We start from the raw sequence: 72,089 nt of genomic DNA on the forward strand, positions 1-72,089 counted from the left end.
TAGTAGTACTGACCAAGGGACCACTTCTAAAGCAAAATCCTGAATCGAGGATGCTTTTTGTAGAAAGGGGTACAAAATAGAGGTCAACGGCCCCTCATAATAGTACTTATCGCTTGTAAAGTAGAACAATGGTATTTGTCATGTTGGGGTACCGTACTAATCAAAATAGCGTAGTCTCACGGTGTTCCACATATGATGGTAGGCCTACTACTCACAAGTATTGGACGTCGTACAGGTAACGCAGACCTATGGTGTTTCTCACATAATGGTGCCACACATGGGCAATGCAAACCGATGGTGTTCCTCACCTAGGTGTACTAAACACGGGCGAGGGTAATCCCGTGGTGTTCCTCACATAGTGGGTACTAAGCGCAGGCAACGCAGACCCACGGTGCCACTCATATAGTGGTACTAATCACAGGCAACGCCCAGACCCGTGGTGTTGCTCACAAGGGTACGACTCACGGGTACTGGAAACCCACAGTAACACACTCTCTGCTGCTACTAATCACAAACCTATTTCGTACCTAATATAGTGGTACTACTCGCAAGTACAGGCAACCCATGTTGTTCCCCGTGTGATGGTACTAATCAAAAGTAGTTTCATGGTTCTAATTCAATCATTCCTTGGTCGCCCCTTACGACAGACAGGAGATACTGTGGTTGTATTCTTCGTATGCGTCCCCATCCCACAAGGGGTAGACAAAGAGAAAAAAGAAGGGATCCGTCACTTCGAAAAATGAAGTAACGGACAAAGAAAGACAAGGGCCACAAAGGCCGTGAAAATTAAAGACTCCCTAGGCCTCGAATGCTCTAATACTGTCGGGGTCGGAAAAGAACAAGAGTTGACCAAGGGAGGTCGGACAGGATAGATGAAAGTGAGGAGTCTGGCACAAGTAAGTGGAAGCAATGCCAGGACTAAGCTAAGGGCCCCGTGGTCTCCAACCCATGCTTCAAAGCTGAGAGCCCCTTGGGCTCCTTTTAGTCGCCTCTTACTGCGGGTGTATTCTACATGTGCATCCCCCACCTGCAGGGGGTAATGTGTTTGGTCCGCGAGAGGTATTTTATTTCCCTCAAGTCCGCCGGCAAGCCGGTTAGGACCCTCCTATCCACCACCTGGGACGCGCCACGTGGGAGTATCACCTCTTCTCCTGCTACGCCAGCCTAGTAGGTTCGTGGGACGAGCAAATGAACTGGCTTCCGTTTGAACTGACAACACGAGTTTGAAGCTAAGCATTACATATTTGTCAGCAATTCCCAAATAAGTAACCAACAAAAATCAACATTTGATGTTATAGTCGATACATTTCTCTAAAAATATGATAAAAGTAAGTTGGTTTTATATGATATGTCATAATAAGCAATGTCACACTAGGCAATTTTTTAAATACGGTGTTTATATAGAATTTAGACGGGACCATTAAGATTTTGCCATTAAATCCAATACGTCGATAAAAGTGATGTCACAGTGATGCATGTCCTAGCCAAGAAATTCTGAGTATCATGTTCATTTTGGAGGAATAGGTGGATAAAAAGGGTTTAGAAGGCCAATGACCTAGATGTTAGGCCCCTTTAAACAGCATATTGTGAAAGGGAAGTTTTTTATATTAAAGGAAAGATTATCTGAACTATATCAAAAGAATCTTTATTAATCTACAAATCTTACACTAAACATTAATACCAATATGTTTTAGCAGGAGTTCTTTCCTCTTTAATTCCCATATGTTCCATTATGTCCATCTCAAATGTCTTCAGTTTGGGCTCAAATGTGATTTTAGAAAGGTCATCTTCAACAGTGTCCTTTTCAGCAGCTGAAAAGTGCAATTGTTAGTACTAGTCATATTTCTTTATCATTTATACAGGCATTACACAAGTGATATTCACAGTTCCATTATATTTTCATAAAATGCATTGCTAAAAATAAAATCTTTTATAACAAATTACATTATAGTAAAATCTTGGTATCTGTCACCCTATAAACCATCAGTTTCTGTTAACAGTCACAGTGTTAAAATCATGTCATTCCTTTCACTCACTCAGCTATGTAGCAGCTGCAGCACAGTCTGAGACTAGCGCTGTGAGTGTGACTGTTTGTAGTATAGCCTGTGTTTTTTTGCATCATGTTGCTGCTCAAATTGTACTGGTATTCTTTGCAATATGCTATCACCAGTTTGACTTGAACTGCTAAAACAGCTGAGAAATGTGACAGCCAATAATGTCACAAGTAATGCAAATGTAACTGAAAGCTACTGTATGTTTCCAAAAAGCAAACCATTGTTGGTAAAGTGAAAGCTCACAGAATGATGAAACTGGTGAGAAATGATCAGTTAGACACTACTGTATTATTATTATTTATTGTCTTGTTTTATATGGCGGGACTCTGGCTATGAAGCCTGCTAAACTGTCCGACCATACATACACCTACATGAAAGTTATTTACAATTTAATATCTTAAGGTATCACTGAAATGTTTTAATTAACCTAATAACTTGGCTATGATCTAATTCTATGTATGTTATGTATAATATTATTTATTAACCAGGTTTGACAGAGTTTCTTAAAGTGGAGGTGGTTTGACACGCTCCTAATTTCAGCAGGTAGGGAAATCCAAATTCGACTGGCGGCGACTACAAATGATCTACTGTAACCAGCTGAGCGGTGAATGTGAATGCTTAGTACTGAGGTGGATCTGGTAGGAATACTAGAAGGTGATGCTAAGTAATGGAATTGTGCGGCAAGGTATTCAGGAGTGTTGAGGTTCCGTACACGATGTAACAGAGAAACGGTGTGTAAATTTCGTCGCTCTCCTAAGCAAAGTCATGAAAGTCTATCAAATGCGGGAGAAATACGGTTAAACCTTGGTATATCTGAAATAAATCAAACACATGTGTTATGTACCTTTTGGAGCTTGATGGAAAGTGAAACGTTCAGGTTACTGTATATTACGTCACAGTAGTCGAATATTGGCATTACCATACTTTGGATAAGCAATTTTCTTACATTTTGGGGGAGTAAATCTCTGAGTTTCTTAAGGGAATGTAAGGAATAAAACACTCACCGACATATACCTATTACATGATCGTTCCAACTAAGGTTTTTGTCCATTATCATCCCTAAGTTTTTAACTGTGTCTTTGAATTGTAGCTGAGTGCCTCTTAATGTTACTGGGTGAATATGAACATCTGTGAGGCGTGCGTGAGTTTTTTGCGTAGCTAAAAGAATACACTGCAATTTTTGGGCATTGATTTTTAGTGCATGTTCATTGGTCCACTTACATATTCTTTCTAGGTCGTCATTCATATTCGGTAAGTCACAAGGGTGTGCATGTGTGTATATTTGTACGTCATCTGTATGCACTTGATACCGACAATGTTTAATTACTTGCGTTAGTCCTGAAATGAAGATCGAGAACAAGAGTGGTGCTAGCACTGACCCCTGTTGTATTCCAGTCTCTATAGATTGCCATGAAGAGAAATTTTCACCTGCTGATACACACCGCCAGCGATCAGAGAGATAGGAATACATCCAGGATAGTGTGCTTTGTGAGAAGTTAAGAGCATGTAATTTCGCCATCAGTAAGTCTGTGTCAACGCTGTAGTGATTGTAAAATATTTATCTGACCTTGGAAAATTTGACTGTGGGAAAAGAAGAATAATCGTTTGTTATATCTGTATGTTCATATGTTTATTTGTTGGACTGTGTGTGTAAAATGGTTAAATTGGCTTTTACTCTTTAGATTGAAAGACTGACTTGTGTAATATTGAACTTGGTTGTTTTTCTATGTTTTCTGTATGTAAAAATATCTAGAGTTATTGAAATACTCTGATACTCCTTTAAATTTATTTGGTTATTGTAAAAAAAATTTATTAGTTCTTACGAGCATCCAAAGGTAAGATAGAAACGTTTGGGACACGGTGTTGCTTGCTTGCTTGTTTGCTTGCTTGCTTGCGAGCTTGTACTCTTACTTTTCAATGCACTTAGGTTGTTAAATTTACTAACTAATTCTGTATGTTATTTTAAAATTAGCACCGTGAAGTTTGTAGTTCAGTGTGATGTTTCTTCTTAAATCTATGTTAACATTAACTTGCATCATTGATGGCTTCAATTGTAATTTCCTTTTATTATTATTATTTTTGGAAGTTCCGATTGTAATGTTATTTTTATTAGTATTATTATTTCAGTGAATTCTATTCAAATTGAATCACTGCTAATTTCGTTTCACCAGCAGTGCCAATACCTTCGCACCGCCTGGGTATTGTCCCAACCACTTCCCATCTCCGTCCCTTAGTCGTCATGTTACCCAACCTGATAGTTACTTTCCGTTGTTTTCATGTGTTAATCATGTGTATGCTTTCAATATTATTTGATCGCGTCTGAAAACTGTCTACCTCATTACTTTAATTATTATTATCATGTTTTAATTTTGTGTTTGTGTACACCGGAAAGGTTACAAATGTAGTCGAAGGCCTTACTAAGTTCTAGAAAAGTTGGAACAGTAACTTCTCCCTTATCCATAACTACTCGTATGTCATTTGTAACTTTAAGTAGTGCAGTAATTGTGCTATGATTGCTTCTAAAACCAGACTGATATTTGTCAAGAAGTAAATTGTTATTTAAATATGAGGTTAGCATAATTAGCATAATTGTTCGGTTCTTCAGTCTGCCAAAACTAATTTTGAGTAGTAAATTTATAAACTATCTGCAAAAGAAAGCATATGGTATCTGAAAAAGAAACAAATTATTTGGTTAACTGATTAAATTCACTGAAATGAGAACTTCAGAGAATATATTTGTCATTAAAATAATGGATAATGACACTGAAAATCCAAAGCCTGTTTCCAGTAATTTTAAGGACACCTTCTCTCAAAGCACTGATATCTTGTCAATATATGAATTTTTCATCTTAACCATGTTATGTGGCTGAAAATGTTAATAATATACGAAACATGTACCACTTTTAACCAATAAGTTTCCTTAAGCAACTAATGTATCGACAAGGTGGAAAATAAAAAATACTTAGTTGTTAATCTGTTAAAGTGTGATACGGACCATGAAGCTGATTTTATGTAATCTGCTTTGTCCAGCACAAATCTCACATGGAGTGACTGGGATTTGAATCATGCAACCCAGCGGTGAGAGGCCGGTGCGCTGCCGCCTGAGCCTCGGAGGCTCACCAATAGTGGATAAATAAAGAGATATGGTGGTATGTTATATATATTACTACAGCAGATCTACAGAAAGCCTGTGATTCAGTCAGCAGATGGATGGTCAATGCAAAACTGGGCAGAATAGGAGTGTCAAACAAAATGATTAATGCTACTGTATTATTAAAATGTATTATTAAAGTAAAGGAAGACTTAGTGGTAGGAGAAATGTATTCAAATATTGGACTTCAGCATGGGTGCAATCTATCACCTATACTGTTTATTAAAGATATACTGAAAAATGAAGGCAAGGGGAATATTGCAAGGCCATGTCTTTAAAATCAAGAAATTCCTGGCCTGTTTTTTTCAGACATCCTTCTGATCTCTTTAACATCAGTTGGAATGCAAAGCAGCTTTTTATTAATTTGTATCTTATGTTTGACAGATTGGAAAACTTAAAAGGTTATTTTTCTCAAAATCCCTTATACACTGGCTGGAATTTCACTGTAATATGGAATAAAACATAGAACAATGTCTGTTTATTAAATAGCCTTCAAAGTCAAATCCAACTGCTTCAGTGTACAACCTCCTAGTTTCTCCTCTGATGTTTCCCATTCTTTATACACATCATCTTGTCCTTGTACTCTTCCCAGATATTGCAACATATACAGTACAGTGTGTGCTACCTTGTACTTCCATATTTTACTCTATCATAGGCTAAGTCATGTCGCTGCAGCCATAGATGTCCATCTCGAGCCAGTCTTTTGAACTTGGTACAAGTCTTTCAGTTCAACTGAGTACAGTTCAGTTGTCATATTGGTGTGTGGCATGTGAGCACAACAAAGCTAGTTTAATATCAATACCGCCTAACAAATCAATTGTTAATAATTGGAGACTCCAATGCAAAATGTTGTTAAGTACATTTTTTGGAAAAAATGAGTTTTTGCATCTCTGCAGAGGGCGACTGTCAGCAACTGCTGGTTTACAAATTTCAAACATTAAAATCCTATGAGCCTGTATTTGAGCCATTGACGTATAGTGACATTTGACTATTTTCAATACAAGAAGTAAATAAATCATATTACCAATCAAAAATGCAGTTAAGTCTAGTAAATTCAATAATAAAGTTGATAAGTCCAAATAATGAAGTCGCTCAGCCTAATATTTAAAAAGGTGCGTTAGAATGCTTGAATCTGCACGTCGGCTATCTTTCAAAGATTAACTTACTTAACATTTATTATTCATGCTGTCTGTCATTAGCATTACTGTCCTAGATAATTACAAAGAACTGTACACTTCAATGTTGAAATCATCTGTACCACGCATCTCTACCTGTCACCAAGCATTGTTTCGACACTGGTTGATATGTGGGACCTGAAAAAAATATCTAGTTTTATACTGGAAGAGTAAGCAAAAATTGCATCAAATTACAGAAATACGATGGACTTATCCCGATTAAAGACGCAAAACTTAAGGACATCGAATATCTGCTACATTTGGCTCCACAGGAGCACTTCAGGCTTTAGAGAACAATTCCTCCTGCAACATTAAACTCTGACGAGGATAATGATGAATACGAGTGAATAAAGACTTCAGAAGCATACCTTATTTAAATGGAGCACTACTGCTTGATTGAACTTTTTAAAAAAAATTATTAAAGTTAATAAATATCCTAATCCAAAGTAAAAAGTAAATCAATCAAAATTCCTATTTTTTTAATAAACCTTGCAATACAAATTATAAGTTCATGTTTATTGTGTTATCTACCTTCTGTCTGCCTTGTCGCTTTGTTAATGTAACATTATGATAATTTTATTGTAAAAATGTAAACTTGTTTCTTTATCTCCTGAAAAATGAAGGAAATAGACTTATTCTCATCTTGCACTGGAGCCTCCAATTAACCATTAATATACAGTACAATTATTGTACTGTGTATTTTGTAAATGGGTGTTTTAGTGAATATATATACATATACACAAGTAGGCATTGATAATAGCAATATTTTATAACTACATTATTACATCTATATTAACTTACACATAACTCGGGCCTCAGATCAAATCTGTAGACTGTTCACTTCAATGGACATGACCCTGTTACCATTAGAAGCAATTAAATAATGTACACACATATAACAATTCAATACTCACACTAAATGACTACTGGCTGATGAATAATCCCCAGAAAGCTGTCAAGCATGGACAAATTTCTGTTCCTGGTATTTCCACACACAATCTCATTTATCTGTGGTACTCACTGCAGATGCCAAAGAATACGGCCAAGTATATAAGCTACAGAGACATTAAAGTTTAAACTTATGTGAACTACAGTACGACACATAGTTTACCTTGGGACAACATACGACAACTGAACAATGTGGACTGAAAAGTATTTCAATTTAATTCCTTATTAATAGAACTCTATGATAAGCACGCTTCTGTTCAACAGGCAAGGGTTATGTTTTTTTTCATTAACTGTAAGTGTAATTAATTACCATGATACACTGACTGACAGAGCAAATGCAACACCAAGAAGGAGTGGTCAGAACTTTATGCCAATTGCAGGGTAGACTGACGTCACTGAGGTATGCTCATGATGTGAAATGCGCCGCTGTGCTGCACACGTAGCGAACGATAAATGGGACACGGCGTTGGCGAATGGCCCACTTCGTACCGTGATTTCTCAGCCGACAGTCATTGTAGGACGTGTTGTCGTGTACCACAGGACACGTGTATAGCTACGAATGCCAGGCCGCCGTCAACGGAGGCATTTCCAGCAGACAGACGACTTTACGAGGGGTATGGTGATCGGGCTCAGAAGGGCAGGTTGGTCGCTTCGTCAAATCGCAGCCGATACCCATAGGGATGTGTCCACGGTGCAGCGCCTGTGGCGAAGATGGTTGGCGCAGGGACATGTGGCACGTGCGAGGGGTCCAGGCGCAGCCCGAGTGACGTCAGCACGCGAGGATCGGCGCATCCGCCGCCAAGCGGTGCCAGCCCCGCACGCCGCACGCCACGTCAACCGCCATTCTTCAGCATGTGCAAGACACCCTGGCTGTTCCAATATCGACCAGAACAATTTCCCGTCGATTGGTTGAAGGAGGCCTGCACTCCTGGCGTCCGCTCAGAAGACTACCATTGACTCCACAGCATAGACGTGCACGCCTGGCATGGTGCCGGGCTAGAGCGACTTGGATGAGGGAATGGCGGAACGTCGTGTTCTCCGATGAGTCACGCTTCTGTTCTGTCAGTGATAGTCACTGCAGACGAGTGTGGCGTCGGCATGGAGAAAGGCCAAATCCGGCAGTAACTGTGGAGCGCCCTACCGCTAGACAACGCGGCATCATGGTTTGGGGCGCTATTGCGTATGATTCCACGTCACCTCTAGTGCGTATTCAAGGCATGTTAAATGCCCACCGCTACGTGCAGCATGTGCTGCGGCCGGTGGCACTCCCGTACCTTCAGTGGCTGCCCAATGCTCTGTTTCAGCAGGATAATGCCCGCCCACACACTGCTCGCATCTCCCAACAGGCTCTACGAGGTGTACAGATGCTTCCGTGGCCAGCGTACTCTCCGGATCTCTCACCAATCGAACACGTGTGGGATCTCATTGGACGCCGTTTGCAAACTCTGCCCCAGCCTCGTACGGACGACCAACTGTGGCAAATGGTTGACAGAGAATGGAGAACCATCCCTCAGGACACCATCCGCACTCTTATTGACTCTGTACCTCGATGTGTTTCTGCGTGCATCGCCGCTCGCGGTGGTCCTACATCCTACTGAGTCGATGCCGTGCGCATTGTGTAACCTGCTTATCGGTTTGAAATAAACATCAATTATTCTTCCGTGCCGACTCTGTTTTTTCCCCAACTTTCATCCCTTTCGAACCACTCCTCCTTGGTGTTGCATTTGCTCTGTCAGTCAGTGTATTTAAAATAATCCAGTAAAAATCTCAAAAACTGTATGTGGTTACGAGTAAGAGAAGGCCAAGAGTGCTAACTTATCCTCTATCTCAAATTACCTGGGAGATAAGAATAACAAGTCCAGGCACTTGCATGTTGCAGTTCTGGTCACATAAAAACATCAGTCAAGAAACCGTGAGATCGATAACTAGTTCAAATAATCTGTAACTAACATGTTATAAGAAGAATACAACATTTATACAATCACTAGAATGAATCAAGATGATATTCAATACAATTTTGAAGGTTAATGTATATACTGTATAACAAATAAAGTCTAATTGATTGAGTGACTCCACCTTTACAATACAATACTGTACAATCTTTTTTTATTTTATTTTAAGAAAAGGGACATGTTTCGTCTCTTCTATTGTGAGACATCTTCAGCCTAAGCTATTATGGTAAAAACACATGATAATCTTAATGCTAAGAACAATGACATATTGTCACATTTAAACACAGATTTAAAAAAAAACACAGTTTGTGTAAGTCTTAAAACCAATTATTTGGATAGTAAAAGTCCCATTCAGCTTATAATATAGAAAATGAATTGAAAAGATGGTCATAGTGTGATCGAAATATTGAAATAAACAATATCACAAAATCAATATCAGATCTAAATTATCTAATTCAGGAGTCTATAAACTGAATTGTACCCACTGTTCCGCCAGTTATATAGAGCAAACAGGACACAGCTTATCTATTCATTATTCAGAACACGTTAATGCCATAAAGTATGGTAAATTTGTCATATCCTAGGGACTAACAGGCTGGGGACTGGATTGGGTTCTAATGCACTAGTGGCTCTACAATAATAACACCAAATAAGGTGGCTTAATGCCAAACCATCTATATTGAAAGATTACTGAAGTTCACTGTACACAATAATACAAAATACACAAATATATACAAGTGGTAAAGATTCTTTTTGCTGCTAGGGAACTTCCTACTCTACATACATTTAAGCTAATTAGGTAGTCTTTGGCTCCCTATCTTCACTTCAATTATTACTTGTGAACACTTATCTTCCGATATGAAAGATGGCTTCCACAATGTCTTCTTTCTTCGCTTTACGTGGTTACTAACACTTTTTAACGCTCACTAACTTCACTCGCTTCACACACCTCAACCCAAGAGAATGCAGCCTTGTTGCCCTATAAGCGTTAATGTCTGTATGGGTTGCTGGGTGTGGGCTCTGTTGCTGTACTGGATCTACTCCTTCCGTAGTTACCTCTTCCCAACCGTCTGTTTTGCCGTCGGTAAAGTTCTTTATCCCCGCTGGAGTCTATGACCTGAATGCTCCACATCTCTTACATGAATTTTCCCTTATATGGCTTCTGTAAACATTAGTGAACTAATACCAATATAAATGGTCCGCTATTGGACATTATAAATTTTCCAGCTAACTCATTCCTGGTTGCCAGCGTTTCGCCCTCGTGTGCTAGGCTGGGCTCATCAGTTGGTACCTAGCACACCTACCAAGACGCTGGCTAGTGCATACCGTGGAGGCCACTGCGTAGGCTAATTGTAGCCACCGGCAGTGCCAATGCACTATGAGACACTTTGTCCCATTATCAAAAATTGATGCCTGCCTGGCCATCAGATCATTAGTGAACTACCCGATGGGCTCCTCCGGAGACCTCCAACTCGTCCTTAATAAGAACAACCAATGTTCCTTTAAAGTCACTTCCTCTAAATAAGTGTCTTTATAATGCAGCTATACGAATCTGAGGATCGGATCCTTGCCCATATACTTATGCTGTTCCCTGGTTGCCTATTGTTCCCTGAAAGGCTTTCGTACTTGCGGTTTTGACCCTTCTGCTTAAGTGTCGTTCCAATCCTCTACTCTATCATCCAAGCTTAGATGATTTCCCGGCAACCGCCTTAATAATACTTTTCAACAGTGAGTTAGTGATCACCGATGCCCTGACTGTTGGGTTCTGGCTCCGAGCTCTAACTTGATTACCGTCTCACGGCCTGACCGGCTTATTGCTCTAGCTCTGTTCCCCACTGGCTTTCTGCTCCCAACTCATCTCCTAATCTTTTGTTACCTCCTTAAGTCACCTTTGGTGTTCTCGAAACTACCACACAATGTCGACTTCGACCTCCTCGTGATTCTGATTTGTCGTTTTCCTATTGGTCAGTAACATCCCTTTCCTAATAAGGTTATAATCTTTAAATTGTTCCGAAAGCTTGAAACATCTGAAACTTTCCGTCTACGTGTGTCCTCTAAGCTTCGTTCTGCTGTCCTTTGATCATGTACACACTGTGATAAGGGAGTTACAAACATCCTGTTGTGTACCCTAATGTTTCACCATGCCTAGCTGGCTTCAACTTTTCAAAGCTGCATTGTCTTGAGATTTCCAATATATGTCTTAAAATTATTTCCCTATATAATTATATTATTCTGACACCTTCAATCCTTGGACCTGGCATTTTCACTACTGAATTGTGAGATACACTTGGATTGAGTCTCCTCTTTCTGTTTAAGTTTTTGACTCTTATTTTACATTACTCTTTGTACTAGGAGGTTGCGGTTCGACTCTAGGTCGGATCGTTTGCTCAATTGTGTACAGAATGCGGGCGGCGGCGTCTCAGCCATGAGTAGTCACACGTCTGACTACAATCATCCCTTTTCCGACATTGAATAAGATCTTTCCATCTTACAAATAATTAATAAAGGCATTCTTCTCAATATATACGAAAATATCTTTATTAACATTGATCAAAGAATTAACCCCAATAGTAATCAAAACAAAATTTCTGAAACTCAACCATGAACAATTCTAACGCTTTTAATTCATCCATTCCCCTCCACTCGACTCCCTCTACTACCACTCCTCTCATCCCTGCTCCGGAACATGCTGCTCCTAGTTCACAATTAACAGCAAACAACAGTCCCATACGAAGCCATACACGAGCTGGCTGGACAAGGGAGAGAGACAAACAGGGTGGAGAAGTAAGTACTCAGACACCGTAAAAACACTTTGTTTATTTCAATATTTCGTACAACTCTCTTATCGTTTTCTTCTTTTTCTTTTTCCTTCTTAGATTTTCAAAATAATATATGCTTTGCAAGAACTGTCCGGCCACATAATACAATTCAACTGAGTTATTCCACCTACAAACAAGCCCTGTTTGATCAGATATTCACATACTCAAGGCTTCCAACACTAGATCACATCAACGTTTTCCAAGTTTGAACTCAATTTTAGCACACTATGGGCATCTTTTCAATTAATTTTGTATATTACAAGTACAATGGAACTTTTACTATCCAAATAATGGTTTTAAGACTTACACGAACTGTGTTTTTAAAAATCCGTTTTTAAATGTGACAGATTGAGTCACCTTGACTCTTCAATATTTTAATATATGTCATTGTTCATAGCATTAAGATTATCATGTGTTTTTACCATAATAGCTTAGGCCGAAGATGTCTCACAACAGAAGAGATGAAACATGTCCTTTTTCTTAAAATAATATAAAAAGATAATACTGTATTGTATTTTAAAGGTACAATCAATTAGACTTTCTTTTTTTTTTTGCAAGCTGCTTTACGTTGCACCGACAGAGAGGTTTTATGGCGATAATGGGATAGGAAAGGACTAGGAGAGGGAAGGAAGCGTCCGTGGCTTTACTTAAGGTACAGCCCCAGCATCCGCCCGGTGTGAAAATGGGAAACCATGGAAAACCATTTTCAGGGCTGCCGACAGTGGGGTTCGAACCCACTATTTCCCGAATACTGGATACCGGCCGCACTTAAGCGACCTTATTTCTTAATGAGACCGACAATACGGATTTACTATGAAATTTATTTCTTGCGATAGGTTAATGTACTCACCAGTGTCGCCTGCGGAGGAAAGATAGGTTACTCAATCCCTTCCATATCATAATTGTCATCACTGTTCACATTTACCACTATCGTTCAATGGCATCGTCTGCTAACTGGTCTATATCCCACATTAGTTTTTTTTCCCATCTCAATGATGTGTTTTGCACACATTTCCAAACGTTGAGGGGTCACTAGTTCAATCTCTTCCAGCAGCAGTTATCTTACGTCTGCAAGGGTGAAAGATTTGTTGTTCCTAGCCACATGGCCTTTAACTTGACTCCAGACACTTTCAATTGGATTTAAAGAACAATGGTATGGAGGTAACCTTAAAAATTGCCTTCCCGATTGCAATGCAATATCATCTACTCGATACACGCCACATGAGTCCTGAACACCAAGACAAAGACCAACTACCAACTTAATAATGATATATTACTAAATATTAGCATGAAAGAAACTCGTAATAATATGCAAAGTCACTAGCGTGCCAATAACACCCAGAACACAGCAGCAAACAGAAAACACATGGGTTGTATACTAGTTAAATGAGCCGCTACTGAATACTGCAATGGCTGTTCCTCTGTTGACATATCGCCCCTCTCACTAGGCACTTTAACCCGTTAAGTGGGGAGGTCATAAACGAGGACTTCCTGCATAGTGGGGAATCATTTTCAGTAAATTTTTTCTTTAAAAAAGAAATAGTTTTTGCCAACCTACACCCTCTTAAATATTCTATTATGTTAAAATTAGCATAAAGTTACACGTTGCGGTGTAAATTGCGCTATTATTTACAATTGAAACGATTTTTCAATCCATCCAGTGTCAGTGCAAAAATTGCATATGTGCCATTTCATATTTACTTCGATTCGGAGTATTATTTGTGTTGCTTACATTAATTCAACGTTGAAATACGTAACACACAAATAAAAAAGTATCAAATACTCCAAATAATACAGGCACATTCACTCAAATATCATATTTTCCTGAAATAAAATAGAAAAATGTACTCACCATGTAGGCCTATAACTTGCCATTGAAGAGGGCAGCGAGTAATCCATGAGTTCATTCATCACAATTTTGTCACCACATTACACAAAATTACACTACACTGTTCAACACTATTTACACTCAATAGCTATAACAAATGACTGGAGAGAAAATTGAAAAGAACTATTTCAGGATGGTCACTGATAGTTGCCAGCACGCAGAATGTACAGTGGTCACCGAGTGTAGACTACGATCTTCTCAGATTCCCCAAGTATGGAACCTGAGACTCGCTGGCATATTTGCAATGCTCATACTTCAACTGTATGGTATAGCCTGAAGCAAGGAGAGGGGCACAAAGCGACATTGCATTCTGCACAACAATACTGAGTGTCCCGCCGCTGGCCTTTCGCCACGCAAACAACGCATCTCTTATTTGTGTACAGTCTTGACTTCGAGGCTGGATTGAAATCTGGAAAATGCCTTCCCGAGAATCGAGTTGACAAGTCAACGGGTGCGAGTCTCACTAATCGAACTGGCAAGGCTGCATTAGGGGTAGCGTTCGCATACTTTTGAAATAGTTTCTGCACAATTTGAATATGAAACTCCAGCTGAGTGAATTTACCGCGGTGTTTCTTGTATATCACAATAGCATTGAACACTGTTATATCCAGTAGGTGTCTAAAAATCTTGTGGTAATATTTCTTCATTCTTTTTCTCGCCATACTGTATGGCATGATACATTGGTCCGATAAGTCCACCCCTCCCATTGAGTCATTGTACTCAATACATACGACCGGCTTCTCTTTGGTTTCTCCTTTCTTGTTTAGAACAGTGCGCATTTCCGCGTCATGAATACTACTCAGCATGCAGACTTCTCTCTTGTCTTTCCACTTCAAGGCCATGAGTTTGTTTTTATAGGCAAAAGCCACCTCCCCTTTATTCAGCTTTTTCCCCATGACGTCCTTCGGAAGATTTTTTCTGTTAGATTTTACAGTGCCGACAGCGTCTGTCTGAAATTCATTGAGCTGATCGAAGAGTTCCGGGCTACTGTAATAATTGTCTAGAGCTATGAGATATCCCTTATTTAGAAGAGGTTCGGCTAGGGCAAACACTACTTTCGAGGGCTTGGTATACTGAGAAATATTTACCCCACAAACCACATTTACTAGCTCAGTTTCCTTGCCTGTGTACCACAGGATATTCCACACATATCCTGTTTTAGCCTCACACAATTTAAAAGATTCCATCCCGAAACGAGCTTTCTTCTTCGGAATGTACATTTTCCACCCCAAGCGACCTTTCCAAAGGAGCAAACTTTCGTCAATTGATAGACGATCATCTGGTAAATAGGACATTTTAAATTTTGATACAAGAATGTCTAGAACTGGCTTCACTTTGTAGAGTTTTGGGGATACTTGCCGATCGTAAGCCTCATTATCTGAGAAATGTAAAAATTTCAGTAGAAGGATAAAATGTTTCTCGGACATGGTCTCGTAAAAGACGGGCGTAGCAAACAATCTATTACGTGAAAAATAATGAGATAGCTTCGGCTTTTGAATTATACCCTGAAGAAGAAAGATCCCAAATAAAAGTTTTATTTCTTCCTTGTTAGTAGGAACCCAATCCCTCTCCCTGCTTCTCCTTTTCATCTTAGCTGTTCCTATACTAGCTTGTATTGACTGCTGAGCGTACAGATTAGTTTGCTCTGCAATAAGTTCGCACAGTTCATCGTCAATGAAATGCTCATATATTTCGTCCGGATCGTTTTTATTTAAAAGTTCGCCCTGAATTCCACTTTGATATGTAGCTGGAAATCGGGCTCTCCTACATCCCCCTACATCCCAGTCGCTAGGCAGAATAGGAGGCAAATCGCTCTCACTTTCTGACTCGCTACTCTCATCGGAGCTCGAACTCGACACCTGTCCACGGCATCTAGGCAACAGGCCTACTCCGACGGAAGCACTCGTGCTTGGAGCATCTAATAGCGGGATAGTTTCACCATTACTATCTAAACTAGAATCACTGCAACTATCTTCCTCACTGAGCTCGAGAATATCCCGTATATCATCACTCGGAAGATCTACAATTCTTTTGGACATGTTGATTACAAATATGAAACGCTACATGTAGAATTAAAACAATAAATCACAAGATAAATGTGTATACCAACGAAACAGCTTATGAGAGCTGAAAACATTCACACCGAGACACGAAATACTACGCTCCTTGCAGCACACTGACTGAGCTTCTCGCCAAGCGCCACATAGGTTGTTCTTGCGCTACGCAGCTATGTAGCAGATAATAAGGGGATTCCTAGACGAGAACGGCTTAGATACACGAAGGTGAAAAAAATTCTGTCAGATGGCAGCACCTCTCGGAACATACGGAGAAAGTTTCAAACTTACCGCTTGTTTTGTAACAGAGATAAAAAATAAAAACTTTCCGCGCTTCACATGACGCGCGCCCACCATCGGGCTCGCTCCAGCCGCGTCACCTGAAGCGAGCCCCACTCTACGGGTTAATGTACGAGTATCAATTATAAATTGAAACTAAAGAGCTTTCTAAAAGTGAAAAGTGAAGATAAACGGATTTAGATGACGTACATAACTTTTAGGTGGAAATAACATTACTTAACACCTGTAAAGTATTTTTAGCACCTTACCAAAAGACAGACAGTACCACCACATTTACCATGTTTTTTTTCGTATTTACTTTATCTCCCAGGTTATTTGATATAGGGTTTAGCTACTTTATGAATGAATGAATACCTTTATAAGAAGATCTTGTCTTGTAATCCATAGTCTCTTCTGCAAGTTTAGGGATTGGAATGATCCTTCCACTCCTGTTGGAAACTCGAACCTTCTCACCAGATTCTGTGAACCTCCACTCCACTTACTTAAAACTTACAAGCAGAGGAAACAGTGCACACACTTACAGGTCAGAAGGATCAACCAGTGCGACCTGGTCTGTAACAAGCAAAGGAGCTTCTGATTTTACTTTAACTCCAGGAAAGTCCTTGTCTCTTCCAATAGTTCGTAAGTGGCAATTCAGGCCTTCAACAATCACCCAGTTTCGTTCCTGAATAACTTGCATAACAATTCCTTGCTTCCCCTTGTCACGGCCAACTAACACTTCAACCTGTGAACAAAATGAATGACTTGAGACACACGACTCATCATCTACCAGAAAGTTAGATCTAATATCTACGTGGCAATGTTAAATTACACAGTTTATTACCAAGTAGGTGACAAAGGTCCTGATGAATCATCTGCACTAAGGATGTTTGGATTTTATACCTTATAAGAAGAAAGTATGTGGACAATTAAAGATATGAACAAACATTGAGGCAGTGAGTGAGAGAGTGGGCTATGCTGAGAATTCGGTAAATTTGAGTTACTGGTGTGCATAATATCAAACACATCCTTAGGCTTCTTCCCTCGTTCTTAAAGAACTTACTTTATGCGAATTGATCAGCTCATGTTTATACTGCAAGAGAGTGAGCTATGCCAAGCAGCTAGAAGCATTCATGATGTGCACGGCCTGTAAGCTACGCAAGCTGACCAATAGCTACGCCTACTCTCAAACACATGTTAGTTGAGTACAACATGACAGACAGTGAAGAAGAAATACTAAGTAGTTGTGAAGAAGAAAAAGAAAAAAGTTAGAAATGATGATAAATGGAAAAGAAAAAGGGTTTGAGTGTGTAGAAACCTAGGATTAGAGAATATCAGTTATTTAACGGACAAGATGGCTCCTGCAAAGCAGCAAGGTGCTGAATGTGAGTGCAGCATGCAATCAGTGGCAGCTAATGTGAACTGGTGTAAATACTACAAACTTATATAAATTGGAAAATATTATATACCACTCTATATATTATGTATGCTCTATAGAACTGGTGAATATTATACACAAAATGCTTTTTTTAAAAATTTGAACAGATGACACGTCGGCAAGAATGCAGTAGGTAGAGATCGGGCCAGCTATGAAGACTGCCGCGGAGGGAAGTTTGCAAGTGTGAAAGCAGAACCATGGGAGCGAGAACGCTAACTTCCTTTTCTTACTAGGTGTTGTGGTGACGTACAGCTGACCTGAAATACCGTATTTACGCGAATAATACCCGCACATTAAAAAAAATTTGAGGCACGAAATTGGGGTGCGGGTTTTATTTGCGCCAATGTTGGCTATTCTTTTTCAAAATCAGCCTTCCTAAAGTTAGGGTGCAGGGATTATTCGCATAAATACCCGCATTTACGCGAATAATACCCGCACATTTAAAAAAAAAATTAAGGCACGAAATTGAGGTGCGGGTTTTTTGCGTCAATGTTGGCGCTTTTTTTTTTTTCAAAATCAGCCTTCCTAAAGTTAGGCTGCGGGGATTATTCGCGTAAATACAGTATTTGTTATAACTGACATGTAACACTCTGCAGATTTTCAGTTGGTGGAATTCCCTTTCAGCTATAAATTACAGACATATATAGCCAAAACAAATTTAATTAGAAGTGTTACAGTTGATTGATAGATTTAAGGAGTTAGAACATAATTTGACCTTTTATTACAGTAGCTGTCAAAATTAAATCCGTGTATCAATTTGCATAGCCATTGTTTTAAATTATAATTAGATGCAGAATTAACTTTACAACACTGCAGATGTACAGTGTACCCAGTAGAATATGGTTTGACATAACAGCAGGCTTCATAACCTGAGCTATGTCATGTAAAATAAGTCAATAATAATAATAATAATAATAATAATAATAATAATAATAATAATAATAATAAAAAGAAGAACTTTTGCTATAAGGCGAGAAAGCAGGGTTAGACTATATGATCGTATGTCCCTAGCTCCTAATGCCAAGGTTTTCTTGGTCTCTTGTAAAATAAGAAATGTGACTTAACGATATGATATATAAATGATATAATGGTTTTCAGGTACAGAAACAAAATATAAGTCATAAAAAGAAACACAATAAAGGGTCTATATATGCTGAGTAAAAGGCAACAATGTATGTATACAAAGATAACATAAATGAGACCTGAAGTAAGAAATCATTTTAAAAAATGACAATATATTAACAAAATGAGTAAATACTTGTTTTATACTGTCCTCTACAGCTCTTCAATTCCAATGACAAGGGACGCCTTTGACCTCGAATGCTCGGAACCGCACAAAACCATGCTTGGAATAACAAGCAATCATAAACAAAACAGTGTGCTTCATTTCCATGCAAAACTCCGCACTTGTCTGCTAGCACCACTAGACGGTGGCATAGTGTAGCTGCACTAACCAGTGCTCCAGTTGCGTGAGTGGTATAGCTGCAGTACATATTTGTCTCTTGGAGTGTTCGTAAGTGAGTTACTGTGTAAAGTGTGTACAGTGCAGTGATATCATGAAGAGAATTAATCCTACGCATGTAGTCCAAATGTTAGGGACCAAGTTGCGACATGCTGAATATGGAAATGACATCGGGGCCGAGGATATGGAGTTCACGGATATATTATATAACATAATAATTCAGAAATATAATGGCAATGACACAGAAATACACGACGCTACGTTTTATAGATATATGGATTTTGAAGGACAGGAGGAACCTAAACCTGAAGGTGGCTCTTCATGCAGTACACGACATTCATCTCCAGAGCAACAGGAACAGTCGAGTCAAAGTGAGTACGAACTCTCTCCACCCAAAAAGACGAGGTCCAGTGTATTATAAGATACTGATGACAGCGTACTAGAGAACATTTATGAGGACTACTACATCATGGCTTCAATTCCAATAGCAAACTAATGAAGTGCTATAAGTGCATCAAAAGTAAATAAAATTGCACATTAATTCTACATTATGTGTCTAGGAAACGGGGAGCAGGTGCAAGTTTCAAAGGAAACAGACTGTCACAATTACAAACTATTAAAGAGTATGTAATGTCGCAATTTGATGGTGCAAGGAGGTAGATCTACTGTTCACTATTGGCATCTGCAGATGTAGGCACTAGGAGGAGCTAAAATGGTTGGCTTGGTCAATTTCAAAGCTTCCATTTCCTTTATCAACCATCTCAAGGCTGATTATGGCATTTTATCCAGGCATATTACTATATTTGTCACACGTAAGGACATAGAAGACGATAATATTATACGTCAAAATGCACAACAGTTTGTGGAAGAAGTGAACATGTTTATAACAGAGGAGGGTGTGGAGAAAGGTAATGTTTGGAACAGTGACCAGAGTCAATTCCAGTATGAAATGTCTTCAGCTTCAACACTGTCTTACAGAGGAGAGAGAAAACTACAGGTAGTGTGTTGCAGTCTGTTCATAGCTCTAACCACAGCTACAAAATTGATGTGGCTTTATCAATGGCAGGCTGACTAGCAAACAAGTTGTACATCTGTTTTCAAGAGACACAAGGCACTTTCGGTCCAAATATTTTAAAGAAACTTGCAACAACCTGCCCACAAAACATTCATGTGGAGGCAAGCAAAAGTGGAAAAATGACTAAAGAACACATGAAACGTTTTCTAACTTCAGTCCTTGGCGAACATGTAACAAATGAAAAGAGCCCATTGTTGTGTGATTCCTGGGCAGGTCATACAGATCGCACCCTTCTAGATACAAGTTTTCTACACAAAGATGCTACGCTGAAGATATTGCCACTGAAAACAACAAAATATTGCCAACCCCTTGATGTTTACTTCTTTCAGCAATATAAACTTTATATCAGAAGGATTACTGATTTTGTAAGACTACAAGGTGCCAAACCACAAGTGAAGGTACATTATCATTATTTCATCGTGAAACTTCACTCTGTGATTTACAATCAATTTGCTACACCTATGTATAAGCCTATGTTGCAATATGCTTGGCGAAAGTCAGGTTATGACACTGACATACCACATCATCATTTGAAAATGTAATTAGTGTGGGTTTTGATATTGGACTGCGTTAATGCAAAAGTGATTTGGAATGTGATAACGTGGCGTTAGTGAGGTGTGCACATTGTTCCCTCCCACTTTGTTTTAACCGCTTCATTGAAATCCTGCATCTGCACTTTAAGGACTAATATAAGCATTCTCAGGTGTGTGGTACTGCTGTATATGAGTGTTTTGCGCTATTATAAGTACTTTAAGCAGAGAGTTTTTGGCACTGCTGATTGAAAATGTAATGATACACTGACACCATCAAATTACATATAATTTCCTTCCTATGGTATTGATATCTTGTTACTTTGTGTCTCTCTATTGAAATGTTACTTGAGGTAGAATGCAACGTTTTGCATGGAAATGACGCACACCACTGTTTTGTTTATGATTGCTTGTTATTCTAAGAATGGTTGTGTGCGGTTCCGAGCGTTCAAGGTCAAAGGTGTCCCTTGTGAGTCCTTCTTCATCACTTCTGTCATCCTCGCTGTATAACGTGTCGCCTGTTTCAAGCTGGATCACAAAGGACTCTATAATGACTTCAGACCGAGCTCGATAGCTGCAGTCGCTTAAGTGTGGCCAGTATCCAGTATTCAGGAGACAGTAGGATCGAACCCCACTGTCGGCAGCCCTGAAGATGGTTTTCCGTGGTTTCCCATTTTCACACCAGACAAATGCTGGGGCTGTACCTTAATGAAGGCCACGGCCGCTTCCTTCCCACTCCTAGCCCTTCCCTGTCCCATCTTCGCCATGAGACCTATCTGTGACGGTGCGACGTAAAGCAACTAGCAAAAAAAAAAGAAGAAAAAAAGACTTCAAGAGGTGCCTCATCCCTCATGAATTCTTTCTCCACCTTCTTTGTGTGTTCACATTTACGCTTCCAGTCTTTGGCGGATATTGACGTAAATTTCTGTCTAGCAAGTTTCTCTACATCGTCAATAGTGAAGTGGTGGTGTGAGAAGCTACCCAATTCTTCACATCTGCCCACATTATTTCAAAACTATTTAATTCAGGGTAATATGGGAGCAGGAGAAGGACCGAGTGTCCGTACTGTTCCACGAGTTCACCTAGAATGTAGGTTTTGTGTGCCGGCTTGTGCAATTTGATAAGCTCATGAAGGTCGTGTTTGTACATTGTCTCATGGTGTGGAATGTTCCTATTCACTAGCCACGAGATCGTCACTTCCCGTGAGTTGGAGGTTGGAGCACAATCTACTTCCTTGTTGTGATATGACACGTTGTCAATCACGAAAACACTGCAAGGTGGAAGATTAGGAATAAGCATATCTTTCATACACTTAAAAAAATTGTCACAATTCATGTCATCATGGTAGTTGCCACTCTTACTGCCAGACTTTCAGACAGTTCTCAATGAAACCCATTTCCCCGCCAGCATGTACAACAATAAGTCTTTTTCCTTTGAACATGGGTGCTGATATACTGGATTTTGAGACCAGCCTTTGCTAGATACATGGGACGTATGAATATAAGTTTCATCCACCCGGTACTGGGCATTTTTTTTTTCAAATAAACAAATATTTTGTATTTTATGTCATGCTTCTCCATTAGGATGCACTTAGTAGTGTTAGTTTTTTCCTAATGATCAAAGGATTCGCTTGACACTAGTATTGGATCCATTGAACGTTAAGTCTTTCTCTAACTTTTCATGAATTCTTGAAACTGTAGGTAAACATTTTTCAACCAATTAAAAATTGTTTACTATACGACGTACGACTCCTTTGTCAAAGTCGTCTAGTCCAGTAACATTCTTTGTGGGCATTCTTCTTTTGTTTGGTGTTTCAAACAATCTATCCGTAGGTTTTCCTAATTTCATCACGTTTTGTTCTTCGCTCTTAATCCGTGCCACAGAGCTTTCTGACACTCCAACAGCTGCTGCTACTCTTTCCTGCACTTTCTTACAATATATCACAAACTTTTCTTCCAATGCCTCCCTTTTCATAACGTTTATAACGTTCGAGATTGCTGCATGAGCCTGACTCTTTAGCATCTTACGATGCAGGCTACTTTCAACGCCTTCCATACTGTCACAGATAGGCCTAACTACACCACTGAGCACAGTTATAAGACAACGAGAAATTAGGAAACAGCACGCGACAGCTGAGTGTAAACTTATGCACTGAAGTGTCCTTGCAGCAGGAGCTCTGTTTGGAGGGGTTGCGCTATGCTGGATCGCCCGAAGTGCACATGCGCGACCAGGCGCCTGCCTAGCTAGCTTGATCTCTAGCATTTACTCAAAGAGTTCATGAAAATTGAAGATAGCACATATCTTTCACATATTCTGTGAAAATTGAATACAGCTAAATAAAAGGATTTGATGTCTGTTCTACTGTATGTACTGTAGAATCACCATGCACTTCAGTCGGATGATTTGAGTACAGCTGAGGACATCAAAGAAGACCCTGATATCTGAAGGTACTGAAATATTTTGTTTACCTTGGTATTATTTTCCTTTGTGAACCATGGGCAACGGCCGAGTGGCGTAGTAAGTGGTCCTGAGAGTCGGGATACCAGTTGCTATGGAATGGGAGTGGACATCTTGGACATATTCCGACAAGGGAACTGTCCATATTGTCATATCGAAATCAACAATGAAATTTGGTAGAGAGGATGAGAGGTCCATAAGAAAGCAATGTACAAAAATTCAGCTGTCATTTCAATCTGTAAGGTCCTGAAATTATACGGAAATATCTAATAGTATTGCACGAGTTGGCATACAGTTAAGAGTCATAATTTACAGCATACAGCTCGACGTGGACAGCCCTGAAGTGACAGGGTTACCTTGAGCTTTCTGCGCTAGCCAGTTGACACATGTTCCTTTGAAAGAGCAGTCATGACTCCAGCTAATATTCTAGAGTATGCTTTAAGTTATTTCCATGAAAACGGTTTCTCCTCTTCCCGTGAAATAACTTCGGAAGAAAGGGAGATGGGTCGAAATGTGATTGAACTAATTGGAAATCATTCCATGGGTGTCAGCATCGTCTCAGAGTCGTGTCTGGAGAGAAACAGTGACAGTGAAAGTGATAGTGGAAGCAGCGACACCTCATCTACATTATCTGAAAGAGAAGGCAGCACACCATTGCCAGGAACATGTGTTACGGATCCAATTTTGAGCCCTGAGTCTGATTCCTGTCAATCCAGTGAAGAGACACCGCAGTCACCTAGCAAATCTACTAGTTAAAGCTATGCTTCCGATCTACTGAAGGAAGTGAAACAAACTGTAAATCTTGCATACAAGAGAAAAGCTGTAAATTTATGGTTAAATAAGGGGGATAAGAAGCGGCTTTCATTAACTACTGTTCGCAGAAGTTGTTGTAAGGTGATGTCACTATGACAACTGTACAGGTGGAAGAATCAATTAGAATCTACATCAGTAAGCCTCACTGAACACAGGAAATTGATGCATACAAAATTATTTTCTCACTTTACAGAAGCAAGAAGACTGAAGCGGAATGTATGCGATGAAGACCTGCGACTGTGGGTCTTGGAAATTTGAAGAGAGATTTCAATGGGGCGAACTAATTTTAGCACATGTGCTAGTTGGTTGAGTCATTTTAAGAAAAAGCCCAAAATAAAAAATAGAAAAATTATGAAATTTGTTTCCTGGATTGCATCTGCAAGAAGAAAATGAAAAAGATAAAGTTGCAAAGAAATTTGTGGTAGCAGTTACAGAGCAATTTTTACACTATACCCCTTCTTCAATATACAATACTGATCAGAGTGGTTTCGTGCACGAAATGAAAGCGAAAAGGACTCTATCATTTGTTGGTGAGAAACATACAGAAACAGTTGCTCAATCAGTTAGTGCACTCACCCATTCATACACAATTATGCCTACAATTAGTATGGCCAGTATTCTTTTCCCAAAATTATTCACTGTACTATAGGAGGCAACTAAAACTTTTGATCCAAGAGTTTCCAAAGAAATGTTTCATGCCAGAAATATAATTGTAACAGCCACAAAATCAGAGAAAATGGGGAAAAGGAATTAAAGTATTGGTTTAAAGAATCCTTCTTCTCATTTGCAGAAAAGAAGTGTTTGTTACTGCTAGATTCCTGGACTACTTATAGTGATAAGAGCTGTCTTGAAGACATTCTTCCGGGCAACAATATAAAAATTCTCTAGATTCCTCCTGGCACTACAGGGAAAATACAACGTTTGGACAAGTTTTTCATCTGTTGATTCCCATACGGAACTTGAAATATTTGTCCTGAATGAGTAAATTTATAATACCAATATAAATGGTCCGTTATGGACATTATAAATTTTCCAGCTAACTCATTCCTGGTTGCCAGCGTTTCACCTGAGTGTGCTAAGTTGCTAAGTTGGGCTCATCAGTTGGTAAATAGCACACCTACCAAGATGCATGGCTAGTGCATACTGTGGAGGCCAATGAGTATTATAAATTTACTAATTCGGGACAAATATTTCAAGTTCCCTATGGGGATCAACATCTGATGGCCAGGCAGGCATCAATTTTTGGTAATGAGACAAAGTCTCTCATAGTGCACTGGCACTGCCGGTGGCTCCAAATAGCCTACGCAGTGGCCTCCACGGTATGCACTAGCCATGCGTCTTGGTAGGTGTGCTATTTACCAACTGATGAGCCCAACTTAGCACACTCGGGCGAAACGCTGGCAACCAGGAATGAGTTAGCTGAAAAATTTATAATGTACAATAACGGACCATTTATATTGGTATTTTAAGTTTTTCTTCTGGCAGTGAAGGCTTTGTATCACCGCTTAACAGACACTGTGCCAACTTGTGAAGACTTTCAGTTTGATTTTTATCAGAGAAACAGCATACTGAAAATGCAGTCCTTCATTCATTTTCAATTTTCTTCCCCATGGTTCAAGGACAGGATTAAATATTTGTGGTTTTCAACCAATTATACAACGGAGAAACCTCCCGAGTTTGAAGTGCCTGCAAAATATTGCCTTCAAACAAGTAAAGAAAATGGCAAAGAACAATGTGGCCTCAAAGTGCATATTTGTTGTGCATGGTGCCAAAAATATTTGTGTTTTTATCATGCGATTAACGCACCTCGTTTATGTTTCACATTTGTTCCGTAACAATAAAGTGACCTTGGCACATGGCAGCCTGCCTGTTTGTTCTCTCTCTCTAGCACAACTGCAACTTCACTCCGCTGTGCACTGCGCGAGCCAGCAAGAAGCAAGGGTTGCCCAGTAAGCTACGTTGTCACATGGATTTTGTATCAAGATTTCAAAACCTTCCAGTTTGAAATGGCAGCTAAATTTTTGTACACCGCTATTTCATGGGTCTCCTCAGGGTCTCTGTGCGAAATTTCATTGTCGATTTTGATATGGCAGTATGGACAGTTCCCTTGAGAGTCATGGCCCTACTTGTGCTCAGGTGGCTAGGACTATACAATCCACCAATGGTCCCTAACTCGTTAGAAAAGAGATCCTCACTTGGACTATGTGTAAGTAGGGTAGCATCCTGCTTCACGAATTTACCGAGTTCAGAACATTTTAAGCAAGCCTCGGACCTGTGGGAGTAACGGAGTCCAACTCCCATTTTCAGGCAAGAGACTCCTTGGAAACAATTTGGCAAACGAAATGCAATTCGATGGGGAGCTATCAACATTAATGGGGCTTATGGAAGAAAGAAAGTAGAACTAGCTGAGTCAGCAAAAAGAATGCATCTGGATGTGCTAGGAGTTAATGATATTCAGGTAAGGGGAAATAACGAGGAAGAGGTAGGAGATTATGAAGTGTATTTGACGGGTGTTAAAAAAAGGAAGGGCAGAGTGAGGGGTTGGATTGTTTGACATGAATTCTATTGCACGCAACATACTTTAGTTTCTGTTAGGCACATAAATGAACAAATGTTGTGGGTAGATTTGGCAGTTGGAGGAATTAGGACGAGAATTGTCCGAGTATATTTACCGTGTGAGAGTACAGATGAGGATGAAGTTGGCAAGTTTTATGAAGCATTGAGTGACATCATAGTCAGGGCCAACGGCCAGGATACGATAGTGTTAATGGGCGATTTCAATGCGAAAGTTGGAAATTGAACTGAAGGATATGAAAGGGTGATTGGTGAATGTGGGGAAGATATGGATGCTAAAAGGAATGGGAAGTGTTTGCTGAACTCCTGAGCTAGTATGGGTTTAGGAGCTACAAATATATTCTTCAAGCATAAGGCTATTTACCAGTACACATGGGAGGGTCAGGGCATCAAATCCGTAATAGACTATCTTAACATTGAATTCAGGAAATCTGTTAGGAATGTTTGGGTTTTCCAGGGATTCTTTGATGATACAGACCACCATCTGATCTGTAGTGAACTAAGTATCTCTAGTCCTAGGATAGAGAAAGCAAAATCTGTCTGTAGACGAATAAGGGTACAATATTTCCAGGACGAAGAAATTAGACAGAAGTACATGGATATGATTAACAGAAAGTTCCAAACAATGGACAATAAGTAGGATCAGGATACAGAAAGAGAATGGGTGGCATACAGGGATACTCTACTAGAAACAGCAAGGGAATGTCAGGAACAACTGTGTGTAAAGATGGGAAAAAGCAAACAACTTTGTGGAATGATGAAGTGAGAGCAGCTTGTAAATCTAAGGCAGAGTATGAGAAATGGCTCCAAACAAGGACTGATGCAAGCAGGAAATTGTACATAGATGAAAGAAATAGAGCAAAATAAATAGTTGTTTAATCAAAAAGAAGTCTTGGGAAGATTTTGGTAATAACGTGGAGAGGCTAGGTCAAGCAGCAGGGAAACCTTTCTAGACAGTAATAAAGAATCTTAGAAAGGGAGAGAAAAACGAAATAGTGTTTTGGGTAATTCAGGTGAATTCATCATTGACCACATAGAATCACTGGACAGGTGGAAGGAATATTGAGTTCATGGGGTGGAGGACAATGATATTGATGAAATTACACTGGATGAAGTGGAAAGGATGGTAAACAAACTCCAGTATCATAAAGCAGCAGGAATAGATGAAATCAGACCTGAAATGGTGAAATATAATGGGAAGGCAGGGTTGAAATGGCTTCACAAAGATTAGCATGGCATGTTAGTAAGGTACCTTCTGATTGGACAAAAGCAGTAATTGCACCTATCTATAAGCAAGGGAACAGGAAGGATTGCAACAACTATCGAGGTATCTCGCTGATCAGTATACCAGGCAAAGTGTTCACTGGCATCTGGGAAAGGAGGGTGTTATCTGTGGTTGAGAGTAAGTTAAATGAATACCAGTGTGGTTGCAGACCACAGAGAGACCATCACGATCAGATTTTCAGGACGCACCAGGTAAATAAAAAATAATACAAGAGGAATAGACATTTATATGTGTGTTTCGTAGATCTAGAGTAAGCATATGACACAGTACCGAGGGAAAAGATGTTCGCCGTACAGGGGGACTATGGGATTAAGGGTAGATTATTAAAATCAATCAAAAGCATTTATGTTGACAATTGGGCAGCAGTGAGAATTGATGGGAGAATGAGTTCTTGGTTCAAGGTATTTGCAGGGATCATCTACTGAAAGATATAAAGTGGCAGGGAGGGATTCAGTTCGGTGGAAATGTAGTAAGCAGTCTGGCCTACGCTGATGACTTGGTCTTAATGGCAGATTGTGCCAAAAGCCTGCAGTCTAATGTCTTTGAACTTGAAAATATGTGCAATGAGTATGAATATTAGCCTTTCCAAGACTAAATTGAAGTCCGTAGGCAAGAAATCCAAGAGAACTGAATGTCAAATTGGGGATACAAAGCTGGAACAGGCCTATTTAGGATGTGTGCTCTTCCAGTTTGGTGTAAGTGAGATTGAATTAAGGTGCAGTAAAGCTAATGCAGTTAGCTCACAGTTGCGATCAACAGTATTCTGCAAGAAGGAAGTCAGCTCCCGGATGAAACTATCTTTACATTGGTCTATTTTCAGAGCAACTTTGCTGTACGGGAGTAAAAGCTAGGTGGACACAGGATAACTTATTCCTCAGTTAGAAGTAACAGACATGAAAGTAGCGAGAATGATTGCTGGTACAAATAGGTGGGAACAGTGGGAGGAGGGTACTCAGAATGAGGAGATAAAGGATAAGTTAGGAATGAATTCGATGGATGAAGCTATACACATAAACTGGCTTCAGTGGTGGGGTCGTGCAAGGTGAATGGAGGAGGATAGCTTACCCTGGAGAATAATGGTCACTGTTATGGAGGGTAAGAGGAGTAGAGGGAGACCAAGACTGCGATGGTTACTCAGTTTCTAACGATTTAAATATAAGAGGTATAGAACTAAAAGAGGCCACAGAACTAATTACAAATAGAGGATTGTGGTGGCGTTTAGTAAATTCACATAGTCTTGCAGACTGAATGCTGAAAGGCATAACAGTATGTATGTATGTATGTATGTATGTATGTATGTATGTATGTATGTATGTATGTATGTATGCATTTATGATGTATGGTATTAGTTTAACCCTAGAATCATAAAGTCCCTCCAGGGTAACACGAATCAAACTTTCGTCTGTCAGACTACCAAAAAGAAAAGCACTTTAATAAGCATAAACCCAACATTTTACACAAAATACGGAATATTAAAACTACCACACGTAGTGATGACGATACACTCTGGTCAGTTTTTCTTCAATAGGCACATTCAATGCACTGTTTTGCCTGGTGATCAAGGCAAATGTGCTTCGGCATGTCTTACAAAGGAATCGGGTTATACTTCTTTTCTTTGATAGACAAAACGCACAAACTCTTCTTCTTTCACAGCAGTACCTGATTGAGGATCTTCAGGAATGCCATCTTTTCCAAGAATTTCAGCAATGGTCCTCTTCAGGCTGGGCCTCAAAGTTGGTGTCTGAAGTCTCTCTTGCAGCTTTGGAACCATTAGCATTTTGGATATATCCTTTGAAAACTCTCGCCCTGAAAGTGGCTTTTGGCCTTTTTGAACCATCTTATGCACATAAATAATGTATCCATTGGCAAGTGATGTATTAATCATACTATAAAAGATACACATTGGCCATCTCGTTTTTCTTGAAAAGGACATCAATATTGACATTTCATCGAAAGTGTCCACGGCACCTTTAGTCCCAATGTAGTCTTCTGCCATATCTTTTTCCGACTGGCTGCTATTGTTCCTACTTCACGGCATGTAGAAAGGAGGATTATATTCTTGTTTGGTTTTCCTTTATAGGATACCATTGTTTTTATACCATCATAACAAAACATGGAGGACCCAAGATTTCTTTCCTTGACTGTTTTCATCTCTGGTGGTATCTGTGGCTTGTCTTTTCTCATTGTTCCAATGATTGTCAGGTTACGGTCACAATGCAGAGAATCAGCCAGACGAATTGAGGTGAACCAATTTTCAGTCATAATATTTCTCTTTGATGCATGTATTGGCCGGGTAATTTGATTCACGAAATACATTACCACTAATGGCTCATGAAGAGAGTGGTTCTCTGTCTAATTCAGAAAACACTCCCGTTATCAATTCATTATCGTGCGCTAGATTTTCCATTTCAGTATCCTATTAAACTTACGTATTATGTACAAAAAACATTACTGTAATAAACCTGATATTCACACTATTTACAGCTATGTACAAATCATGAATACTTTCACAAATCATAAACTTTCGTCTCTCAGATGACTTTCATATCGCAGTGAACAAACAAATGGACCTTAATGCTTGAAACTAAGGTCAGCACTGATTGTTGATAGCCAGGGAAGAATAGATGGAGGGGGAAGGCACAGTTCATTAGCATCTGGAAATTACCGCGGAAACTACAGGGGTGCATAGTCTGGGAGACGAAAGTTTATGATTCTAGGGTTAACTGAAGATCTAAATACCTTTTGTGATGGAACCAGAGATCTATAGTAACTGAGTAAAGATAGGGGATTTTTGGGTGAGAAATGAGTTAGATTTATAGGAAAGAGGATATTATTTTAACCACAATAAGTAATGACGAGGTGAACAATAAGTTTTAAAGTATTGCTGATAGATTATTTTGAAGTCAATACGGATCAAAATAAATCAAACCATTATGGTTCAAATAATAAACTCTGAAGATGCCAGCCAGGCTAGAACATTACTGAATAGATTTAAGAACTTATAAAATAAAATCATCAAGATTTGAAAGGACTTGATTTCCTCAAAATTTGCTTGGCAAGTAAAGTTACTCCAAAGCATTTAAAGTCACTAAGAAAAAGAGGCATTTTACAAAAACATGAAAGGGAGACTCAGACGAAAGTTAACCAATTAGGAATAAGAAGTGAAATTAAATTTCTTTATGTCAAAAAAAACCTGTTAAATCAAAACTTATATGACTTACATCTTAGAATAACAAAACAGTTTTCAAATTTGATATGGGATAAAATGGAATATAGTTTAGAATGATCGATGTACTTCATTCTTAAATAACAATTATTGACTAGGTGGACTATAAATTTTAAGTTATTGCTGATAAATTAGGAAAGACAGATGGAAAGAGAACTTTGTGACCAAAAAAGGAAAAAGCAGATGAATGTTTTGCAATGCAAGGTTATTTTGCTTGTTTGCAAGTGAAAAGAAATGGTAAAATGATGGGAATTACATCCTGTAAATAATTATCTAAAATAGTTTCAAATGTATACTTTGAGATGATGAACAATGAAATATATGTTAAATGGAACATTTTTATCTTTATTAGGGCAAACACAAAATATTTCAGTTCCATCTTACTCTGGCATAGCTCTCTCACTCAGTGTCTCAATTACAATTTGGCATAGAATAAAATACAGTAGGAAGAGAATATTCTTCAAGAATCAAACTGCCAATATCATCTAGGATGCTGAGGCTTTCGGCTGGAGAGGCATTTGTCCTCACTTTGAACCAAAACTAAATCTGGTCATGCTTCCATCAATTTATATCAGAGTTCTTTCATATCTCACTTGCTAAATTTCTTTGACTAACACAAATAATGGTATAGATGTTGATTCCCATAGGGAATCTGAAATATTTGTTCCGAATGAGTAAATTTATAATAACAATATAAACAGTCCGTTATTGGACATTATAAATTTTCCAGCTAAGTCATTCCTGGTTGCCAGCGTTTCACCCCCGTGTGCTAGGCTGGGCTCGTCAGTTGGTACCTAGCACACCTACCAAGATGCAAGGCTAGTGCATACTGTGGAGGCCACTGCGTAGGCTAATTGTAGACACCGGCAGTGCCAATGCACTATGAGAGATTTTGTCTCACTACCAAAAATTGATGCCTGCTTGGCCATCAGATGATACAGATGTTGATTCCCATAGGGAATCTGAAATATTTTTTCCGAATGAGTAAATTTATAATACCAATATAAATGGTCCGTTATTGGACATTATAAATTATAAAAGCCAATTTATTCTTCAAATACACTTCCGAACAGAAGCAATAAAAGACACTTAAAGATGTTTTTATCTTCTTATTGAAAGAAGAAGATTTAACAATATTTTAGTTCAGAACTAGTTATTAATCACCTTTTAAGCATTCTCCTCCCCCATCCACGCCCCCCCCCCCTCCACTACCATCCTCCCCAGTAGACAAAAATTTAAGTTTCCCATGTAAAGTATCAAGTCTATTACGAGAACATATAATGTGTTTATTTTTACCTTATTTACACCTAAGCTTATGTAAATACAGCTGATGATGACTTCAAAGCAGTCGAAACATGTTAGGTTAATAATTTAAAAAAAATAGCCAAAGACAAATAAAGTATTGATTAGGTGGATAAAAAATATTTCTTTGATTGTTAGATTGTAATATCAATACGGACATGAAGTGGATAGTTTGTAAGAGTGAAAAACTTCAAAGTTACTTAATGAATCCTATAGATGCCTGCATGTCTGTGACTTGTGTAAGACAGTGTATTCAGCACCTGACAGAGTTGAAAGGGGCCTCATTGTCGGTCTCCATACGGCCGGCTGGTTGAATCTTGCAATATCCAGATATGTGGGGCATTCGGATGTGATAGTGGTCCGATGCTGGAGTGCATGGGAATGTGAGGGAGGCATACTCATCGTCATGGCTCCAGTCAACCACGTATCATAAGGGAGGATTGCCGTATTGTGCACCAAGCATATCGTAACCCTTTCACATCTGCACCTGCCATCCGAGAACAAGTAATGGACTCCCTGCAACATTCTATGTCATCCCCCACCATTGGTTAGAAACCAGCAGCAGTCGGTCTAGGGAATTACCGTCCCATGCGTAGGCTGCCATTAACACCACAACACAAACGGCTGCATCTGGAGTGGTACCGTGACCGGCAAACAAGGACTGCTGATGAATGGCATTGCATTGTGTTCAGCGATGAATCGGGGTTCTGCACTACCCTGGATGACCATTATCTGCAAGTACGGTGGCAACCGGGGAGAGGTTCCATTCTTCCAATGTTTTGGTGAGGTACAGGGGTGTTACTGTACTCCTGGTGTCATGGTATGGGGAGCCATGACTTCAGGTCACAGCTGGTAGTGATTGAGGTAACTCTGATGGGACAACGGTATGTAACGGACATCCTGTGTCCTAATATGTTACCCCTCATGCGACAGTATTGTGGTGTCATTTGTCAATAAGACAATGCTTGTCCAATCATGACACATGTCTCTATGAGCTGTATGCATAATGCTGACGTACTCCTGTGGCCAGCAAGATCTTCAGATCTGTCCTCGATAGAACATCTGCGGGACCAGCTCGGACGTCAACTCTGACCCAGGGCCAGTATCCAGGACATCAAGGACTAGTTACGATGGTTATGGGCCAGCTTGCCTCAGGAGAGCATACAACGACTTTATGACATCCTTCCCAACCGAATTAGTATATGCATCTAGGCCAGAGGGGGGTGCAACGCCATACTGATAAGTGGGCTCATACTGTCAAGTTCTATGTAAATTTGACTTGATTTTGAAATCACTGAAATACCATCACATACCCTCTCAACACATGAAGTTTCATTTCATTCCTCCCCCCTTCAATTTTTTTTTTTCAGGCAATGTATAATGCGTTCCTTCTGACGTGCTAATCTTCTCTTGATGGTACACACGATCACAACCACCCATCATTACGGCCAATGCACTTGTATCCAAGTGCCTAGGCATTAGAAAAATGGAGGAGGTAGGGTGCATGCATGCATGCACAAACACCAAACACTCACGCACACATATGAAGTTTACTTACTCTGTCTCCTCTGAAGAAACTCCAGTCCTTAATAGGTTCTAAAAATACTTTCTTCCTTATAGACTGAGGTTGATTTTGTTGGCGAAACTGAGCTGTCCATGGACGATTAGTGGTAAACCTAAACCTCTTCTTAGCTACTTCTCTGGGAAGATGCTGAGGAAATCCCCTTGGAGTACGCCAATATACCTGTAACAAAATAAAAAAATTACTCAGAGGTTTAAAATATAACATTAGATCTACCAGCCACCACACTGTTTTAACAGACATGATAATCTCTAGTTTCTCTGCTATGTGAAACAATGCAAATTGCCTCTCAATGAGTGTTGATGGCTGTGCTCCTAATCAGATCGTCCTGGTCCTTCTGCGTATTCATGTTTGTTTTTAAGTTGTTTCCTCTTTCAAAATGCAAGGATAAGGAGACGGTCAGAATATGTTTTGGTGGAATTTATTACAATATGGTCCTCAGCATAACTTCCATTACTTCCAAATAAATCTTGCCTCGCTATTAATTGTAGGAGAGAAATGTGTTCATTGCCAAGGCTAGGAAGCTACCAAACCATCTGAAGACATATATACCGAGCAAATTGGCCATGCAGTTAGGGCCGCGCAGCTGTGAGCTTCCATTCAGGACATAATGGGTTCGAGCCCCACTGTTGCCAGCCCGGAAGATGGTTTTCCATGGTTTCCTATTTTCACACCACGCAAATGCTGGGGCTTCCTTCCCACTCCTAGCCCTTTCCTATCCCATCATCACCTGTTGTATAAACTAACATTTAATCCTTTAAGGAAGAAAAGGAAAAAAGAAAAAGATAAAACTGCTTGATGATGATGCTTGTTGTTTTAAGGGGCCTAACATCGCAGGTCATCGGCCCCAAGATAAAACTTGAGGATCTTAAATTTATTTAGGTATTCTCATTCAACATCATCAAAATATTAAAATTGTATGTAATAATAATTTTCATAAGATTTCACTGGAAAAGGCTTATGATACAATTAAGAGAAAACATGTATGGGAATGTCTACTGAAAAGGAATGTACCAAAATCATTAATTAACAAGATAAAAATTTTGTATCATGAGAGTAAGAGCACTGTACAAGTGGGGAGTGGTGACTCTGAAACACTTTACACAAGAAAAAAAAAATGGTCTCAAGCAAGGAAGTGCACTGTCACCATTATTGTTTATTATATTGATGGATGAAATCATAAAACATGTAAAACAGAGTATCGGTAGTGATGAAGTGAATGCTTTGGTATTTGCAGATGATGTGGTGATTTGGGGAAAGGGAGGAAAGGAAGTACAAAGGAGACTGGACGTTTGGAATGAAAATCTGAAGGAGTTTGGAATGGTAATTAGTGAAATGAAAACTGTAGTCATGCACTGTGGAAAAGAGAAAAAGAGAAGCCAAGTGAACATACACAGAGAACGGTTAGAGAATGTAGAACAGTTTACATATCTGGGTAGCATTATTAATGGAAGTAATGAAATCAACCCTGAAATTAATATAACACACTAAGTAAAGGTACAACATTTTATCATCAAGTCAGAGAGCTTTCATGGGATGCCAAAGTACCCAAGAAAATGAAATTAACATTATATAAACAGTATTTCATACCAATTGTAATATAAATGCTGGTAACTAATAAGAGACAAGATAGTAAGAAATGAAATTTTTAAGAACATTGGTTAAAAAGACAAGAAGAGATAGAAAATATTGAAATCAGTGAAGAGCTAAATATAGAACCGTTAGTACAGAACATACAGAAAGCAAGACTGAGATGGTTCGTACGTGTAGAAAGAATGGGAAAGGAAAGGGTAGCAAGAAGGGAATTGGAAAGAGAAATTAAGGGAAAGGGACCAGTTGGAAGACCGAGAAGAAGGTGGATGGATTAGATCTGGAAGGACATTAGAGAAGCTGGATTGGATGTGGCGGAAGTAATGGAGCAGGAAAAGTGGAAGGACAGAAAGGAGTGGAGGAGGCTTGTTAACCACACCCAGGCAACTGGAGTGGGATGTTGATGATGATGATTTCACTAATGTTTGTTTATTCACTGATATGGTGAATTATGATATAATACTTCTCTAAATATGGGCTAAACAAAAGATAGCATTATATTGTTTTCATTCTTTCATTGCCGGGTTGAGTGGCTCAGATTGTTGAGGCGCTGCCTTCTGACCCCAACTTGGCAAGTTCGATCCTGACTCAGACCGGTGGTATTTGAAGGTGCACAAATACGTCAGCCTTGTGTCGGTAGATTTACTGGCACGTAAAAGAACTCCTGCGGGACTAAGTTCAGGCACCTCAGTGTCTCCGAAAACCATAAAAGTAATTAGTGGGACCTAAAGCAAATAACATTATTATTCTTTGAATGGATTTCACTGATGAAGGGAATGTACTATGTTCCTGAAACACGTATGAATAAATAATTTTCAATTATAAAAAGTGTACTGACAAGGTGGATGGAACACACACTATTTTAAATATACTCTGGGGACACCGTCGGTTCCATGGTAAAATGTTCGTTACGAGAGGTGTCTGCTAAAACAAGGTTGTAAAAATTAATCGAACACTTTAACGGTACAGAACATCCACCTTAAATATAAGCGTACATTTTTATTTTGATTATTCTAAATAATTTCTAACTAAATACTGTATTTGCCCGGGAAATATTACAAGTGATTTTACAGCATTTACATTCAATACAGCTTCAGGAAATAATCATTCAGCTGGGTGTACAAATTTAGCACATTTTTCTTTACTGCCATATTCTCGAAAAGAGAATAACGACCCAGTGTGACACACAAATTATTTACTGAATTTTTTTTTTTGCTAGTGGCTTTACATCGCACTGACACAGATAGGTCTTATGGCAGCGATGGGATAGGAAAGGGCTAGGAGTTGGAAGGAAGCAGCCATGGCCTTAATTAAGGTACAGCCCCAGCATTTACCTGGTGTGAAAATGGGAAACCATCTTCAGGGCTGCCGACAGTGGGTTTCAAACCCACTATCTCCTGGATGCAAGCTCACAGCCGTGTGCCTCTAACCGCATGGCCAACTCGCCCGGTATATTTACTGAATTAAACTCAACTTTCAGGTTATTTACGATTTCTCATGCTTTCTCTTGTAACACTGGCCCTCACTCATAGTTTCTTTGCTTGAACAAATTTGAACCACTCGTATACTGTAATGACTCCCACCTTTTCATTCCTCGATTCCTATTTTCCTCTCATTCACTTAAATTGTCATTTTTATTCTTCACAATTGTGTTTTCCCGCAGTTTAATTTTTCAAGGAGTTTTTCTCACTGAAAGACCTTTTGCAGTACATTTTTCCTTGGCTCGAGATCTAAACACGCTCGTCGCTCCTACTTACGTTTATCGGGCGTCTGAAATGCTATGGTATTTTTGCTTCGACAATCAGCACATAAAGTCTCTTCCTTGTCAATTTTAACCTCTCAGCGTAGGACGACTTTCACTACCTGGCTACCATGTGCTGCGGGAGGAGTATAGCACCAAGCATGCTATGAGTGCAGGCTTTTAGTTAATCGGGTGTAAATGACAAGTGGTTCAATGAATTTTACCAAAATATTCAGTATGTTATTAGTGCATAAACACATAAACAGCATAATTTACTGGAATTATCCAAGGTCAATGAAGTGGAGGAATCTTCTGAGCTTTCAAATCGACCAAGAAATATGGCTGAACCAAATATAGAAGTAGCTAGTAACCAGATTGTTTGAGAAATAAGATCTCAATACAGGTTTCTGTACTATGCTCATTAACATACACAACGCAAAAACTATATACATTTCCTCCACAGTAACCGGTACACATTCATTTACCCTCGATCAGAACGCAAATAACATACCGTGTGACTGCTTGCGATGTTCAGAATAAATATCTGCCTAGATAGAAGCACAAATCAGAAGCTGCTACGCGCGTGCAATGAACGTCACACCGCGACAGAGAGTGTTAGGGAGTCTGCGTGCAGTTTACGGCACTCCACACTGAGTGGTTAGCGGAACTACCTGACCTTGAACTTATTAGTGAAAATCTGAGTTATGACTGGAATGATGCAAGATATGTTGGAAAATCCCTTGGTAACTTGTGAGTAAGTAGTCACTGGTAGTATTTCCGGGCAACTAGAATTATCAGAATTTACACTAATTAGAATACAAGACGCTAATGAAAGGTTTGGAAAGTGGCCTGTGCAGAACAATTAACTTCACGGCAACTTCAGCACTAAAGACACAGTGCAGTGTCAATGCACATTCAACAGCATTTTATTTTATGTAAGCAGTCTTAACTTGAATTCTATGAGTTGTGCATACAGTTTTTAAGACCTTTGTGTCATACATTGTTTATTTTCTTCAATAAATATTTGAGTGATTTGCTTTAAGGCTGACGATGACCTACAGTGAGGTCAAAACTAGTCCCTGAACATAAATGTAATGTGAAAAATTATACAGTTTGTATTGAAAAGGTGGACCTTAATAATAAATATTTAAATATTATTGTAATCACAGTTCAACACAGATCAATCATAATGAAATTTATATCTTTTAACTTCAGCATTCCTATGTATGTTTCTTTCTGTTTTCCTTAGACACAAAATCGTACAAAGATTCAAAAGGAATTCCCATGTCTGCAGAATGATTTTAAGAGAAAGAGTGACAGCGAAAGGGAGGTAGCAGCCTTTGAAAGTTACAAGGGCAGCAGTCTAGATGACTGACTGATATGGCCTTGTAATAATACTCAACCTGGCTTAGCTCTGTTGATACTGCTGCGCAGCTGAAACAATGGGAAACTACAGCCGTAACTAACTCCAAAGGACATGCAGCTCTCTCCGTATGAATGATGTACTGATGATGGCTTCATCCTGGGTAAAATAGTCCCCCATTTGAATCTCCGGGTGTGGACTACACGAGAGGGGGAGATCATCAGGAAGATGGATACGAACATTTTGCGAGTCGGAGCGTGGAATGTTAGAAGTTTGAATCGTTGTGGTAGGTTAGAGAATCTATAGTTGGTATAAGTGAAGTACATTGGCAGGAAGAGCAGGACTCTTGGTCAGATGACCACAGAATTATCAACACAAAATCAAACAGGGCAAATGCAGGAGTTGGTTTAATAATGAATAAGAAAATAGGGCAGCAGGTAAGCTACTATGACCAGAATAGTGAAAGGATTATTGTTGTCAAGATAGACACCAAACCAATGCCCACTATGATAGTGCAGGTCTATATGCCTACTAGTTCAGCAGATGAGGAAATCGAAAGAATATATGAAGAGATAAAGAATAAAGTATGTAAAAGGTGGCGAGAATCTAATTGTTATGGGAGACTGGAATGCAGTGGTAGGCCAAGAAAGAGAAGGTAATGCAGAAGGTGAATTCGGATAGGGAGAAAGGAATGAAAGAGGAAGTCGGCTGGTTGAAGTCTGCACCAATCACAATTTAGTCCTTGCTACTTGGTTCAAACACCACAAAAGGTATCAAATAGACTTCATTATGATTAGGCAGAGATTCAGAAACCAGGTGTTGGATTGCAAAACTTTCCTAGGAGCAGACGTGGACTCTGATCACAACTTGTTGGTCATGAAATGCCGTCTGGAGTTGAAGAAATTGAAGAAGGGAAGGAATCCAGTAAGATGGGATCTAGACAAGTTGAAAGAAAAGAATGTGAAGGATTGTTTCAAGGAACATGTTGCTCAAGGACTAAATGGAAAGACTGAAGGAAACATAGTAGAAGAAGAATGGACAGTCGTGAAGAATGAGGTCAGTAGGGCTGCTGAAGAGATGTTAGGAAGAAAGGAAAGATCAATTAAGAATCAATAGATAACTCAAGAGATGTTGTCATTGATGCTTTCACGGTCTGTACTTAGACATGATACTGTATAGGCTTTTGGGCTTATGCCGTGTCTATTTTCTTGACACGGCATAAGCCCAAAAGCCTATACAGTACAGTGTCAGAAAAATGTTTAAGACCACCCAATAAAACATGTTATTTTTCATCTTTCAACTTATTATTCAGATATCTATTCACTCAAAACAGAGATACTAAAAGCACAAGTTACATGACAATGTTCAGTACTTTGTTGGACCACCTCTGGAATATTGTAGCATGCCATGATCCTGTCAGGCATAGAGTTAATTAGCTTTCTACACTACTCGCGCATCAATTGTTGCCGTAGTGTAAGGACTGCCAGTCTCAATTCTTCTCTGTTCTTGGGCTTGTGTTTTGCCAACTGTTATGCCATTCTGTTCCATAGGTTTTTTATGGGGTTCAGATCGGGACTACAAGGAGGCCAGAGAAGCAGACCAATGTCTATGGCTTGAAACCATCGCTGCAATTCCATGGGTCGGTGGCATGGTGGCATGGAGTGTTGTCCTGCTGATAGATGACGATAGCTGACTCATTCCTGGTTGCCAGCGTTTTGCCCCAGTGTGCTAAGTTAGCTGGAAAATTTATAATGTCCAATAATGGACCAACTATATTGGTATTCTAAATTTACTCATTCAGAACAAATATTTCAGGTTTTCTATGGGAATCAACATCTTTATCATCTGATGGCCAGACAGGCATCAATGTTTGAAAATGAGATAAAGTCTCTCATAGTGCACTGGTACTGTCGGTGGCTCCAAGTATTCTACGCAGTGGCCTCCATGGTATGCACTAGCCATGTGTCTTGGTAGGTGTGCTAATTACCAACTGATGAGCCTAACTTAGCACACTGGGGCAAAATGCTGACAACCAGGAATGAGTTAGCTGGAAAATTTATAATGTGCAATAATGGACCAACTATATTGGTATTATAAATGTACTCATCCGGAACAAATATTTCAGATTCCCTCTGGGAATCAACATCTTTATCATCTGATGGACAGGCAGGCATCAATGTTTGAAAATGAGACAAAGTCTCTCATAGTGCATTGGTACTGCTGGTGGCTGCAAGTAGCCTACACAGTGGCCTCCATGGTATGCACTAGCCATGTGTCTTGGTAGGTGTGCTATTTACCAACTGATGAGCCCAACTTAGCACACTGGGGCAAAATGCTGGCAACCAGGAATGAGTTAGCTGGAAAATTTATAATGTCCAATAACGGACCAACTATATTGGCATTATAGGAACAAATATTTCAGATTCCCTATGGGAATCAACATCTTTATCATCTGATGGCCAGGCAGGCATCAATTTTTGAAAATGAGACAAAGTCTCTCATAGTGCATTGTCACTGTCGATGGCTCCAAGTAGCCTATGCAGTGGCCTCCATGGTATGCACTAGCCATGCATCTTGGTAGGTATGCTATTTACCAAGTGATGAGCCCAACTTAGCACACTGGGGCAAAATGCTGGCAACCAGGAATGAGTTAACTAGAACATTTATAATGGCCAATTGATATTGCAGTGATAAGAATTGAGGGCTATTAAAAAGAAGCAGCAATCCAGAAAGGGGTGAGGCAAGGCTGCAGTTTGTTCCCCCTTCTTTTCAATGTTTACAAAGAACAGACAGTAAAGGAAATCAAAGAAGAATTTAGAAAGGAAATCACAAACCAAGGAGAGGAAATCAAAACCCTGAGATTTACCGATGATATTGTTATTTTATCTGAGACTGCAGAAGATCTGGAGAAGTTGCTGAATGGTGTGGAGGAGAGAGTCTTGGGTGGGGAGTACAAGATGAAAACAAATAAGTTCAAAACCAAAGTAATGGAATAAAATCATACAAAGTCAGGTGATGCAGGAAATATTAGATTAAGAAATGAAGTCTTAAAGAAAGTGGATGAATGTTGTTACTTGGGTAGTAAAATAACTAACAAGCAAGGAAGGCCTTTCTTAAGGAAAGAAATTTGCTCACTTCGAATACTGATATAGGAATTAGAAAAATGTTTTTGAAGACTTTCGTTTGGAGCGTGGCATTATATGGAAGTGAAACATGGACAATAACTCACTCAGAAAGAAAGAGAATAGAAGCTTTTGAAATGTGGTGTTACAGTGTTACAGAAGAATGCTGAAGGTGAGATGGATAAATCGAATCACGAATGAAGAGATACTGAATCAAATCGAATTGGTGAGAGGAGATTGTTGTGGCTTAATTTGACGAGAAGAGACAGAATGATAGGACATATAGATCTAATTATTACAAGTATTGCTGATACACTTAGCAATAATAAGGACTTAATTTCATCCTCTACTGACTTGTCCAAAGCTATTAAAATCTACAGTCGAATCTGCTCTAATAGAACCTTTATTCAGCTCCTCTATATGGACATTTTTCCATGGAACCGATTTTATTTTACGTAAGACACATGCTAAATAAGCCTCATTTAAGTGGACACCTCAAATTACGGACAACGGACATCGCCATTAGTCTCACCCACTTGTCTTAAGTGGACACTTTACATGTTCCAGGACACTTTCTTTACACTGAGCTATGTCATTCTGTTGTTGTTTGAGTCATCAGTCCATAGACTGGTTTGATGCAGCCCTCCATGCCACCCTATGTGCTAAACTTTTCATTCCTAAATAACTGCTGCATCCTATACCTGCTCTAATCTGCTTGTCATATTCATACCTTCGCCTACCTGTACCATTCTTACCCCTTACACTTCCCTCAAAAACCAAATGCACAAGTCCTGGGTGTGCTGCAGTAGTCATCTTCTGTGGCGTCGTGTAGGTACTCTCTCTTGTATCCTGCTGGCGACTGCAGTCAGCAGTAGTCGAAACGTCTGGACAAAATGAGAAGAGTGGACCATGGCATAATAGCCCGGAAGATTTTTATTTCACAATCTCCACTTCGTTCTATTAAGGGTATCATTTGAAACAAGATGAACATAGCACATGTCTTCTTAAATGATATAGATGTTGATTCCCATAATGCATCATTTATATTGGTATGTCTTCTTGAAGGCGATCAAGCCAGCGTTTCTTGGGCCGACCACGTGGCATGTATGCATAATGCAGACTTATTCTACGAGTAATTTTATGATACTGTAAATTGGCACGGGTGTTTTATTTATTTATTTATTTATTTATTTATTTAGCATATGGCTTTACAGATACAATACATGCATATATGCTAACTGATTCACGAAAAAAAGTATATCTTTATATCTACGTTGTTTATATAACTAATTGTCTCTAGTAATGCATGAGCAAAATCACTGATGTTGCCACTGTACTTTTTTTTTTTTGGACACTCAATGATAATATGTGGATGGTCTGCTTAGAGGCACCACAATTGCAGGAAGGAGTAGAGATTCTTTTTTCATTTGTAATGGAGATCTGTGCAGTTACCACAACACAATCGTATCCTGTTGAGAGTAGACCATGTTTTACGATGAAACTCAAATCCAGGTGGCAGAAACAAACCAATGCGTTGCAGAGTGGACTCAAGCCTGACACCTTGTCTTCCCTGCCATTCTTTAGTTATATTGAAACTGGTACTCTTCAATTCTATTGCTTTTCTTATTGATGGATTTCTAAACCGTAGATGATTCAGATGAACGTCCGCGATGTCACCACGTATTGGTAATTGTGGATTATTAATTATTTTCTTGAACTCCCCACGGAGAGCATTTATGTCAATGGGAAGATATGGCTGAGGATAGGCAGACAATATGTGAGTGCAGACCTTATTTTTTTTCTAATAATTGTACAGCCTCAGCTACCATGTGCAGACATTTCAATTTAATGCCATCTGGCTGTCTGCTCATCAATTTTGACATCCCGATTTACTCCAGGCCCACTAGATGGCAGACCGAGTAAACCAAAACTCTCTTGGGCGTCTATGGCTGAGATTTAATGAATTTTGTCGGGTAAACACCAAATGTGTCACCAGAGATCTTTTACATGCCGACATTGTATGACATGGAGTGTTGAATGGTCTTTTTTCCGCACTTCAAAAATCCGACTACCTCTGCCGGGTTTGAACCCGCTATCTTGGGACCCGTAGGCCGACACTCTACCACTGATCCACAGAGGCAACCACAGATCTTATTGTTACATGTGATAAACTTCAAGATTTGGATTGTATTGATTTACACTATAGTTATGCAAAATAGCTTCACAAGAAATCACACGGTCAATCCACAAATTCAATATAACTTGATATTTAATACGATAAGTTTATAAATCATATTATGACATAATGCAAGAACATATTAAAAAAAATTGGCCAATGACATAATTTTACATCTAGTTAAATCCTCAAAAATGTTCTACCAATCACATTAGTAAACAAACATGTTGTCTCTCCTGATGAATATGGTTAAGGAGGTCATTATTGTGACAAGCACATGTAATCATTCATATTCATCTTATGGAGGCTAATCTTGTACACACTGCAAGTGTGAGGTTGGCGCTACACTGTTACTTATCATTATTGTGCCGGTGATGAGACGCATCGTGGTGTTGAGCTGTGTATCTATGAGGTTGGTGTGAGTAAAGTTGCCATGGAACCCCAAGTTGTACCACATAATTTTTAGGTTACATTGTTGTGAGTTCTTACTTTGATTGGATGTTGCGAAAGTATTGTCTACAGGAGTGTGTTCTATCTAAGGTGACTCCTAGATATTTAGGGAATCTATTATGTATCAATAATTGATTTCCAATGTACACCCGCAATTCTTTATTAGTCACCTTGCTGTTCAGATGGGAGCAACATACTTCTGTTCTCAACTTGGGAGTTTGGATTAGTGATCACAGGGCCCTTAGCCAAGTCTGACATTGCTTTTACTTACTTGTGACAGGCTCCTCACTTTTATCTTTCTTGTCCAATCTTCCTTGGTTAATTCGTGTTCTTTTCCAACCCTGCTGGTTCGACTATTAACCTGCTGTTGGTCGAGGGGTCAGCATGGCGCTCACTTTCAAAATAATTTTGCTGTAAAAGGCCAGAAGTTGCAGATAATGGCATGCATCTACACTGTCAGAAAAACATGCAACATCCTCAAGGACTATGTTCAGTAGCACCCGGGTATAATATGTGCATACTGAGGGGGTGTGTTAGTGATTCATTTGTCACAGACATTGGCAATCAGGTAGTGCTCAGTATGCACTCTGTTTTGACTCTGCAGGCAGTAACTGTGCTGAAGTTAGTGGTGAACAGTGTTTGCAACATTCATTCAATGGTACAACCATGCCCTGTCGATGAGTATGTTTCTGTTGAAGAACTGCAGCCATTTGTACGGGGTCGCATTGTGGGCCTGCGGGAAGCGCTGGATGGACATATTGATGGATTACTGCACATGCTGGGCACAATGTATCGGTGGTGGGCCGCTGCTTTCAGCACTGATCTGTGGAACATTCCCACACCCACAGACCAGACTCTGGACATCCTTGTAGTACAGATGCGCATCAAGATCAACACATTGTATGAGCAGCAGAGACCGACCAAACATCATCCAGGAACAAAATCCAGTCACATATTGCACCTGCTGTGTTACCAAGGACCATTGGGAACCATCTGCTTGTAGTAGGATTACAATCGCATGTGCCTCTGACCAGGCTACCACTCACAACACGACACCGCCAAGCACGGCTACTCTGGTATCGTGAAATACTAGACTGGAAAGGGGAATGACGCTCTCTGCAAATCAAAAGATGTTCTAAATCCAGCAGGTTTCCACTACACAAAGCTAATGCACAGTCTTTTGATTTGCAGAGAGCCAGATAAGTTGAATGACCTCTTTACAGCAAAAAACAAGGTTATCCGGACTACGGTACCTTCAAAACACATTTAATTGTATATGCATTATTCTGTCTACCCTAGTCATTTTATTATCGCAACCTGTTAATTTTTAGTTTAATTTCATGTTATGGACATGTAAAATAAATGAATTTAAAATAAATTCTAATTATTATTATTATTTCCTAGTGACTGTAAGTATGCTAATAATTTTTGGCCCTGTGGTTCCGGGATAGTGTGTCTGGTTTTAAATGGATGCCCCACGTTTGATTCCCAGCCAGGTCAGGGATTTTTATCTGAATCTGAGGGTTAGTTCAGGGTTCACTCAGCCTATGCGACAAGCGACTATCTATTTGACAACTAGGTAGCGGGCCCAGTCTAGAAAGTCGAGAATAACAGCCGAGAGGACCATGCGTCACCTTGTAATTAGAAGGCCTTTGGGCTGAACAGCGGTCGCTTAGTAGGACAAGGCCCATCAGGGCTATGTCCGGCTCCATGGTTAAATGGTTAGCGTGCTGGCCTTTGGTCACAGGGGTCCCGGCTTCGATTCCTGGCAGGGTCGGGAATTTTAACCATCATTGGTTAATTTCGCTGGCACAGGAGCTGGGTGTATGTGTTGTCTTCATCATCATTTCATCCTCATGACACGCAGGTTGCCTACGGGAGTCAAATCGAAAGACCTGCACTGGCGAGCCAAACATATCCTCGGACACTCCCGGCTCTAAAAGCCATACGCCATTTCATCAGGGCTACAGTGCCATGGAATTTTATTTTAATAAGTAGTAGCCAATTTACTTTTGTGGAGAAGTTAACTTTAGCTTAGCGTGAAAGAAATGCCCTATAGCCATAACCATATCAAGAAATTGCAAGGCAAATAAATACAACGTAATACAAAAACAATGTTGTTCCTCTGAAAGACAAACTTATCATGCCTATTATTGTTGTTGTTTGAGTCATCAGTCCATAGACTGGTTTGATGCAGCCGTCCATGCCACCCTAGCCTGTGCTAACCTTTTCATTTCTACGTAACTATTGCATCCTACATCTGCTCTAATCTGCTTGTCATATTCATATCTTGGTCTACCCCTACCGTTCTTACCCCCTACACTTCCTTCAAAAACCAACTGAACAAGTCCTGGGTGTCTTAAGATGTGTCCTATCGTTCTATCTCTTCTTCTCGTCAAATTTAGCCAAATCGATCTCCTCTCACCAATTCGATTCAGTATCTCTTCATTCGTGATTCGATCTATCCACATCACCTTCAGCATTCTTCTGTAACACCACATTTCAAAAGCTTCTATTCTCTTTCTTTCTGAGCCAGTTATCGTCCATGTTTCACTTCCATACAATGCCACGCTCCACACGAAAGTCTTCAAAAACATCTTTCTAATTCCGATATCAATGTTTGAAGTGAGCAAATTTCTTTTCTTAAGAAAGCTCTTCCTTGCTTGTGCTAGTCTGCATTTTATGTCCTCCTTACTTCTGCCATCGTTAGTTATTTTACTACCCAAGTAACAATATTCATCTACTTCCTTTAAGACTTCATTTCCTTATCTAATATTTCCTGCATCACCTGCCTTCGTCCGACTGTACTCCATTACTTTTGTTTTGGACTTATTTATTTTCATCTTGTACTCCTTACCCAAGACTTATTATTATTATTATTATTATTATTATTATTATTATTATTATTATTATTATTATTATTATTATTATTATTAGAGCATAATAGCCCTAACTGCAGTTCCCTAAACAGGCAATAAATGATTTCTGAATTATGAGTCAGACATGGGGTATCGAGTGCTAGACACATGATCTATCTAAAGTAAATGAAAGGGACTGACATTGAGACGGTAGATGTTGAATGAATGATGATGAATCACCGAGAGATATCTAGTGCTGTGAGGTAATGTTACTATGAAAATAAGAGTTCAAGAGGACAACACTGCACTGGCTTTACACGATCCTGAGGCCTGCAGCCTTGGCCTTCCAGATATATGCATAATGCATATGAGAAAATTTAAGATATATCAGAGAAGGCTTCCTGTCTATTAAACTGATTGGTGTTTCTAAAGTTACAAAAGTCAGTGATTATATAATCCATGACATGAGTTTCAAGACAAGGAAAGATATATTATTCGATGTTAGGCCTAGTTTACTAAAGGATGTTATGAGAGAATAAAATATAACACCTGGAGATTTATTAACTGATAAAATTGGATTAGAATAGGAAGAAGTTAGCCAACGGTGTTCAAACAAGAAGGATTATGATGGTATGCAATGTACAGAATAAAAGCTATTGGCTTTACGTCGCACCGACACAGATATGTCTTATGGCGACGATGGGACAGGAAAGGGTTAGGAGTGTGAAAGAAGCAGCCGTGGCCTTAATTAAGGTACAGCCCCAGCATTTGTCTGGTGTGAAAATGGGAAACCATGGAAAACCATCTTCAGGGCTGCCGACAGTGGGGTTCGAACCTACTATCTCCCGAATACTGGATACTGGCCACACTTAAGCGACTACAGCTATCGAGCTCGGTACAGAACAAAAAGAAGCAATATCTATCAGTTTGACATCCTTAACTGCAACATTAATACACAATAAGTGTAGCTGAGAGAGTGCTTCTAGTTAAGGACATTGCTTAAGGGGACACTATAGTGAAATTTAATGAATTAGCAGAAAATGTCAAAATTGGGTTTAGAACTCTAAAAAATACCCTGATGTGTGTTCTTTCAAAAAATGCTTTTATTTTTTAAAAGCCGCCATTTTAAAACCCACAGTGCCTCATTTAAATGGCGCTGCACTAGCATTTAACTGTCCCATGCTCTACTGGACACGCCCCTCCAGTTGCTGCTTTCCCTTTCTTACGTCTGTCTTACTTGGATTTCAAATGTAATCTAAGCATTGAGTAGCAGATGTGGTATTCTGTATGATGCAGTTTTAAAAATAATGCCAACATATCAGAGGCTTGAATCAGATGTACTGCTACAAAGGTGCACAAAAGGGAAGACACAAAATCCAAATGAGAGCCTTCACAGTCTTCTTTGGAATAAGTGTCCAAATGTCCAAAAGAAGTCTTTGTTACTAGAAATGAACTTCAGCTTGGTATTGTGAGTGCTGTGAGTGAGTTCAATATGCGGTGTGTTAGAACACTTGAGGTCCTTCAGTCCATCAGAGGGAAGCCAGTACCAACTTCTGCTGTGGACATCAGTCACCAGCGAGACCAAAGGTGCTTATAACAAAGCAGGAAAAGGAGCTCAGGTGAAAGTAAAGAGCTAAGGAAAAAGAATAAGGTGATAAAAATATCACTGGAAGAGAGAAGAAAGAAGTCTGAAGGGCATACTTATTGTGCAGGACAGTTCTAAAGTGAGTCAAGTTGCATAGATTTTTATTTTGCATTTTATGGCTTAGCAAAATTTTCATGATTTCTTTCACAAAAATAATCCCTTATCATGCAATTTTTGTCTGATGTAGGGAAAATTTTACACAGTAGTAGCTAGATAGTTAGTGCATAAATGTCAGTGTGCATTTTGCTGTTTAAGGTGATTCAATCTGCTCTAATCTGCTTGTCATATTCATACCTTCGCCTACCTGTACCATTCTTACCCCTTACACTTCCCTCAAAAACCAAATGCACAAGTCCTGGGTGTGCTGCAGTAGTCATCTTCTGTGGCGTCGTGTAGGTACTCTCTCTTGTATCCTGCTGGCGACTGCAGTCAGCAGTAGTCGAAACGTCTGGACAAAATGAGAAGAGTGGACCATGGCATAATAGCCCGGAAGATTTTTATTTCACAATCTCCACTTCGTTCTATTAAGGGTATCATTTGAAACAAGATGAACATAGCACATGTCTTCTTAAATGATATAGATGTTGATTCCCATAATGCATCATTTATATTGGTATGTCTTCTTGAAGGCGATCAAGCCAGCGTTTCTTGGGCCGACCACGTGGCATGTATGCATAATGCAGACTTATTCTACGAGTAATTTTATGATACTGTAAATTGGCACGGGTGTTTTATTTATTTATTTATTTATTTATTTATTTAGCATATGGCTTTACAGATACAATACATGCATATATGCTAACTGATTCACGAAAAAAAGTATATCTTTATATCTACGTTGTTTATATAACTAATTGTCTCTAGTAATGCATGAGCAAAATCACTGATGTTGCCACTGTACTTTTTTTTTTTTGGACACTCAATGATAATATGTGGATGGTCTGCTTAGAGGCACCACAATTGCAGGAAGGAGTAGAGATTCTTTTTTCATTTGTAATGGAGATCTGTGCAGTTACCACAACACAATCGTATCCTGTTGAGAGTAGACCATGTTTTACGATGAAACTCAAATCCAGGTGGCAGAAACGAACCAATGCGTTGCAGAGTGGACTCAAGCCTGACACCTTGTCTTCCCTGCCATTCTTTAGTTATATTGAAACTGGTACTCTTCAATTCTATTGCTTTTCTTATTGATGGATTTCTAAACCGTAGATGATTCAGATGAACGTCCGCGATGTCACCACGTATTGGTAATTGTGGATTATTAATTATTTTCTTGAACTCCCCACGGAGAGCATTTATGTCAATGGGAAGATATGGCTGAGGATAGGCAGACAATATGTGAGTGCAGACCTTATTTTTTTTCTAATAATTGTACAGCCTCAGCTACCATGTGCAGACATTTCAATTTAATGCCATCTGGCTGTCTGCTCGTCAATTTTGACATCCCGATTTACTCCAGGCCCACTAGATGGCAGACCGAGTAAACCAAAACTCTCTTGGGCGTCTATGGCTTAGATTTAATGAATTTTGTCGGGTAAACACCAAATGTGTCACCAGAGATCTTTTACATGCCGACATTGTATGACATGGAGTGTTGAATGGTCTTTTTTCCGCACTTCAAAAATCCGACTACCTCTGCCGGGTTTGAACCCGCTATCTTGGGATCCGTAGGCCGACACTCTACCACTGATCCACAGAGGCAACCACAGATCTTATTGTTACATGTGATAAACTTCAAGATTTGGATTGTATTGATTTACACTATAGTTATGCAAAATAGCTTCACAAGAAATCACACGGTCAATCCACAAATTCAATATAACTTGATATTTAATACGATAAGTTTATAAATCATATTATGACATAATGCAAGAACATATTTAAAAAAATTGGCCAATGACATAATTTTACATCTAGTTAAATCCTCAAAAATGTTCTACCAATCACATTAGTAAACAAACATGTTGTCTCTCCTGATGAATATGGTTAAGGAGGTCATTATTGTGACAAGCACATGTAATCATTCATATTCATCTTATGGAGGCTAATCTTGTACACACTGCAAGTGTGAGGTTGGCGCTACACTGTTACTTATCATTATTGTGCCGGTGATGAGACGCATCGTGGTGTTGAGCTGTGTATCTATGAGGTTGGTGTGAGTAAAGTTGCCATGGAACCCCAAGTTGTACCACATAATTTTTAGGTTACATTGTTGTGAGTTCTTACTTTGATTGGATGTTGCGAAAGTATTGTCTACAGGAGTGTGTTCTATCTAAGGTGACTCCTAGATATTTAGGGAATCTATTATGTATCAATAATTGATTTCCAATGTACACCCGCAATTCTTTATTAGTCACCTTGCTGTTCAGATGGGAGCAACATACTTCTGTTCTCAACTTGGGAGTTTGGATTAGTGATCACAGGGCCCTTAGCCAAGTCTGACATTGCTTTTACTTACTTGTGACAGGCTCCTCACTTTTATCTTTCTTGTCCAATCTTCCTTGGTTAATTCGTGTTCTTTTCCAACCCTGCTGGTTCGACTATTAACCTGCTGTTGGTCGAGGGGTCAGCATGGCGCTCACTTTCAAAATAATTTTGCTGTAAAAGGCCAGAAGTTGCAGATAATGGCATGCATCTACACTGTCAGAAAAACATGCAACATCCTCAAGGACTATGTTCAGTAGCACTCGGGTATAATATGTGCATACTGAGGGGTTGTGTTAGTGATTTACTTGTCACAGACATTGGCAATCAGGTAGTGCTCAGTATGCACTCTGTTTTGACTCTGCAGGCAGTAACTGTGCTGAAGTTAGTGGTGAACAGTGTTTGCAACATTCATTCAATGGTACAACCATGCCCTGTCGATGAGTACATGTTTCTGTTGAAGAACTGCAGCCATTTGTACGGGGTCGCATTGTGGGCCTGCGGGAAGCGCTGGATGGACATATTGACGGATTACTGCACTGGTTTTCGACGTAACCACAGCACTAGTACTGCACTACTTAAGGTTACAGACGACATTCGCAATGTGATGGACAAAAGACAAGTTACCATACTAGCTCTTCTTGATTTCTCTAAAGCTTTCGACTCTGTTGACATAGACATACTACTTTCCAAACTATTTAAACTCCAGTTCTCGACAAACAGTCTTCAGTGGATGAATTCATACCTCCGCGGTCATCTGCAGTGTGTAAGAAACAACAACAATGAATATTCATCCTGGCGATCCGTAGAGGTTGGTGTTCCACAGGGGTCTGTCCTAGGACCGCTTCTATTTTCTGTCTATATCAATGATATTACGTCGTCGGTAAACAGCTGCAGACACCACATCTACGCTGACGATATACAATTATACTTGCACTGTGAACCGGAAAGACTAACCGATGAAATTAAAAATTTCAATAGAGACTTACAAGAAATCTGTAACTGGACTGATATGCATGGACTTAGATTAAATAACGTAAAATCTCAAGCTATAATAATTTCACATCCTATATATAAGCAAATTCACTTTACCAAAACCCTACCTACAAAATTCACCCATTGATTTCAGTGAATCTGTCAAAGATCTCGGCGTTATGATAGACGAACATCTTTCTTGGAAGCAGCAGGTTACCAGCATCTCCAGGAAAGTATTTGCGACACTTAACTCACTTAGAAGACTCCGCAACATATTTTCTCGAATATTAAAAGAACGCCTTATTTGCACTCTGGTATTGCCTCACTTCGACTACTGTGACGCCGTGTACAACGACCTGACTACTACTCTTAACAACACACTACAACGCGCGCAAAACGCCTGTGTTCGCTATATATGTGACCTACGTTACTTTGACCATGTTACACCTGCCTACGATGAACTCAGTTGGCTAAAACTCAAACAGCGCCATAATCTTCATGCTTTATGCCTTCTTCGTCGAATACTCTCCTCATGCTCACCTCCCTACTTGTACAGTCAATTTCACCACCTCTCATCCAATCACAGTTTTGGAACACGGTCAAAATCTGGTACACTCTTATCTATTCCACCTCACCGCACCACACGATACACAAACTCATTTGTTATTTCTTCGGCACGACAATGGAATGCACTACCCGTCTCTGTCAGAGGAGCCTCACCTGCTAGTTTTAGGCAACTTTGTCACCGCTACCTACTAAGTAATGCTATGGAAATATTGTAGATTTAGCCTTCCTCAAACTATAGACTTTATATAATCCCACTGTTATTACCAAGGATAATAGAAATTAGCTAATCATGTCATAATTGTGTAAATAATCATCTTCATCATCATCATCATCATCATCATTCTCCTATTTTTTTCCTTTTTTTATCATAATATTGTATTGTTTAGTAGTTGCAAGATGTTTCAATTGTAAGTGTACTTATTTCAATGTTGCACATGTAAAAACTGTATTTTCTGGTTAGATGGAAGAGAGGGCCTAATGGCCTTAATCTTGCCAGACAAAATAAATCTATTGTATTATTGTATTGTATTATTCATCTTTAGGGTCCGGATGCTGATGACCTAAAAATTATTGAAAAATGACCTATAAAATGCCCCTAATATTCTCCAAAACTGACCTCAAGTTTTAAAAAGTTACCTAATAAAAATGATCAATTTCATAATAATTGTCTTAGACAAATAATGAATACGTGGTTAGAATATCTGTATTGTAAAACAAAGATTTTTAGTAGAAATAGTGTATTACTACTAAGTTATGAATCAATAAATTAACAATTACCACTAGGTCATTTTCATTTCTACTAGCCTACAATAATGTGAAAAATATAATACCTAAACTAAACATACATTGGTAGCATTGTAATATACCACCATGGTCGTCAAGTTATCAAAAGTGAAGGATGATGATGATGATGATGATGCTTGTTGTTTAAAGGGGCCTAACATCGAGGTCATCAGCCCCTAATGGTACGAAATGAAATAACAAAAAGTTCAAATTCATCCAATGACCAAAATAAAATAAAAAATAATCATGAAGAATGAATGGATGGACATGAACCCAAAAAAAAAAAACCAGTGCATCAGACTCAAAAAAAAAAAAAGATCGTAAATAATAGTATTACTGACCAAGGGACCATTTATAAAGCACATTGATGCTTGATGTCTAAAGGGGTGCAAAATCCACGTTGAAGGTCCCACAGAATGGTACATGGCGCGAGTAAAGTAGAACCATGGTATTTGTCATGTTGGGGTACTAATCAAAAGTAGTGAAGACTCACGGTGTTCCACACAAGATGGTACTACTCACAAGTATTGCACTTCGTACAGGGAACGCAGACCTAGGCCTATGGTGTTTCTCACACAATGGCGCCACTCATAGCCAACGCAAACCGATAAGGTTCCTCACCTAGGTGTACTAACCACAGGGACTTGCACTCTCCCGTGGTGTTCCTCACATAGTGGGTACTAATCACAGGCAACGCAGACCCATGGTGCCGCTCATATAGCGGTACAACTCACAGGCTACGCCCAGACCCGCGGTGTTGCTCGCATGGGTACGACGCACGGGTACTGGAAACACCCTGGCTAGCCTCTTTATTGCTACTAATCACAAACCTATGTCGTACCTAATTTAGTGGTACTACTCGCAAGTACAGGCAACCCATGGTATTCCCCGCATGATGGTACGAATCAAAGGTAGTTTCATGGTTCTAATTCAGTTATCCCTTGGTCGCCCCTTTTAGTCGCCTCTCACAACAGGCAGGGGATACCGTGGATGTATTATTCGTCTGCGTCCCCCACCCACAGGGGGTAAAGAGAGAGTAAAAAGAAGAAAGAAGGGATCCGTCACTTCGAAAAATGAAGTAACGGACGAAGAAAGGCAAGGGCCACAAAGGGCATGAAAATGAAAGACTTCCTAGGCCTCGAATGCTCTAATACCGTCGGGGTCGGAAAAGAACAAGAGTTGACCAAGGGAGGTCGGATAGGATAGACGAAAGTGAGGAGCCTGGCACCAGTAAGTGGAAGCAATGCCAAGACTCACCTAAGGGCCCCGTGGTCGCCAATCCACACTCCCAAGTTGAGAGCCCCTTGGGCCCCTGTTAGTCGCCTCTTACGACAGGCAGGGGATACCAGGGGTTTATTCTACATGTGCGTCCCCCACCCGCAGGGGGTCAAAAGTGAAGGAACGGTGGTTGTCGGCTAATACTTCTCTCTACTTCCACTGATATACCAGGAGCATATTTGAAAAACATTATGGCACTGGCGGTAAAATCCTCTTCAAAAAAGTCAATTCTGAATTCTTCACCTGACAGAATACTGGCTATTTGACACACTGTCTGATACCCTGTATTTTTATCCAATTCATATGTTATTTTCTGCTTGACACCTTAAACATTTTCTATACTTTCTTCAGCATTCCTGACTAAATCTATTGACTTGTTCAATACCATGCTACTTTCTTCTAGGCGAGTTACAGTTTCTGGCAAAAATGAAAAAATTGAATTTATGCAAGCTAATTTACCTTCCATTTGAGAATCAGAAAACAGGTCCTGTGCACTCCCAATTGCCTTACCACCTGACTTATCAAAGCCACTGCTTCTCTTACTATCTGAAAACTGTCACAGTAGTATAATGAATACACTCAACCAGGTACCCCAGCATGTTAAAACTGATGCTGGGGGCTAAGCTACATCTGGGGCTTTGTCTTTGAAACAGGTGCTTAGTTCGGGATGATGCTTTGACAAAAAAATTATTTACTGTGGAAACGATCTATCTACTTCTGGAAATTTTAATCTGACCTCGTCCGCAATTCGACGAAATGCATGAGCCAGACAAGTAATGTGCATCACCTTTTGCTTCCTTTACCTTGTAAGGCACTGCATCTGTTAGGAAGAGTAGCACGTTCTCATGTTGTATTCCGCTAGGCTGAGTGGCTCAGACGGTTGAGGCGCTGGCCTTCTGACCTCAACTTGGCAGATTCAATCCTGGCTCAGTCCGGTGGTATTTGAAGGTGCTCAAATATGTCATCCTCATGTTGATAGATTTACTGGTACGTAAAAGGACTCCTGTGAGGCTAAATTCTGGCACCTTGGCATCTCCAAAAACATAAAAGTGGTTAGTGGGACATAAAAGCAAATAACATTATTTATTCACATTAAAGCATGGATTTATCCTACAGTTTGCATATCTGACTGTGGTTAACTGGTTTCAAAACCTCTGAGGTCAGAAGAAAAGTTTGCCCAGGGCTATTAGTTTCTAGGGTCCCTATCACTACGTTACTCGTTGGCTGAGCGGTCAGCGTACTGGCCTTCGGTTCAGAGGGTCCCGGCTTCGATTCCTGGCCGGATCGGGGATTTTAACCTTAATTGGTTAATTCCAGTGGCACGGGGGCTGGGTGTATGTGCTGTCTTCGTCATCATTTCATCCTCATCATGGCGCGCAGATCACCTACGGATGTCAAATAGAAAGAACTGCTCCTGGCGAGCTGAACCCGTTCTGGGATATCCCGGCACTAAAAGCCATACAACATTTCATTTCATCACTACATTACATACATAACGTCCCTCTGCATCTGTAGTGTCATCAATTGATATGTAATTTTTTTTTCCCCTTCACACATTCACATATTCGGTTTAATGTGTCTTTGTAACATTTTGATAGGTAGTTTTTACACAAGGTTGATTCGTTTGGAATAGTATGACCAGTGTGGCATTGAAGGAAATCACTTAATTTAGGATTGCATAGCTTTTATAGAGGAATATTTGCACTAACAAACATGTACATAATTCTTTCTGAAAGGAAGATGACTTGATGTCGAAGCAGTTACTCTTACCAGTAATTGGGACATTTTCCTTTTGTTCACATTTTCAAGACCTTAGAAATATTTTTTGCACCAAAATGTTGTTGCACGGTAAACCTTTTACCTGCAGTGACTTTAATTTTGCACACTCTACAGAACAACGCAGTTCCATCAGTTGGGAATATGTTTTCATCGAACTCTGACATAAACTGTTTTAAACGGCTTGCAGTTGACTGCTTTGGTTTTGGCATTTCAATATTGCACTGCACAAAAATATTCACATACCTACACACCTTAAAAGTCCTATAGTTGCCAGCTAACTGAGTGAACGATCAGAGGCCAGAGCTGCGTAATATGTGTCAACACTTCTAATACAGCGAAAGTCAAGACAAGCCATATGGCACTGAGGGGATTACCCCGGGTTCGTATCTGAAACTGATGCAATACTCACTTGCACATGAAGGAATCAGTGACTCAGACTGTACACATAAATACAGCATGGTCAAGAAAAACAGATGAGCACTGCACAACTACGCTGACATTTTTTTTTCTTGTAGTTTAGAAACACAGATACTAAAAAATAACTTTAAAATTAATGTTTAACCTTATCTGATAACAAAAATGACCTATAAAAGATCTAAAATGGACCTAAATGACTATTCTGGAAAATGTAGGACAAATGCATTTTGATGACCTTTAAAAACCTCCCATGTCTAATATATTTATTGTAGAATACACATAATTGTCAGTAAGCAAGGTCTCTGAATACTCAGAAAAAAGATGACTTTCCATCAAAATCTGGGCCCTACTCATTATGATGAAACCTTCCAGCTTGCCAGATAGGGTGGTGTTCAATGGGCTCTCGCCAGCATTGTCTATCCATGTAGGTCTGTTGTAATGTACTGTCATTCATCATCAATGATCTGCATGTAGGGCTGTCGCCCAGGTGGCAAATTCCCTATCAATTGTTTGTTTTTTAAAGGTTTTCAAAGAACTTGGAAATTTTTTGAACATTTCCCATGATAAACGATTCCAATTCATTACTCCTCATTCTATAAATGAATAATAAATGTCCGTCAAGATGTATTTGGCAACCAGTTTTATCTCTACTCATTTTTATGGCAATGAGTTTTGTTTTGCTCACTTTTAGGTTACCCATTTCTTGAGCTGGTCTTGTACCTCCTTTTCTGCATCCCCCCAAATACCTACATCATCAGTAGACACCTTAACTCTCCATTTAGTTTTTAGTTTTTTTCCCAAGTCCTTCTTTAGAGCATCTGACTGTCACAAACAGCAGATGTGAAAGAGCACTTCCCTGTTGTATTCCCCAAGTTGTCTCAAACCATTCTGAATGATCATTACCAATTCTGTTGCAACTGTAGCATTTATTGTATAACATTTTGATCTTGCCAGTAAGGTATTCTGGTATACGGCTAGTTTTTCTAGGCTTCTCCAGATGACATCTCTTGGAACACTGTAAAAACCCTTTTCCAAATCCAAGAAGACCACAAATAGATTTTTATCCTGTACTTCTCCATGAGCAAAGATAAGTTCTACAGCACTCCTGTGACATCTAAAGCCATTTTGTTCTTCCTCTCAGATAGGCTCTAATATGGTTCAGAGTCTAGCTTTGATAATCTTTTCCATAATCTTTAAACCAGTGGACAGAAGTCTAATACCTCTGTAGTTCTCACACTTTCGATGGTTTCCTTTGTTAAAATATTTGAAAAATGACTCTCTTGGACCAGTCTTCATGTACCTGATCTTCACCCCACACTACACTGAGAATTTGATACATTGGATGCCAGATGGTCCTGCTGCTTGTTTACTTACTTATTGTATGGCTTTTAGTGCTGGGAGTTTCCAAGGACATGTTCGGCTTGTCCATAGAATTTTGCAACAAGATTAAACATTTTAATTTATCCAAACACCACACTCTTCATTCTTTTGATATTACTAACATGTATGCTAATGTTCCCATTAACAGCACCGTACAATTGATCAAGAACAATCTTACCAAATTCAGCAATTTAAGTATAGGCGAAATAGTTGATTTATTCGGATTCTGAAGTTTACTATGAACAACAATTTCTTCACTTTCAATAATGTCATTTACCAACAGATAGGTCTTCCCATGGGGTCACCAGCTTCAGGAATCCTTGCGGATATCTACATCGATCATTTAGAGCATTCTCATATCATTGGCAAGATGCATTATTGTTTTCTGACTCTATGGTGAATTTTATGTGTGGGTCAATGGAATTGAGAAATTCAAGTACTGTGCTGTTGTTAGTAACACAGGAGTCTAAAATAACAAACGTGTCATCTACAAAGTGTGTCCAGTGTTGAATGCCGTTAATCTTGCCATAAATAGATATAAGAGCAGGCCGAAGACTACCCTAGAAAAAGATTCCTCTCCTAAAGAAAAGTTTTCCACATTCACTTTCAATGAAATGGCGTGTGGCTTTTAGTGCCGGGAGTATCCGAGGACAAGTTCCGCTCGCCAGATGCAGGTCTTTTGATCTGACGCTTGTAGGTGACCTGCGTGTCGTGATGAGGATGAAATGATGATGAAGACGACACATATACACAGCCCCCGTGCCAGTGAAATTAACCAATTAAGATTAAAATTCCCGACTCTGCCGGGAATCAGACCTGGGACCCCTGCAACCACAGGCCAGCACGCTAACCATTTAGCTATGGAGCCAGACATTCACTTTCAATAATATTAGCATTTACCAAATTTCTAATATTTTTAAGAAACACAACGTCAAGATAGCATATAGAACATTCCACACCAACTCCAAACTCATTTTCAATCCACACACTGTCAACAATAACAATAACAACATTAATAACAAATATTTGAACTCCGGAGTTTACAAATTAGAATGCCAATCCTCTAATTCCAGCTATATTGGTCAAAGAGGCCGCAATTTTGACATAAGATATGCCGAACATTGCAATGCTCTCAAATATAATCGTTTTTCAGCTATGAGTGAACACCAAAAAGCATCCAGCCATGAATACACTTCAATAGATAAAGATCTTAAGATCTTGCCTTATGAGCAAAAAGGCACCTTGCTCAACAATCTTGAGAGCATCCACATCGATTTAGATCAGTTTATGAACCCCTCTCACAATTTAAATGAAGTCAACGACAAAAAGAACATTCTACTTCAAACATTCATTCCATATATTTCTGAGAATTTCCATAATATAAACAAGCCCCACCTCCATCTCTCCAACTCACCACCACTCCCCCCTCCCCACACCAGCCCTGAACCACCCCTTCCCCCTCCGCTCCTTCCATCCTTGCAAACACAGCTGAACCAACAATAGACTTGATCGCGCTAACAAGACCGTTACTTTGAGAAGGCCAGGCCGTTTGAGAGGACAACCACCTTCTAAACACTGTAAGTTTAAGCTTTCTACACAACTGTTCCACACTCTTTACTTATCAGCCCAAGTTTCTCACACAACCTCATCATTCTTTTCCATTACAGATTGGAACATTAACGGTTTCCACTAGGTCACTTACAGTTTACCATGCATCTGTTATCTTCCTAACACAGCTTCTCAATTTTATGTCGCAGCCCTCTGACCTTTTATAATAAGGTAAACCAACCAGCCAACATTATGAAATGATAATCAAGAAAGGGGCCACTAGATTGAGAAGATATTGAGAATGCTGCTGTTCTAAAGCTTTAAATTTCATCGGTGTTTCTCCTTGTCACAGGCTTTTTGCCGGCATGTTATGTCAGGCTTGGTTTCTCAAACTTTTTCACTCCCGCTCCCCTCCTAGCCAATTCCATGTGATGAGTTTCTACAAAGATAGATTTTCTGCCTGAATTTTCAACAGTGATTTCATCCTGTTTTGTATTGTTACAAAATCAATGTAGAGGTCTGCAACCTCACTATGCACACTTATTGTTCATTTCCATCTGTATCATTTGTTTTCATTTCTTTTCTTCTTAGGTTAACACAGTTATGTTGTTGTATTAACCCCTAGTTCACTGAATTCTGTCGCAGTGAGTTGTTTTTTGCTCCACATGATGATGTAAATATTGTACGTTGTGCTAATTTAGTTTTTGTCTAGGCTCTCTGTTTTTTTGTGACATTTTTTAGCTTATATTATGTAAATTATTTCACCCCCCACCCTATTTCTTCACTGAAGATGGCTCAAACGAGCCGAAACATGTTTGAATCTGATTACTCCGTCTAATGATGGAATATATAATGTATTGAATAAGGAGAATACACTCATTCTTTCACCATTGTAAAGTGGTGCATCTGGATGTGTGATAATGAGACAGGGAGAGGGTGAAACCTGGTGTTAGCGCGTAGCCTACTCCTGTTGAATAACACCAAGGCATCTGCTCAAAGCTTTACATCCCATCCAATGGACGAATTACCGTCAACAGCATCATATGCCCTCCCTCCATATAAACACTGGAGAGTGGTTTGGAACTGAATCCAGGCTTTTGGCATGCAATCTACTGTACCACCACCTCCCATACCCTGCTGGCTAACATTCTGATGGTGAATGTTTTTTCAACCAATGGGACCCGAAACAATTAACCACAGTGTCAGACCTTTATAGACTTGATGGCTAAATGATCATGGCCACCAGACAGGCTGTTCTGCTGCTTTCATTATATCAGCCGTGACTTTGTCCATTCCGTCTGATTTACCACTGTTCATCTGGTGTAGTGCTCATTCCAAGTTATCAGTACATCATTTCCAGTTATTCCTGACCAATCACCAGATTCTAAGTTTACAGATCCATTCAAAATATTATCAAAATGTACTTTCATGACATTCCTGATGTCTTGAACATGCCTTGCTATCTGTCCATCAGCAGTCTCTATAGCTCTAATGTCTTCCTTGTCATTTCTCTTACTCTCCACAATGCCATATAATATCTTCATCTTATCTTTCGAGTCTTCCTCCAGTTTGTGAGTAAATTCATCCCAGTACCTTTCTTTTTCCTCACAAACAATTCATTTGACCTGTAATTTTCTGTCTTGTTCAAGTTTCTTCATTGTGTCTTCAGTTACTGAGTTTAGCTCTATCCCTGTCACTCCTGGCTGCATTTCTCTTCTGTATTGCCTTCTTTACTCGGTTGTTCCACTATGAAGTTCTCTTTACATTAACTCTAGTGTGTGTTTTACCACATAGCTCAACAGCACTGCTTACTAGAACATTCTTCATGTTGTCCCATTCTTCATTACCACTTTTTGGTTCAGAAACTGGTAGTTGTTTCTTTTTTTCTTTGTTTTTCCTCTCTTGAAACTGTTACTTGTTATCCCATTCCTCTACTTTCTAGTTCTTAACCTTAGGTTTCCTTCTCGTACTTGTGAATTGCCACAAGAAGTTGATGATGTAATTTACAATCAGGTAAAAAAGTTGAAAACTAGAAAATCGGCTGGAATGGATAAGATTTCTGGGGATATACTAAAGACAATTGGATGGGATATTGTACCATATATGAAGTACTTTTTTGATTATTGTTTGCATGAAGGAGCTATACCAAATGAATGGCGAGTTGCTATAGTAGCCCCTGTATATAAAGAAAAGGGTGGTAGACATAAAGCTGAAAATTACAGGCCAGTAAGTTTGACGTGCATTGCATGTAAGCTTTGGGAAGGCATTCTTTCTGATTATATTAGACATGTTTGCAAAATTAATAACTGGTTCTATAAAAGACAGTTCGAGTTTAGGATTCCAGCAAGATATAGCAGATATCTTTGATCCACAAAGACAAATGGACTGTATCGCGATTGACCTGTCTAAAGCATTTGATAGGTTGGATCATGGGAGACTACCAGCAAAAATGAGTGCAATTGGACTAGACAAAAGAGTGACTGAATGGGTTGCTATATTTCTAGAAAGTAGATCTCAGAGAATTAGAGCAGGCAAGGCTTTATCTGATCCTGTAATAATTAAGGAGGGAATTCATCAAGGCAGTATTATTGGACCTTTATAATTTTCTTATATATATAAATGATATGAGTAAAGAAGTGGAATCAGTGATAAGGGTTTTGCGGATGATATTATCCTGTACAGAGTAATAAATGTTACAAGATTGTGAGCAACTGCAAAATGACCTTGATAATATTGTGAGATGGACAGCAGGCAATGGTATGATGATAAACGGGATTAAAAATCAGGTTGTGAGTTTCACAAATAAGAAAAGTCCTCTCAGTTTTAATTACTGTGGTGATAGGGTGAAAGTTCCTTTTGGGGATCATTGTAATTATCTAGGTGTTAATATAAGGAAAGATCTTCATTGGGGTAATCACATAAATGGGATTGTAAATAAATATGTATGGGAATATCTATGTAAATAGCTATGGGAATCAACATCTATATCATAAGTGGTATGTTCCAAGCTGTCAGCGGAGAGATGGCCTGGAATGACATTAGTAGACGAACAAGTTTGAGTGGTGTTTTTAAAAGTAGGAAAGATCACAATATGAAGATAAAATTGGAATTCAAGAGGGCAAATTGGGGCAAATATTTGTTTATAGGAAGGAGAGTCAGGGATTGGAATAACTTACCAAGGGAGATGTTCAATAAATTTCCAATTTCTTTGAAATTATTTAAGAAAATGCTAGGAAACAAATGCAGACCATTATTGATTGATTGATTGACTGATCACATTCAAGACATTCACTTGGAAAGACTTTGATATCTTGCACTTTAGCTCCGCTACCTATGTCCGTAATAGGAAGCTTGGATATAAACATGAAATCAGCCATCTGGTGGTAAATGATGTCAGCATTATAAACACAGAGGACATATGCAATAATCTAAATGAACTATATGTTAACGTAGCTGAATATATAAGAAAAGGACTTCCTGAAGGTGAGCAAGTTCATGGCAGTACAACAGCTGAAAGTCAAACTAATAGTATTTTCATGTCTCCAACTGATGAATGTGAAGTGCTCAAAATTATCACTTCTCTAAAAAATAAAAATAATTTAACAGAAGATAAAATAACCAATGTCATGTTAAAAACCTGTGTTGAAAGTTTAGTGCCATATATTGTGGAAATTATTAACCGTTCAATTCTCAGTGGAGAAAAACCCCAATTACTCAAATGTGCCAGAATTGTACCTATCTTTAAATCCTGAGATAACACAGATCCATCCAATTACAGGCCAATTAGTATATTATCTGCAATTGGAAAACTCATAGAAATGGTAGTAAAAATTAGATTGGTAAATTTTATGTGTAAAACTAATTACTTTTCCAATAATCAATATGGGTTTCTCCCAAATAGAGGAACTGATAATGCTGTATTTGATACAGTAGTAGATGTTCAAAAGACCTTAGATGAAAATAAATTAGCAGCGGGGCTACTCATAGATCTTAAAAATGCATTTGACCTAGTTGACCACAAAATACTTCTGAACAAGTTAAAATTAGCAGAAATTAGGGGTTTAGCACACAAATGGTTCCAAAATTATTTATCAAACCGAACACAATATGTGATGATTAATGATACTAAAAGTTCTAAGCAGCAAACAAAAACGGGAGTACCGCAGGGCACAGTACTAGGTCCTATTCTAATTTTGATTTATATTAATGACTTACAATCTTTAACACTAAAGGGAAAATGTAAAGTATTTGCCGACGACATCTTAATAACTTACATAGGATTATGTGAAACGCAAATTATGGAAGATATAAATTGTGACTTGAACAAGTTATAGAACTGGGCTTTATCTCAAAAAATGATCATAAATGTGACTAACACAAAATACTTAATCTTTCATAAAACAGCCCATAAGATCACAGCGGCTAATACTGTTACCCTAAAGGACCAAGTAATAGAGCGAGTCAACTCAGCTAAGTATCTTGGTATAATATTAGACTCAACACTTTCCTGGAAAAGCCATATTGATTATGTAATCAGCAAAATTACCCCTTTGATAGGAATAATGCACAGATTAAGATATAGTAATTTTTCTCATCAACAACTGAAGTATATGTATTATGCAATGATCCACCCACATCTAACATACACAAGCTTTATTTGGGGAAGGTGTAGGAAAGATTATATTAATAATTTGGAAATCCTACAAAAAAGAGCCATCAAAATCATGAATGGATTCCCCTTTCTCAAACCGTCTCATGAAGTTTTTCAGAGTCAAATATTCTGCTATTCCATAAACAAATTGCATTTTCATCAGCAGTCTTTATGTATAAGCTAGACAGGAAATTAATCCATTCTACTGTTAACTTCTCCCTTTTAGTGAAATTCATGGATATGAAACTAGAGGATCGTTAAGGATATATCCCTCTCACTCTAATTCAGTAAAGTATGGAGTGAAAGGCATAGAATCATCAATGTTTAGGGATTATAATGTGTTGCCTCCTGTTATAAAGAACTCTAAATTGGTAATATGTTTTAAGAAAAAAGGTTCCCAGTTGGCCGTTACGAGTGAAAACCTCTACGAAATCTGCAGTGGAGAAGATGGACTTTGGTATATGGAGATGATGGAAGAGGCAGCCCATTACTCGGGAATTAATAAGAGTACACTAAATTAATTGGCTACCTTGTAGATGAAGTAGAGGACTACTAAAGGGTAGTGAAGTTCTCGCTGACAGAAAATGTCTCAATTGTGGTAGACCTAGAAAGTCAGCAGAAGAGGAAAATGAAATAGATTGCTTTCAAATGTTTTTGAATGTTTGATAAATTTCCAAGTTCTTTGAAATGCTAGGTAAACAATTGCTTCACAGTGGGTCAGTGTGATCTGGGACTCATGTCGGCAGGGTCGCTACACCCTGCAGTAAAGCTGCCTCAAAGAGGGTCTCTACTTGCTACCCGTAATGCTATTACTCTGTGTAGCAATTTCATCCCAGCCTTCCCACTCCATTTCACCATTCCAGGTCTAATTTTGTCTATTCTTGCTGCTTTATGATAATGGAGTTTATTTACCATCCTTTCCACCTCCTTAAGCGTCATTTAACTAACCCTATATGCCACCTCTTTCTATAGCCTGAACCAGTCTATTCTCTGGACCTTTCAATAATCGTATCCATGTACTTCTGTCCAATTTCCTTGTCCACGAGATTCTCTGCTCTTGTTCGTCTGCAGACAGATCATCAGGGCTGCCGACAGTGGGGTTCGAACCCACTATTTCCTGAATGCAAGCCGCACACTACATGACCTAAACTGTACAACCACTTACTCGGTAAAACCATCTGCAGAGTTGCTGAGAGTGGAATTCGAACCCACAATCTTCCTAATGAAAGCTTACAGCGATGTGACCCGAAACCCAAATACAAATACCTCGTGAGACCAACTGAGGAGTTGTTGAATACAAATTGCAGCAGACCTGGTTACAAAAGCCGCAGATGTCCACATGCTGACCACATGACAGGCCATCTAATAACAATAATAATAATAATCTGTGTATATAAAAATGAATGTATCTTTGTTTGTCCCGTATGTGTTCCTATACCATTCATCCGACTGCGATGAAAGTTTGACGAGTTGTGTGTATGCCTGAGAAAGTTTCTGAATCAGACACCCTTAGAACCCCTAGGGGTTGGGGGTGTTGGGAGGGGGTGAGTTATAAAAATAATTGAAAATAGTGTCGAATCCATAGTTTTCGGTGTTGCTGAAATGAATAGTGACTCTTCCAGATATCATTTATGTTCAAGTTCAGCTCCTATTGGGCTTGGGGGGAGGGGGATGAGAAGGGGTGAAAAAGAAAATGTCCAAAATGACAAAGATTACAGATGTAAGTGTGCACTGTGTCTGTTCCAACACAGCTCTCAACCAAACTTGGTACACATAATACTTACTATCTGGAAAGAAAGTACTGTGGGGTAAGACACCCCAAGGGGCAGGAGAAGAAAGTGAGTGAAATATAAAAATAACAGAAAATGACCAATATTACTGTAGAATCCATGGTTATCGGGATTGCTAAGATGAATAGGAAACTTCAGATATCACTTTAGTCGAAGTTTGGTCACCATAGGCATGGGGGTTAGAAGGGGTGAAATTAAAAATAAAATAATGTACTTCATACAATTTATTTAAAAACGATGTGCATTACTAAATTTTAAAAAATAAATACATGGGTCAAAAACATCTAACAGTTAAATTAATAAACGCGAAACCTCGGGTATGTGCTAGTAATAATGAAGCGAGGATGCTGTTGGTCTTATGTCCCACTAACTACTTGCACAGTTTTGGAGACGACAAGGTGCTGGAATTGTGTCCCGCAGAAGTTATTTTACGTGCCAGTAAATATACTGAAATGAGGCTGACGTATTTGAGCACCGAGCTACTCAACCCGGCAGCTTTTTTCTTCAAATCACAATTTAAGGAAAACGAATATCAACTTACAAAAAGAAATCTCCACCCATGTAGGCCTATATCAAGAGAAACTGTCGATTTTAACAAGTTCATATAGTCTACCCCAACTTATAATTTGATTTAATACATAGAATATTATACACATGCATCCTAAAGCAAATATGATGATTAAAAATTAACCTAAATTGTACTAAGCAAGATGTTTATTCGTTTTTATGAGTAAAAGACTTTGTACTAAGATGTTTCTTCATTGTTATGAGTTAAAAGACTGCCCATTCATGACATTTTGCATATTGGCATCAACCCATAAACGCAGTAATTAAAACTGAGAGGACGTTTCTTATTTGTAAACTCACAACCTGACTTTTAACCCCGTTTATCATCATATATACCAGGGGTGGCCACTAACCTTACTTCTGGGAGCCGCAAATTTAGGAGATAAAAAACTGAGAGCATGTTTAGAAAATGGTTTATAAAATGAACACACGTTTTTCATTTTGTAACAAATGAAGGAACATATATTTTCTACATTACACAGAACATTAGTTTTCAGGTAAACATCAAGGAATGAGATTTTATTTTTGAGAAGTGCTTTTTTTGAGTGCTCATTTTTGCTGTTAGTTTTTTTGAAATCTGGCTGATAATTGGTAAGCGCAGTACGCACAAGTTCACTTAAATTTTCATCAGTTCGTTCAGATCGATATGTGGATTTAATGAATATAATTGTACAGTGATTCACACGCATAAGTAGTCCCAAAGATTGAGATTGGCACACTGTTTTGTTAGTGTGTATTTTTCTTCTGGAGCATTCTTCGAAAATTCTATGGTGGAAATGCCACTTTGTTTGAGTCCTTTTAGTCCTTTGTCCTCTTGCAGTTCTTGTAGCTCCAACTCTACAGCTGCTGTATCCTTTGTTATTGGTGATGAAACAGGACTGCCATCGCCCACAACATCAACAGAAAGAAAATTTTCCAGGAATTAAAAAGGTTCAAGTGATCTCAAATAATTAAATCTGCCATTAATTTCTTCAGCAAGGCCAGACATTTTACTAATGCAATCTTCAGTTTCCACCTGAACGTCAGGAAGGCTTTCAGTAATTTTCTTCAAACCTTAGTCTGAAGGTCTTTCCCGAAAAGCTTCAACTTGCTATGAAAGCTAAATACAGTCTGGGCCAATTCAGAAATATCTTTGCGTGTGAACGCGACTGGCTTCATATCACTACACTGGCTCACTGACACATTCTCCCGCTCAAAGCACTATCTTCCTTGTAAAGATATGTTTAGCGTTTTTAAATGCTGGACCACATCTGAAAGAAAATCCAAATCTAACAACCACTGGGGGTCATTAAGTTCAGAGAATGATTTTCCTTTTATAAACTATTTGATTGCATCAAGTAATTAAAAAAATCTGTCGAGATCATTGCTTTTTTTTTTTTTTTTTTTTTTTTTTTGCTATTTGCTTTACGTCGCACCGTCACAGATAGGTCTTATGGCGACGATGGGATCGGAAGGGCCTAGGAATGGGAAGGAAGCGGCCGTGGCCTTAATTAAGATACAACCCCAGCATTTGCCTGGTGTGAAAATGGGAAACTATGGAAAACCATCTTCAGGGCTGCCGACAGTGGGGTTCGAACCCACTATCTCCCGATTACTGGATACTGGCCGCACGTAAGCGACTGCACCTACCGAGCTCGGTAGAGTGAGAACATTGCTTACTGATAGCCATCTTACTAAGCTGTACTAAGATACATCATTAGGAAGCTCATCATTGTACATATCTTCTATAAAAGATTTAAACTGTCGGTGTGTTTTGGCTCAAAAGCGAATACAGTTCACAATTTTTAAAACTACCTGCATAATATGCGGGTACTGAAAATATTTTGCTGCCAAATGTTCTCTGTGAATAATACAATGTACAGGCATTTAAAAGCCCAATAAGCCCTTGTTGCGTGCCAGTCATAGATTGTGCACCATCGGTAGCAATGCTGACAATATTACCGATAGGCACTGAGTTTTCTGTAAAATATCATCCAGGGCTTCTTTAATGTCACAACCATGAGTAGTATCCTTCAAAGTAACCAGGTCTAAAAGTTCTTCCACCACCTGCAAGTCCTTTGACACATACCTTATCTTTGATATCAGTAGACTCGTCCGGAGCCAGACTTACTGCTGAGCACTCGCTTAGATTTTTTTGTAAATTATTTAACATGTCCACACTAATAACAGAAACTAGAGAGCTATTGTGTGTCTAGCAGCGGGCATTTCATTGATCAGTTTCTGCATTTTCTTATTTTCGGGTTCTAAAACAGAAATAACTTGTGCCATGTTCTTCTTAATAAACTCCCCCTCTATGTAAGGCTTTTTTGCTTTTGCAATATTAAAAGCCAAGATGAAGCCAGCTTCAGTTGTCAAATCTGCTTCCTTGGTAAAAAATGACATAACCCTACTCTGAACATGAAGTTTTTCCTTTTAGTGATTTCAGTTTGGTTTTCCTTAACTGAGAGCCAACAGGAAAATTTTTGTTGAAACCGCTGTGGTTAGTGTCATGGTGGCGTTTTAGATTACTGGCCTTGAACTGTGACAAAGTTAATTCACACAAAAGACCCATTGGCTTACCGTTTCTTTCTACAAAAATGAATTCTTCCTCCCAGTTGGTACTGAAAGCTCGATTCTCCTCTTCATATTTACGCTTCTTAGACAGCATCGCAACTGCACACAGAAAAGTTTCGACACTCGCTACTGCCTATACGTGAACGCGACTGGCTTCACCTCACGACAGTGACTCACTGACGTCTGACACACACTCCCGCTCAATGAACTATCAAATGGAAGGTGCCGGAACTATCTTCACCTTCCATGTCTTACCACTGACCTACAGCGCTAACAACGTTAAGCCGCACATCACTGCTACTGACTGCCGCCAGCCGCGAGATGTCGTTAGATTCCATTAATTATATCATTTAAGTATACTCTACGGTTGGTGTCAAGAGCCGCACAAGACTGACTCAAGAGCCGCATGCAGCTCGCGAGCCTCGTCGTGGCCAGCCCTGATATATACCATTGCCTACTGTCTATCTACAGGGATCTACTATCCCCTGAAGTTATTGGTCAATACACAATGTACCATGAGCTTAACTATTTTAACTAATTCAGTATGGTTTTAGACCGGGTTGTTGCATTTTCAATCAATCAATCAATCAATCAATCAATCAATCACTACTGATCTGCATTTAGGGCAGTCGCCCAGGTGGCAGATTCCCTATCTGTTGTTTTCCTAGCCTTTTCTTAAATGATTGCAAAGAAATTGAAAATTTATTGAACATTTCCCTTGGTAAGTTATTCCAATCCCTAACTCCCCTTCGTATAAACCAATATTTGCCCCAATTTGTCCTCTTGAATTCCAACTTTATCTTCATATTATGATCTTTCCTACTTTTAAAGACACCACTCAAACTACTGATGTCCTCCCACGCCATCTCTCCATTGACAACTCAGAACATACCACTTATAATACCAATATAAATGGTCCGTTATTGGACATTATAAATTTTCCAGCTAACGCATTCCTGGTTGCCAGCATTTCGCCCTCGTGTGCTAGGTTGGGCTCATCAGTTGGTACCTAGCACACCTACCAAGACGCTGGCTAGTGCATACCGTGGAGGCCACAGCATAGGCTACTTGGAGCCACTGGCAGTGCCAATACACTATGAGAGACTTTGTCTCTTTACCAAAAACTGATGCCTGCTTGGCCGTCAGATGATATAGATGTTGATTCCCATAGGGAATCTGAAATATTTGTCCCGAATGAGTGAATTTATAATACCAATATAAATGGTCCGTTATTGGACATTATCAATTTTCCAGCTAACGCATTACTGGTTGCCAGCGTTTCGCTCTCGTGTGCTAGGTTAGGCTCATCAGTTGGTACCTAGCACACCTATCAAGACACTGGGTAGTGCACACCATGGAGGCCACTGCGTAGGTTACTTGGAGCCATTAGCAGTGCCAATGCACTATGAGAGACTTTGTTTCTTTACGGTATGCACTACCCAGCGTCTTGGTAGGTGTGCTAGGTACGAACTGATGAGCCCAACCTAACACACGAGGGCAAAAAGCTGGCAACCAGAAATGAGTTAGCTGGAAAATTTATAATGTCCAATAACAGACCATTTATATTGGTATTATAAATTTACTCATTCAGGACAAGTATTTCAGATTCCCTATGGTAATCAACATCTTTATCAACATACCACTTAGTTGAACAGCTCGTCTCCTTTCTCCCAAGTCCTTCCAGCCCAAAATTTGCAACATTGTAACGCTACTCTTTTGTCGGAAATCATCCAGAACAAATCGAGCTGCTTTTCTTTGGTTTTTTTCCAGTTCCTGAATCAAGTAATCCTGGTGAGGGTCCCATACACTGGAACCATACTCTAGTTGGGGTCTCACCAGAGACAAATATGATCTCTCCTATACATCCTTACTGCAACCCCTAAATACCCTCATAACCATGTGCAGAGATCTGTACCCTTTATTTATAATCATATTTATGTGATTACCACAATGAAGATCTTTCCTTATATTAATACCAAGGTATTTACAATGATACCCAAAGGGAACTTTCACCCCATCAACGCAGTAATTCAAACTGAGAGGACTTATTTGTGAAATTCACAACCTGACTTTTATCCCTGTTTATCATCATACCATTGTCTACTGTCTATCTCACAACATAATTAAGGTCATTTTCCAGTTGCTCACAAACTTTTAACTTATTTATTATTCTGTACAGAAAAACATCTGCAAAAAGCCATATCTCTGATTCCACTTCTTTATAAATATCATGCATATATATATAAGAAAATATAAAGGTCCAATAATAATGCCTTGAGGAATTCCCCTCTTAATTATTATAGGGACAGATAAAGCTTCACCTACTCAAATTCTCTGAGTACTATTTTCTAGAAACAGAGCCACC

The 72,089-nt window shown here is 39.2% G+C and overlaps 1 pseudogene; it reads right to left on the minus strand.

Annotated features, from left to right (window-relative positions):
* Window positions 1–1,629: 1,629 nt before the first annotated feature.
* On the minus strand, window positions 1,630–44,981 carry LOC136872771 (large ribosomal subunit protein uL24m-like; annotated as a pseudogene).
* Between the last annotated feature and the right edge of the window lie 27,108 nt (window positions 44,982–72,089).

The sequence above is a fragment of the Anabrus simplex genome, chromosome 4 (genome assembly GCF_040414725.1).
Source record: "Anabrus simplex isolate iqAnaSimp1 chromosome 4, ASM4041472v1, whole genome shotgun sequence".
Lineage (NCBI taxonomy): Eukaryota > Metazoa > Arthropoda > Insecta > Orthoptera > Tettigoniidae > Anabrus > Anabrus simplex.